Below are 72089 nucleotides of genomic sequence, written 5' to 3' on the forward strand. Positions count from 1 at the left end.
GTTTGTTTCACCCGTCTTTGTTTGATTCACAATCTTATGCACCCCTAATATGTAATTAAAATACTTTAAGACCAACCTCGTTATCTTCAACGAAAATCGTCACCAAACACTGGAACCAATGAGATTCGAGCATTTGAAAAAATATTTCAAAAAAGCTTATTACGCGTTTCGGAGGGTGAAAACGGCGTCAAATATTCTAAAATTGACGAAGAATTATTTTTTAGAAATCTCGCGGCCGTACGGGATAGTTTTTCACGGCCGGAAATATCCGAAGTTGAGACGGAATTCACCGAATTAATCAAGAAGTAAATTTTATCAATTTTAATCTCATCCAGAATGCAAATGGTGTCATTTTAGGTCTGAATTTGCGAAATTTTGTGAGCTGACCAATCAGCGATCAGCTTAGGTCAGCCAATCAGCGCCATCGACATGGTTTGATTAACGACAGTCACACATTGCCATTGAAACGGCGCCATCGTCTGATCTGTCGGCACTGATCTTACTGCAAGCTAACTTCTTCTGGTGGAGGATGCCGCAGTGCCTGGAGAGAACCAGTCCTGACAGCGACTGAAGTTATAAGACTACACACATACTGTGAAAACGTATATTAAGCCAGTTAAAATTTCTTAAAATAGGCCCTAAGCTAGCACATTGTATAGTTACTTCCTTAAGCTTCTTGTAACATTTATTGTATGTAGGTATTGGGGAGGACTGTCTGCTCTTCTCTTTTACCAAGTCTTACCAGGTACGGTACCTACTACACCTACCTACTACCAACTACCTAACCAACTGATGCCATAGTGATGGGTAAAATAGTGGCAAGAGGCTTTGGCTTCGCCGGCTCATTGCGTCGGGTACTAGCACGTATCAAACGATGCATTTTATGAAACGGGGAAACCGAATACACACTTTGGTGGTTTTAAAATGACAGAATATGTCTTTATTAGAAAAAAAAAAGAAAAAGAACCTTGAAGACGACGCTGCTAACAAAATACACCGCTCTAACGCATAACCACGAGTTTAAACTACATTTACAACAAATATGAAAACTATTTTCATTTCACAATGTTAAATATAGAATATATAGAAGATAATGTTAAAAAAAAAATGAGCCCTGTCTTCCAATGGTAAAAATATCCTTCAAAAAATTCCTGGATCCGGAATAATATCCTGAGCTTCACCAAAAACGAATCAATTCTTCCTTATCCCAAGGGCAATCATCCCACCAACTATCATCCAAATCCGTTCAGAACTTTTCCAGATATCTTGTTCGCAAACACACGAACACACACACACACACACACACACACACACACACACACACACGATCGAATGCATTACTCCCTGGCGGGAGTAAAAATCAAGTTAGCCACTCATGTTGTTGAGCACAAGGAGAACCAATCATTGCTTGCTTGACTGCTTATCATCGCAAGATCATGCCCACATGTGGTTCTCCAAGTACCTGTTGGCATGTACGAGTTCAGTTGCATCTCTATTTGCATCGGACGGCTTCCTTGTGTCCTGCCTGGACAAGTGTAAGCTGATGGTGAACTCAGAATCTCACACACAAAAGGACAGCGAACCAAGGCGTTTCAACACCTGGAAACCATCGCACGCAATGTGGAAGATCGAGGGAGAAAAACTCCCATCATAGATGGAATGGTTGTTGTCCAAGAGATATCCATGCTGTCAATGAAAACTTGTGAGGAATTTGCCCAGTCTTTTGTCCGAACGATTGGACGGGCAATGATGTACAACAACATACATCTGGTCTTTGATTGATGAGACACAGATCAAACACTGAAGCAGATGATGAGAAGACATCGATATGGCAAGGATGATGGTTCTTATCACTTTGCTGTCAATGATGCCGGAGGGTCAGCCTGCTTGGTAACAACAAAACGAAGGACGAGCTCACTGTGTACTTAGCAAATAAGATCCTAGCTCACTTTGACAATAATGATAACGTTAGAGTGGTTTCCACGGGAAATGGAGCAGAATCAAATCACTGTGATGTTAGTGACTTGTCAAGTAACCACGAGGAAGCAGCCACACTACTTACCCTCCATGCACTGCATGCATCGAGAAGAGGACACACTATACATATTATGTCACCTGATACCGATGTTGATGACACATGCATGATATAATAGGTACAGGAGACAAACGCCATATCATGCCTCTCAAACCTCCATACGATGCTGCTGAAGAAGATGTCGCAGAGTCTTTACCTGGTTTCCATGCATTTACTGGTTCCGATACAACTGGGCGGTTTTATGGAAAAGGAAAACTAAAATGTTGGAACACTCTGAATGCATCGACCACTGGTGTTGGTTGAGCGGTTGGGGTGCGGCTTGGGATCCTAGGATCCTGGGTTCGAATCCCAGTCGATCGCTGAATTAACGCCAGGGGGGTTGAGTCAGCCTGTCATCCTTCCGAGGTCGGCAAATTGAGTACCAGTTCACTGGTAATTCTCTGTGTGTCGCAAGAGGCGACTAACAGGGTTGGCGGCAGGAAGGGCATCCAACTGTAAAACATTGCTCCAAAAAGGGGACAATTGTGCCCAAAAAAGGCCAACCCCTGCTCTGCCGGGGGAAATGGCCTCTAAAGGTGGTATATATACTCTGAATGCATCAAGGTATAACGTTCTTCATGCGTTTGGTCAGCTTGGCAAACCGGACCAACCATCGGAAGAAACATGGAGCACTGGAGGAGTTTGTGTGTCGGCGGTATTGAGCACGCCCTACCATAGTCAACATTGCTACGAGCAGATGGTCAACCCTTCAAGAAGTGTCACTACCAGTCGATGACTTGGGCAAATGACTCCAGAGCAAATCCCAACCTACCTTCCCTTTTCGAATACAGGTGGATACTTCATGGTACATCGTACACAGCAAATACATCAGACCGACCGCCAGCACCTTCTGCATTACTGGAGCTTGTAAAGTGTGGATGGTCAGTCAGCAAGTGTGCTCCTGCAGGAAAAATGGAATGTCTTGCAGCGAAATGTGCATGTGAGAGTCCGACGGGGATCGTTGCGAAAACAAATCCGATGAGAATTTCAGGTCTGATGACGAATCTGATGGTGATCAAAGTGAGGCCGAACTTGTTTGTTTTTTTTTCGTTTTTTTTTTGTGTACAGAGTCGAGGCTCGTGAAAGAGCTAACATTTATCAAACAAACAAATCAAACAAACAAGCAAACAAAGTATATAATAAGGGGAACGGTAGACAAGATGGGGAGAGAAGCAGAAGCACACAAACACAACATTTGAGAGCAGGGACATCGGGAGATGTGTGGGAGGGAGAGAGCTTGGGGGGAGGCAGGATAGGTATAAAACGTAAGGACACCAAGGACTTCCAGGAAAGAAGTTGGTATTTCAAAAAAGTGGATTTGGGGTGAAATTAGCGGGGGTAGAAAAGATCAAGGTTTTGGATGGAGGAAGATAAGAGATGGTGGTGAACAGCCGTTTTAAAGACCTGGAGGGAGGAGTGGGATTGAAGAGAGTAGTTAGGTCCAAAACTTCAATTCCGTGACCATTTTCTGGCTAGTAAGGTTTGACGATTGATTTGACTTCTATTGACATTTTATAACAAAAATAGCCTCCATGTCCCTCCCAAAAATCGCGGCATTTTTCGCCAGAGGCCCGAATCCAAGATGACCGCCGGCACTATCTTGAAAAATTAAGTTTTGAACCAGAACACCTAGAATCACGTACAAAGACACTTTTTGGGGTAATTTGACCACGAGGATTCCGAATCTGACATTAGTTTGACGTTATGACATTATTTTGACCCAGAAATCCAAGATGGCCACCATCCAGTAGAGCGAAAATGCAACTTTTGTACTTAAACATGTTAAAGAAACTACCTCCATAAGGATATCTTGCAGTAAAGTAATTGATGATTGCATGACAAGTAAACTCATTACACTTCAAAATAAGCTATTTTTAATAGCTGTGACTTGAACAGTTTTCAAATGAAGTAATTAATCAATATGACCTTTAATTATATGATTAGTCCGAATCAGAGCATTCTGCTTCACTAGAATCTGAATCATCAGATTCCGATGAATCTCCCCGCCTTTGTACATCATCATCTCGCTCCTCATTCCCCTCCTGGCTCTCATCTTCCTCACTCTCTTCAGCTGGCCCTGGTGCAGGTAGATGTGTCGGGAGAGCAGGTCAGGATATCTTTGATAAAGGATGACTTGATGCTGGATGTTGAGAAGCCATACCGAGATATGATAGAGCTGTAGTCTTTGAGGAGGCTCTGTAGTGACCTTAGCTCACGTTCCTCAAAGATAACTGTTCTGATGTGGTCAAAGAAGATAGTCTGAGCCTCACGGAGATTGACATTGTGCATGCGTGGGAGTTTGTCATCTTCACTCATTTTCTGGTAACTACGCACATATTTCAACCAGCATTTGTTGTGATATCTGATCTCAATCGCATATGGGTCATCAGCTGCATAATCGATCACACAGTTGATTCTGTCTCGCATGCTCTGATCTTCGAGGACCACCGTGTGACTCTTGAACGTTGCCCATGCATTATCATACGAAATCAGGGACAGCTTTGATTCTGGGTGCTTTGCCGACTCCGGTTTACAGCACCAGACACATTTTGTTTTTTCATGTATCAGCCCTTCTACACTTGATCGCAGCCGCTTGGCAGGTGGAGAAGCAGCCGGGGGGAAAGCCTCAGACATGGACGAAGACTGAGATTGGCATTCCTTGACTTCTCGTTTTTTCTGTCTTGTCTTGGCCTGCTCCAGTTTATTAGCATTCCATAAAGTCAGCCTACATGATTTATGGACACATTGTCTGCCGGGACCATTATCCCAATTGACTGTTGCATAAACGTCTCCGAACTTGTCAAGACCGCTCCATAACAGGGCTTTTTTCTTGAGATTTTCCCAACTCTCAATGGAGGTAACGACATCAGTGGCTTCATTGCAAAGCCCGCCACACTGGAGGACACACGGAACGGTGGACATTCTCTTGACAGCTATCTTCTGAATACTGCGCTTCTCAGTGCCGTCTCATTCGCTCGTATACTCCCTGGAAAGACAGAAATAAGTATATGACATTACACACACAGACAAATAAAAAACAAGAAAATAGCAATTCACTAATCAGGACCTCAATTCCGTGGCCAGTATAGATTTAGCCAAAATAATGTGTTAATTCATGATCATATGTTCTCCCATTTAAAAGTTGCATTTTCGCTCTACTGGATGGTGGCCATCTTGGATTTCTGGGTCAAAATAATGTCATAACGTCAAACTAATGTCAGATTCGGAATCCTCGTGGTCAAATTACCCAAAAAAGTGTCTTTGTACGTGATTCTAGGTGTTCTGGTTCAAAACTAATTTTTCAAGATAGTGCCGGCGGTCATCTTGGATTCGGGCCTCTGGCGAAAAATGCCGGGATTTTTGGGAGGGACATAGAGGCTATTTTTGTTATAAAATGTCAATAGAAGTCAAATCAATCGTCAAACCTTACTAGCCAGAAAATGGTCACGGAATTGAAGTTTTGGACCTAACTAGAGTGAGGGAGTTTATTCCAGAGGCGGGAGAAAAGAGGAATGAAGGAGTGAAGGTGAGCAGAGCGTCTTGATTTTGGCAGTTTAACCATAAAAGGGTTGCAGGCAGATCTTGTGCGACCTGTAGGAATATTTTGGGGACAGAGCCCAGAGAGAGCTGGAGGAGCAAGGCCGGAGATGAGTCGGTAGAAGACAGAAAGACCACCAACCTGCCTGCGGTGAGTAAGTGAAAGGCCCTCGGAGGTAGCGTCATCGCGGGAGATTCCAATGATTCTGAACGCTTTGGTTTCAACAGCGTGAAGACGAGCTAGGTGTGAGGCAGGAGCACCAGCCCAGAGGGGAGAGCAGTACTCCATTGAGCTGCGGATGAAAGCTTGAATAATCTTGAGTAATCAACGTTTCGACTTTTGGACTGAATGTCACATTAATGTGAAATAATATACATATTACATAATGTATATAAACACATGACGATGTGCGCATATTATACGAAACAACTTTGGCCACTCATATTTCATGAAAACATCAAAATGTCATTGCAACAGCACAAAATGTCAACAATACTAGTTTATTCCATCTCTCAACATCATACCCTTTCATTTTTATTTTTTTTATTTTTTTATTTTTTGTATACTGAATCGAGGCTCGTGAAAGAGCTAACATTTATTTCACAAACAAATCAACCAGACAAACAAAATATACAAAAACAGGGAGCGGAAGACAAGATGGGGAGAGAAGGGGAAGCACACAACCACAACATTTGAGAGCAGGGAGAAGTGTGGGAGGGAGAGGGCTTGGGGGCAGGAGGCGTGGGAAGGGGAGGGGGGGGGGGGGGGAGAGGTATAAAACACAAGGGGACCGAAATTAGCGGGGGTAGAAAAGATCAAGGTTTTGGATGGGGGAAGATAAGAGATGGTGGTGAACAGCTGTTTTAAAGACCTGGAGGGTGGAGTTGGATTGAAGAGAGTGAGGGAGTTTGTTCCAGAGGCGGGAGAAAAGAGGAATGAAGGAGTGAAGGTGAGCAGAAAGTCTTGATTTTGGCAGTTTAACCATAAGAGGGTTGCAGGCAGATCTTGTGCGACCTGTAGGAATATTTGGGGGACAGAGCCCAGAGAGGGCTGGGGGGGCAAGGCCAGAGAGGAGTCGGTAGAAGACAGAAAGACCACCAACCTGCCTGCAGTGAGTGAGTGAAAGGCCCTTGGAGTTAGCTTCATCGCGGGAGATTCCAATGATTCTGAACGCTTTGGTTTCAACAGCGTGAAGACGGGCTAGGTGTGAGGCAGGAGCACCAGACCAGAGGGGAGAGCAGTATTCCATAGAGCTGTGGATGAAAGCCTTGTATGTGGTGAGGAGCTCAGGTGTGCCAAGGAAGGACTTCGCACGACGGAGGATGCCCAGTCGGCGACTGGCTTTGGAGGCCAGATTTGAAATGTGGTTTTCCCAGGAAAGATCATGGCAAATAGTGAGACCCAAAAGCTTGAGTGACAGAACTTCTTGGAGAGGATTATTCAGAAAGTGGATGGGAGGGTTTTCCAGTCGGTCTTTTCGGAGAGACATCGAAAGAGTGTGAGATTTATCAGGATTGAAAGACATGTTCCATTTGTTTGCCCAGTCTGTGATTTTGTCCAGGTCTGCAGAGAGTGAGGAGGCTGTAGACTGCCGATCTGAGGGATGAGGAATGGAGCGACAGAGAGTAGAGTCGTCAGCAAAGAGATAGAGAGGATTTTCAAGAGAGTCGGAGAGATCATTGATGAAGACCAGAAAAAGCACAGGGCCCAGAACACTACCTTGGGGAACTCCAGCCTGAACAGGAAGAGGAGATGAGAGAAACCCATTCAGGGCCACACGTTGACTACGACCAGAGAGGAAGTCCGCCAGCCATGCGTGGAGATTTCCATGGATACCAAAAGAGGAGAGTTTGGTGAGTAGAGCGGGGTGCCAGACCGTATCGAAGGCACGTGAAATGTCAAGGGAGACAGCTCTAATTTCCTGTTTGGCGTTGAGGTCCTCCATACATTGTTGAGAAAGCAGAAGCAGCATGTCCAGAGTAGAGTGACCAGGTCTGAAACCAAATTGATGATCAGAGATCAAGCCATTGGAGAAGAGGAAAGATTTCATGTCTGAAGCAATGATGGATTCCATGACTTTGCTGATAATAATTTGATATGTAACTTCCCCATATTATATTCAATATTGATGGATTCATATTTTGAAACTTTCTGCCACACAGCCGATATAAGGTGTCCTCATTCTAGGATCTCACAATTATTGTTGAAGTTGTAGAAAAAAATGGAACCATACTTTTTTTCCAATGTTCTATTACATATCAATACATTCAGAGTGAAATATTAGATTTATCATAAAAATCCCACCGGAATACACAGCCCCCTGATCTATTTCTTGTTTCAAGAAAACTTTTCTTATTTTAAGAAAATATTTTTTTACTGCGAAATATTTTTGGGCAGTGAAATCAATGTTATCAGTGTCAATGCATAATTTCTGTAACATTTGCAATGTCCTGTAACTGCATGTGGTCCTGGCATTATATCCAATGTGGAAAAATAATCATTGGTTTTTAACCTTTTGTCCTGGTGGCACATAATTCAACATGAACTTGAAGCTTCTTGGTTACTTGCTGACACCGTCACCACCACGTGAAAAATTAATGGCATTTTCCCTACACTGTGGATCAGCTAATTAATGCAGTAATTTTGCATGCTTGACAACGACTTATCGACAGTATGTTTATGAGTATGAGTATAGTCATTAATATGCTACTGGTGTCAGAATAGATGGTCTTGTGTGTTTTAGAAGATTTTAAACCAGCTCTCATAGCGTGGGAGACGCGGTTTTGCACATAAGTCACAGCAAGTATAAATAGCCCTTATTAGCCCGACCACTGCTGCGCAGCATGAGACGGCCGGGTTTTATAAGCGCTTCCATGTTTCTTATTTTATCCACTTGTTCTAGTTTACCATTTGAGCTTTTGTCATCAATCATCTCCCTACTCCGAGCCTTCAAACCCCCTCCCGACCTCTCATAGACGCCTGTCCAACTCGCAATCCCATGAGATATGCGGAAAGGAAATGTGACAATAAATGAAGCGAAACCAATGATCTTACTTCCTGATGTAAATATACACACACCGTTAAAAAAAGGACTAATAATGAGGGCATTTTATAATGATCTAAAAAAATAGTAAAATAATAATGATATGAAAAATGAAATAATTTTAAAATATAATATGTTCAAGGCTTGCTTGAGAGAATGCCAACTCCATCCCCACTTCAAACCACTTCAATGGTGCTGCTGCCTCACACCTAGCTCGGCTTCACACTGTAGAAACCAAAGCATTCAGAATCATTGGAATCTCCCACGACGAAACTGATTCTCAAAGCCTTTCTCTCTCTTTCTCTTTCTCTTTTTCTCTCTCTCTCTCTCTCTCTCTCTCTCTCTCTCTCTCTCTCTCTCTCTCTCTCTCTCTCTCTCTCTCTCTCTCTCTCTCTCTCTCTCTCTCTCACCGCAGGCAGGTTGGTGGTCTTCATGTCTTCTACCGACTCCTCTCCGGCCTTGCTCCCCTGGCTCTGTCTGTGCTATGTCCCCCAAATATTCCTACAGGTTGCACAAGATCTGCCAGCAACCCTCTGATGGTGAAACTTCAAAAATCAAGACTCTCTGTTCACCTTCACTCTTTCATTCATCTTTTCCCCACCTCTGGAACAAACTCCCTCACTCTCTTCAATCTCACTCCTCCCTCCAGGTCTTCAAAACAGCTGTTCACTACCATCCCATATCTTCCACCATCCAAAACCTTGATCTTTTCCACCTCCATGTCCCTGTTCTCCACTGTTGTTGTGCTTCCCTCTCACTCTCTCTTTTGTCTTCCGCTCCATTTATGATATGTTCTATGTGTTAGCTCTTACACGACCCTCCACTTAGTATACAAAAAATACGAGTACCCGGCTGCAAAGCCGCAATGAGCCGGCGAAGCCAAAGCCTCTTGCCACTATTTTACCCATCACTATGGCATCAGTAGGTTAGGTAGTTGGTAGTAGGTAGGTGTAGTAGGTACCGTACCGAGTTCAAAATGACACCATTTGCATTCTGGATGAGATTAAAATCTATAAAATTTCCTTCTTGATTAATTCAGTGAATTCCGTCTCAACTTCGGATATTTCCGGCCGTGAAAAACTATTCCCTACGGCCGCGAGATTTCTAAAAAATAATTCTTCGTCAATTTTAGAATATTTGACGCCGTTTTCAGCTTCCGAAATGTGGTAAAAAGCTTTTTTGAAATATTTTTTCAAATGCTCGAATCCCATTGGTTCCGGTAATTGGTGACGATTTTCGTTGAAGATAACCAGGGGCCGTGTGGGCCCGGGAACGAGGTTGGTCTTAAAGTATTTTAATTACAAATTAGAGGTGCATAAGATTGTGAATCAAACAAAGACGGGTGAAACAAACTCCTACTGAACTTTTTCTCAATTTTTTATGCATACTTCCGTATCCGGAAGATGGCGGCCTCCATGGAGCGATTTGGTTTTTGAAATATTTTTTCGAATGCTCGAATCTCATTGGTTCCGGTGTTTAGTGACGATTTTCGTTGAAGAAAACCAGGGCCCGTATGGGCCCGGGGAACGAGGTTGGTCTTAATATATTTTAATTACAAATTAGAGGTGCATAAGATTGTGAATCAAACAAAGACGGGTGAAACAAACTCCGATTGAACTTTTTTCAATTTGTTATGCATACTTCCACATCCGCAAGATGGCGGCCGCCATTGAGCGATTTGGTGCGTCAAAGCTTCGAAATTCTCAAGGGATCCAGCAAAATCTGGCTTTTCAGCATAATACGTACGCGTTCATTCACAACACCGGCTTCGCCGGCTAAAAATAAAAAGTTATTTTGGGGGGTGCATAAGCTAACAGATTGCTGTCTCGATTGCTGAGGCCGAACTTCAGAAGGCCCGTGACACCTGTCGGCTCAAAATCCTTTTAACTGTCACTTTGGTAGTTTTACAATGAAGTGGAAATGTATACGAATGCATAGTGATTGTGAATATGACAGTTCCGATGCGTCTTTGCCTTCGTATCGTGGTGAGCATTAAAATGGCGGCCATAAGATTTTTCATCAGGACTAATCGGTGGGAAGGATTGCTACATCCAGACACAGGAACAAGCATACTAGTACCCGACTGCAAAGCCGCAATGAGCCGGCGAAGCCAAAGCCTCTTGCCACTATTTTACCCATTACGATGGCATCAGTAGGTTAGGTAGTTGGTAGTAGGTAGGTGTAGTAGGTACCGTACCTAGTTCAAAATGACACCATTTGCATTCTGGATGAGATTAAATTTTATAAAATTTCCTTCTTGATTAATTCGGTGAATTCCGTCTCAACTTCGGATATTTCCGGCCGTGAAAAACTATCCCCTATGGCCGCGAGATTTCTAAAAAATAATTCTTCGTCAATTTTAGAATATTTGACGCCGTTTCAGCCTCCGAAATGTGATAAAAAGCTTTTTTAAAATATCTTTTCAAATGCTCGAATCCCATTGGTTCCGGTAATTGGTGACGATTTTCGTTGAAGATAACCAAGGCCCGTGTGGACCCGGGGAACGAGGTTGGTCTTAAAGTATTCTAATTACAAATTAGAGGTGCGTAAGATTGTGAATCAAACAAAGACGGGTGAAACAAACTCCTATTGAACTTTTTCGCAATTTTTTTATGCATACTTCCGCACCCAGAAGATGGCGGCCTCCATTGAGTGATTTGGTTTTTGAAATATTTTTTCAAATTCTCGAATCTCATTGGTTCCGGTGTTTGGTGACGATTTTCGTTGAAGATAACCAAGGCCCGTGTGGGCCCGGGGAACGAGATTGGTCTTAAAGTATTTTAATTACAAATTAGAGGTGCATAAGAATGTGAATCAAAAAAAGACGGGTGAAACAAACTCCTATTGAACTTTTTTCAATTTGTTATGCATACTTCCGCATCCGGAAGATGGCGGCCTTCATTGAGCGATTTGGTGCGTCAAAGCTTCGAAATTCTCAAGGGATCCAGCAAAATCTGGCTTTTCAACATAATACTAACCGTTCATTCACAACACCGGCTTCACCGGCTATTATTAAGATATATATATATATATATATGTATATATATATATATATATATACAGTACATGTATTCTTAGTCTCAAATCAAAATGGCCGAGCCAAATCTAGTCTGACAATGCTCTGGCTTCGATTTTGGATTCTAGGGGCTCCCAGGATGGGGTTACCCCCCGAAACTTCAGATCCCTACTCGTCTCTTATTTAACAACCAAATGCTCTGAAACCCGATACAGCCCTTCCTCTCGATGGTCTGCAGGATTACCCTGTCTTATATGTATCGATTTCGTATCAGGGCTCTCCCAGGGGATCAGGGAGGCTCCCAGGGGATTCCCCAAAATCAGCAGCAATCAGCAGAACCACAACCTCAAGAGATGTTCGTCAGCCCACTTGGGGCTATTTTATTATAACAGATCTGATGAGTAGCAAGAGGAGGAAATTAAGTTTGATGAATTCACAATCCATTAAAATACAAAACACGTCGGAGAATAAGGCTTGTGTTAATTTAAAGGCAATTGTTGTTTTTACTAAAAGCCCATTCCAAGCATTTATTCCCTTTATCGGTAATGGAGCTACAATAGAAGACTGACAGCTGTGATGGAGATTCCCTGAGGGTTTTACAAACCCTTGTAAGTGCTGTGGATGGCAGAATTTTAATGTACACCTGCTCAGCCTGGGCCAAAATACATCTTGAAATTGCCAAATCTAAACCCTGTGGGTGTATGCATTATGAATGTGGTTTACAAAGAGTAAGAAAAATCACAAAAAAAGGGATTTTTATGGGAAATTGTTTTTCCAACCAGAACAACAAGATTGTAATGTAAGTTAGAAAATTAAAAAAGTCTTTGACCATGTCTCTGAACATATCTCAAAGGCATTCAGATAAGCTTGGCATTTTTCTCTGCGGACCATGCCACGTTCTTTCTTTGAAATAATAGGCCAAATTCTTTCCTTTCTCACTGATTTCCTACAATCCTGCAGTCAGTGTAGCTCTCAACATAATCCTCCCTTCACCTACCCAAGTATTGGCTGGGGTGCCCCAAGGCAGCTTCTTTGATATATTTTGATATATATATACATACATATATATATATATATATATATATATACATATATATACATATATACATATATATACATATATATACATATATACATATATATACATATATATACATATATACATATATATATATATATATATATATATATATATATATATATATATATATATATATATATATATATATACTAGGGCATGCCCGTACTATATATAAGCTAGGACGTGCCCGTACGTGGGTGCCCGTTCCTTGCCAAAAAAAAAAAAAAAAAAAAATTTGTGTAGGGGTGTGTGTGTGTAAACATCCTAGGGCGTGCCCGTACGTGGGTGCAAAAAAACATGCGTGCAAACAACAACAACAAAAAAAAACTTTGAAACCACGTGGCAGTAACGACCACAGAACCCCCCCCCCCCTCTATTTACATGAATGGTTTGGTCCATTCGCAACGACCACAGAACCCCCCCCTCTATTTACATGCAATGGTTTGGTCCATTCGCAACGCCAAAGCGAACGGCGAACGGCTAAATCGCCATAGCTCGGTAAGTACTTGTCCGATTAATTACAAACCTTGAAAAGGCACATCCTCGGGTCCCCAGCAATATACCTGGCAAGTTTCAAGTATATCGGACCGGTAGTTGTCGAGAAATCGTTGTCGCATACACACACACACACATACACACACACATACACACAGAGATTAATGGAATTATAGATAGATATATATATATATATATATATATACATATATATATATATATACATATATATACATATATACATATATATACATATATATATATATATATATATATATATATATATATATATATATATATATATATATACAGTCACGTGAGAAAGTAAGTACACCCCATGTAAAGTTTGGACTTTTTCAACATATTTCAACATACACCTATTTGACCCTCATTTCACCAATACTGATAGATAAAGGTGATACAACATAACAAATATCATGAAACATTTACATTTTGTAGGCCATTGTATAATTTAAATAAACATAAATGCAAATTTCGCATGTGGAAAAAGTAAGTACACCCCTACATTTCTCACTACTTCAAATACCTAAAATTAGAATCAGGTGCACCAGCTCAGGTGCAAATGATTAGAACATCGTTCGAGAGGATCTTGAAGGCACCTGTCTTATTTAAACCTCAGACATTTCGTTTGGTTTGCTCTTTGTTGTTGATGTGGAATTTGTGATGTGTGCGGCGTCACCATGCCTAGATCAAAAGAGCTCTCTGAGGCCTTCAGAAAGAAGGTTATAGATGCCTACGAGTCTGGGAAGGGATTTAAAAAGATCTCCAAACAATTTGAATATATATATATATATATATATATATATATATACATATATATATATATATACATATATATACATATATGCATATATATACATATATATATATATATATATATATATATATATATATATATATATATATATATATATATATATATATACAGTCATGTGAAAAAGTAAGTACACCCCATGTAAAGTTTGGACTTTTTCAACATATTTCAACATACACCTATTTGACCCTCATTTCACCAATACTGATAGATAAAGGTGATATAACATAACAAATATTATGAAACATTTACATTTTGTAGGCCATTGTATAATTTAAATAAACATAAATGCAAATTTCGCATGTGGAAAAAGTAAGTACACCCCTACATTTCTCACTACTTCAAATACCTAAAATTAGAATCAGGTGCACCAGCTCAGGTGCAAATGATTAGAACATCGTTCGAGAGGATCTTGAAGGCACCTGTCTTATTTAAACCTCAGACATTTCGTTTGGTTTGCTCTTTGTTGTTGATGTGGAATTTGTGATGTGTGCGGCGTCACCATGCCTAGATCAAAAGAGCTCTCTGAGGCCTTCAGAAAGAAGGTTATAGATGCCTACGAGTCTGGGAAGGGATTTAAAAAGATCTCCAAACAATTTGAAATCAATCATTCGACTGTCCGGAAGATCATCTACAAGTGGAGAAGTTTCCAAACAACTGCCAACTTGTTCAGGCCAGGTCACCCCAGCAAGTTCAGCCTGAGAGCAGACCGCAAGATGCTGAAAGAAGTCTCTAAGAACCCCAGAATGTCATCACGGGACCTACAGGTAGCTCTTGCCACTGTTGATGTCAAAGGTCAAAGTGCACGAATCTACCATTAGAAAGAGGCTGCACAAATTTGATCGACATGGGAGGTGTGCCAGGAGGAAACCTTTGCTGTCCAGAAAGAACATCAGGGCAAGACTAAAGTTTGCCAATGAACACCTAGGCAAAGACCAGCACTTCTGGAACAATGTGCTCTGGACAGATGAGTCAAAGGTAGAGCTATTTGGCCACAGTACCAGAAGACATGTTTGGCGAAAACCAAAGACAGCATTTGACCAGAAGAACCTGATCCCAACTGTAAAGCATGGTGTTGGAAATATAATGGTTTGGGTTTAGCTTTGCTGCATCAGGGCCTGGGCAGCTCACCATCATAGAATCCACTATGAATTCTTCATTGTACCAGAGGGTGCTTGAGGATAATGTTAGGCCATCTGTCGGAAAGTTGAAGCTCAACCGAAGGTGGACCTTGCAACATGACAATGACCCTAAACATACCAGTAAATCCACCAAGGAATGGCTGAAAATAAAGAAATGGAGGGTTCTGGAATGGCGAAGTCAAAGCCCGGATCTAAATCCTTTCGAGATGTTGTGGGGGGATTTGAAACGAGCTGTGCATGCAAGAAACCCCTCAAACATCCCACAGCTGGAAGAATTCTGCATGGAGGAGTGGGCAAAAATTTCTCCCAGTCGATGACAGAGACTGGTAGACAGTTATAAGAAACGCCGACTTCAGGTTGTTTCTGCCAAAGGGGGCAATACCACCTATTAGAGCCAAGGGCGTACTTACTTGTTCCACATGCGAAATTTGCATTTATGTTTATTTAAATTATACAATGGACTACAAAATGTAAATGTTTCATGATATTTGTTATATTATATCACCTTTATCTATCAGTATTGTTGAAATGAAGATCAAATAGCTGTATGTTGAAATATGTTGAAAAAGTCAAAACTTTACATGGGGTGTACTTACTTTTTCACGTGACTGTATATATATATATATAGTGCTGTGCGAAAGTTTGGATTATTTTCACTTTTGTGCTGAAATTATCCATTAAACATTTGTGTGAAGATGGAAGTGTACAATATGGGTAGATAAAATGGAAAATTTCTGTGAAAGTCAATTGAATGTCACAGTTACCGTTAATTATATAAAATACATTAAGAAATTGAAAAAAAGTTTTAATTTTTCTGTACGTTATTGTATAATCCTACTTGTAAAAAGCCCGTCAAAAATGATGGGTTGGAACAGTTTATTCGATGGTGCAGCCTCGTGAGCATGCCAAAGTCTGAAGCATTGGCCTAGTGTCAGATGTGCTTATATCATTATTTATTGGACATCCTACAGATGTAAATGAACACTCGTTTTACGCTGCACACGTTGCACATCACGTGCAGCGAATTTCACTTCCCGGCACTTTGAATTTATTGCTAGTTTAAAAAAACACTTCTGTACCCCGCCCTTGAGGTTCGGTTTGCAAGCCACCATCTACAATTCCAATAGAAGAGATATGCTCACACTTTTATGGAAAATAGTTTTCGAATTTGTTTTATCCTCAAACATAGACCATAGTGAACACACATTCATGTTCAACGATTGGCCTTTAAAATCTACCCTTATGAAGGGGGACAGACATCTGTACAAACACACATTGTGTTAAATATGGTAGAAATGGTAATAATCAGCAAACATCAGCAAACATCAGCAAACATCATCAAAATCAGCAAACATTACCGCTTTACACAAAAAAGGTGCAAAAACAGATCCTTGCAACTACAGACCAATCAGCCTTCTCCCAATTATCAGCAAAGTCATGGAATCCATCATTGCTTCGTATATGAAATCTTTCCTCTTCTCCAATGGCTTGATCTCCGATCGTCAATTTGGATTCAGACCAGGTCATTCTACTCTGGACATGTTGCTTCTGCTGTCTCAACAATGGATGGAGGTCCTCAATGCCAAACAGGAAATCAGAGCTGTCTCACTTGACATATCACGTGCCTTCGATACGGTCTGGCACCCAGCTCTGCTCACCAAACTCACCTCCTATGGTATTCAGGGAAATCTCCACTCATGGCTTGCGGATTTCCTCTCTGGTCGTAGGCAACGTGTGGCCCTGAATGGATTTCTCTCATCTTCCCTTCCTGTTCTGGCTGGAGTTCCCCAAGGTAGTGTTCTGGGCCCTGTGCTATTTCTGGTCTTCATCAATGACCTCTCCGACTCTCTGGAAAATCCTCTCTATCTCTTTGCTGATGTCTCCACTATCTGCCGCTCCATTCCTCATCCCTCAGATCGGCAGTCTGCAGCCTCCTCACCCTCTGTAGACCTGGACAAAATCACAGACTGGTCAAACAAGTGGAACATGTCTTTCAATCCTGACAAATCTCACACTCTTACAATGTCTCTCCGAAACGACCGACTGGACAACCCTCCCATCTACTTTCTCAACAATCCTCTCCAAGAAGTTCTGTCGCTCAAGCTTTTGGGTCTCACTATCTGCCATGATCTTTCTTGGGAAAACCACATTTCCAAGCTGGCTTCCAAAGCCAGTCGCCGACTGGGCATCCTCCATTGTGCGAAGTCCTTCCTTGGCACACCTGAGCTCCTCACCACATACAAGGCTTTCATCCGCAGCTCAATGGAATACTGTTCCCCCCTCTGGGCTGGTGCTCCGGCCTCACACCTTGCTCGGCTTCACGCTGTTGAGGCCAAAGCTTTCAGCATTTTTTTTTTTTTTTTTTTTTTTTTTTTGTATACAAGATCGAGGCTCGTGAAAGAGCGAACATTAATCACACAGAAAGACAAACAGACACATAAAACAAATAACATCGGGAGCGGTAGACAAGATGGGGAGAGAGGGGGAAGGACACAAACACAACATTTGAGAGCAGGGACCGAGAGACATGGAGACATCGAGAGATCTGTGGGAGGGAGAGGGCTTTGGGGGGGAGGCATGTGAAGGGGGGGGGGGTGGGAGAGGTATAAACATATGGACACTGCCAAGATTTCCAGGATAGAAGTTGGAATTTCAAACAAGGTGGATCTGGGGTAAATTAGTGGGGGTAGAAAAGATCAAGGTTTTGGATGGGGGAAGATAAGAGATGGTGGTGAACAGCTGTTTTAAAGACCTGGAGGGAGGAGAGGGATTGAAGGGAGTGTGGGAGTTTGTTCCAGAGGCGGGAGAAAAGAGGAATGAAAGAGTGAAGGTGAGTAGAGAGCCGAGATTTCGGCAGTTTAACCATCAGAGGGTTGCTGGCAGATCTTGTGCGACCTGTAGGAATATTTGGGGGACAGAGCACAGAGAGAGCTGGGGGAGCAAGGCCGGAGAGGAGTCGGTAGAAGACAGAAAGACCACCTACCTGCCTGCGGTGAGTGAGTGAAAGGCCCTCAGAGATAGCTTCATCGCGGGAGATTCCAATGATTTTGAAAGCTTTGGATTCAACAGCGTGAAGCCGAGCCAGGTGTGAGGCAGGAGCACCAGCCCATAGGGGAGAACAGTATTCCATTGAGCTGCGGATGAAAGCCTTGTATGTGGTGAGGAGCTCAGGTGTGCCGAGGAAGGACTTCGCACGACGGAGGATGCCCAGTCGGCGACTGGCTTTGGAGGCCAGCTTGGAAATGTGGTTTTCCCAAGAAAGATCATGGCAGATAGTGAGACCCAAAAGCTTGAGCGACAGAACTTCTTGGAGAGGATTGTTGAGAAAGTAGATGGGAGGGTTGTCCAGTCGATCTTTTCGGAGAGACATAGTAAGAGAGTGAGATTTGTCAGGACATAGTAAGAGAGTGAGATTTGTCAGGATTGAAAGACATGTTCCACTTGTTTGACCAGTCTGTGATTTTGTCCAGGTCTTCAGAGAGTGAGGAGGCTGCAGACTGCCGATCTGAGGGAAGAGGAATGGAGCGGCAGAGAGTGGAGTCATCAGCAAAGAGATAGAGAGGATTTTCCAGAGAGTCGGAGAGATCATTGTTAAAGACCAGAAAAAGCACAGGGCCCAGCACACTTCCTTGGGGAACTCCAGCCTGAACAGGAAGGGGAGATGAGAGAAATCCATTCAGGGCCACACGTTGACTACGACCAGAGAGGAAGTCCGCAAGCCATGCATGGAGATTTCCATGGATACCATAGGAGGAGAGTTTGGTGAGCAGAGCTGGGTGCCAGACCGTATCAAAGGCCCGTGATATGTCAAGGGAGACAGCTCTGATTTCCTGTTTGGCATTGAGGACCTCCATCCATTGTTGAGACAGCAGAAGCAGCATGTCCAGAGTAGAGTGACCTGGTCTGAAACCAAATTGATGATCAGAGATCAAGCCATTGGAGAAGAGGAAAGATTTCATATCCGAAGCAATGATGGATTCCATGACTTTGCTGATAATTGGGAGCAGGCTGATTGGTCTGTAGTTGCAAGGATCTGTTTTTGCACCTTTTTTGTGTAAAGCAGTAATGTTTGCTGATTTCCAGGATGCTGGCAGATGACCTTGAGCAAAAGATAGGGTGAAAAGAACAGAGAGAGGGTGAGATAGAGCGGCAGAGCAGGATTTTAGGAACCATGGGCTGATGCCGTCTGGTCCAGTTGCAGAATCAGAGTCGAGGTTTGACAAAAACTCCTCCACTTTGTCAGGAGAGAAGGACACAGAGTCCAGGAGCAGTTGGGTTCGGCTGGGAAAGGTGGGAACAGAGAGAGATGGGTTTGGGACTAAGGATTTTGAGGCGAACACAGAGTTGAGGCATTCGGCTTTGTCACGTGCGATGTCAACTGTGTGGCCATTTGAGGTAAGGGAGGGGACGGAGGGGGAACAAACACAAGAAACGGATTTGACCAGACGCCACCAGGATTTGGAGGAAGGAGACAGGTTTGAGAGTTCATTCTTGAGTGAGGAGAGATAGTGCTTCCTGGCACTCCTGAGGGTAGACACACACTTGTTCCGAGCTTGGTGGAAGGAACTGAGATTGCCTTCAGTTGGATTAGCCTTCCAAGAGGCAAAGGCAAGTAGTTTCAGGGCAACTGCCTCACCACAAGATTCAGTGTACCATGGACGGGAGGAAGGGTAAGAATCATTGGAATCTCCTGCGATGTAGTCAACTCAGAGGGCCTTTCCACCACTCACCGCAGGCAGGTTGGTGGTCTTTCTGTCTTCTACCGACTCCTCTCCGGCCTTGCTCCCCCAGCTCTCTCTGTGCTCTGTCCCCCCAATATTCCTTCAGGTCGCACAAGATCTGCCTGCAACCCTCTTATGGTTAAACTGCCAAAGTCTAGGCTCTCTGCTCACCTTCACTCTTTAATTCCCCTTTTCTCCCGCCTCTGGAACAAACTCCCCCACTCCCTTCAATCCCACTCCTCCCTCCAGGTCTTTAAAACAGCTGTTCACCACCATCTCTTATCTTCCCCCATCGAAAACCTTGATCTTTTCTACCCCCGGTAATTCACCCCAGAGTCCTCGCAGTGTTCATATGTTTTATTCCTCTCCCACCTCCCCCCAAGTCCTCCCGATGTCCCTGCTCTCAAATGTTGTGTTTGTGTCCTTCCCCCTCTCTCCCCATCTTGTCTGCCGCTGCCCTTGTTTTTTGTGTTTTGTGTGTCGGTTTGTCTTTTTGTGTGATTAATGTTAGCTCTTTCACGAGCCTCGATCTTGTATACAAAAAAAAAAAAAAAAAAAAAAAATAATCGATATTATAAAACAGGAATGTCCACCAGTCTGTCCGGAAACTACTCCCTCAGTTTTAGGGCTAGCCCTGCCAAACCTTATTTGGAACGTTTCGGGGTCCCAGCAGGTGTCGTAAGGTAGGTAGGAGGTTTCATAAATTCCTCAATAAAATTATGATTTTGAAATTGAAATGACCTCTCCCTCCCAATACAGGCTCAATGTGCTGCATGGCGGTATTGCCGGGCATGGAAGGCGCCCCGGCAATGCCGCGCTAGAGGATGTTATTTATTTATTTGGCATGGGGTTGTACTTTCTGCACAAGGCCACAACGTACGCTCTTTCTGCACAAAGCTACAACGTACGCTCTTTCTGCACAAAGCTACAACGTACTCTCTTTCTGCACAAGGCCACAACGTACTCTCTTTCTGCACAAGGCCACAACGTACGCTCTTTCTGCACAAAGCCACGACGTACTCTCTTTCTGCACAAAGCTACAACGTACTCTCTTTCTGCACAAAGCTACAACGTACGCTCTTTCTGCACAAAGCTACAACGTACTCTCTTTCTGCACAAAGCTACAACGTACTCTCTTTCTGCACAAAGCTACAACGTACGCTCTTTCTGCACAAAGCTACAACGTACGCTCTTTCTGCACAAAGCTACAACGTACTCTCTTTCTGCACAAAGCTACAACGTACGCTCTTTCTGCACAAAGCCACGACGTACGCTCTTTCTGCACAAAGCTACAACGTACTCTCTTTCTGCACAAAGCTACAACGTACTCTCTTTCTGCACAAAGCTACAACGTACTCTCTTTCTGCACAAAGCTACAATGTACGCTCTTTCTGCACAAAGCCACGACGTACTCTCTTTCTGCACAAAGCTACAACGTACTCTCTTTCTGCACAAAGCTACAACGTACGCTCTTTCTGCACAAAGCTACAACGTACTCTCTTTCTGCACAAAGCTACAACGTACTCTCTTTCTGCACAAAGCTACAACGTACTCTCTTTCTGCACAAAGCTACAACGTACTCTCTTTCTGCACAAAGCTACAACGTACGCTCTTTCTGCACAAAGCTACAACGTACGCTCTTTCTGCACAAAGCTACAACGTACGCTCTTTCTGCACAAAGCTACAACGTACTCTCTTTCTGCACAAAGCTACAACGTACGCTCTTTCTGCACAAAGCCACGACGTACGCTCTTTCTGCACAAAGCTACAACGTACTCTCTTTCTGCACAAAGCTACAACGTACGCTCTTTCTGCACAAAGCCACGACGTACGCTCTTTCTGCACAAAAGCTACAACGTACTCTCTTTCTGCACAAAGCTACAACGTACGCTCTTTCTGCACAAAGCCACGACGTACTCTCTTTCTGCACAAAGCCACGTCGTACTCTCTTTCTGCACAATGCCATGTCGTACTCTCTTTCTGCACAAAGCCACAACGTACTCTCTTTCTGCACAAAGCCACAACGTACTCTCTTTCTGCACAAAGCCACAACGTACTCTCTTTCTGCACAAAGCCACGTCGTACTCTCTTTCTGCATGAGGCCACGACGTACTCTCTTTCTGCACAAAGCTACAACGCACTCTCTTTCTACACGAGGCCACGACGTACTCTCTTTCTGCATGAAGCCACGTCGTACTCTCTTTCTGCACAAAGCCACGACGTACTCTCTTTCTGCACAAAGCTACAACGCACTCTCTTTCTACACGAGGCCACGACGTACTCTCTTTCTGCATGAAGCCACGTCGTACTCTCTTTCTACACGAGGCCACGACGTACTCTCTTTCTGCACAAAGCCACATCGTACTCTCTTTCTACACGAGGCCACGACGTACTCTCTTTCTGCACAAAGCTACAACGTACTCTCTTTCTACACGAGGCCACGTCGTACTCTCTTTCTGCACAAAGCCACGACGTACTCTCTTTCTACACGAGGCCACGACGTACTCTCTTTCTGCATGAAGCCACGTCGTACTCTCTTTCTGCATGAGGCCACGACGTACTCTCTTTCTGCACAAAGCCACATCGTACTCTCTTTCTACACGAGGCCACGACGTACTCTCTTTCTGCACAAAGCTACAACGCACTCTCTTTCTACACGAGGCCACGACGTACTCTCTTTCTGCATGAAGCCACGTCATACTCTCTTTCTGCACAAAGCCACGACGTACTCTCTTTCTGCATGAAGCCACGACGTACTCTCTTTCTGCACAAAGCCACGACGTACTCTCTTTCTGCATGAAGCCACGACGTACTCTCTTTCTGCATGAAGCCACGACGTACTCTCTTTCTGCATGAAGCCACGACGTACTCTCTTTCTGCACAAAGCTACAACGCACTCTCTTTCTACACGAGGCCACGACGTACTCTCTTTCTGCATGAAGCCACGACGTACTCTCTTTCTGCACAAAGCCACGACGTACTCTCTTTCTGCATGAAGCCACGACGTACTCTCTTTCTGCATGAGGCCACAATATACTCTCTTTTCTGCATGAGGTCATGATGTACTCTCCACTCTGCACAAGATCACGAAGTGCTCACTCTCCACATGTCCCTGACTCTCTCTCCACGTGTTACTGGCTCTTACCTGCACGGTTCCTAACGCACTCACTCTGCCGAGTTCCCGACGCTCTTTGCCTGCTCCTGTTCTTGCTGGGGATTGCCTTTGCCTGCTCGTGTTGGGAACTGCCATTTGCCGGCGTGGTGCTCGTTGGTGAGATCAAGACAAAGGTCGTCGCAAGAAGCATCTGGTAACATTGTAACCATTTTGGTAACAGGATCCCAATGTTCGTTTTCCCCTTCCCCCGCCCCCCACCTGCCCCCCATGAATGTGTGATGGGCGCCCATGTCGTGTTTATTTGTTGTGATCATCATAAGGCGTAGGTTAAGCTACGTTTCTGCTTCTCGTCCCTTTTTCTTTCCGATCGATAAGTTCCACTGTACATATTTGTAAATGAATTAAACTGTTAAACATTTCTTTTCCAACTGTCCGTGAATGTCCTTTCTTTCATTGGCCATTGCTCGCACCTAGCGAATGGGAGGTTACCAGTCCCTGGTTAATCGGCTCATTAGCATAAGCCCGGCGGGTACCAAACTGTTGCTCGGCCATCCAAATTTCCATCCGGGAACAAGAGTGGTACACCGCCAGAGGGTACGTTCCCCGATTGGAACCGTCACGTGGTACAGGTAAACGGTGTCAGACGGTAAGGACCCTGCTATCGCGTGATGGACCAATTGGTGTTCGTAGATGCTGGTTCGCAACCTGCCAAAGTACTAAGTTATTCGTACGCGGCAGCCTCAGATCTGGTAAGTTCGAGAGGCAACGGAGGATAACCCCCTCATAGTCGACCTGACCCCGGGCCGTAACAATATATATACATGCATAAACACACAGATTTAACCCCTGAACGTGACGAGGCAGCACGGCACAGATCGAGTCCCATGACAGCACTTGCTGCACGACGTGTCAGTAACAGGTGTTGTCTGCCGCACAAACACATTGTCTCTGCCCTGCTGATCACTAGCCAGGAGGTTTGCAATCAGGAATAATAAATTTAACGAAGGGAGCACACTGACCCCATGACATAACGATGATGCCATTTGCATAAATACAGTATTTAAGTAGAAAGACATTAATAATCAATTTTTAAAAGGAATAAATAGCAGGCTTCCAGACAAATGTGTCTTCAGTGATGAGGAATTTGCTGTGCTGCATGTGGATTTACAAGAAAAACACAATGTCCTTGTACAATGTAAAAAATACAAAAGCATCACAGTGCAAAATGTATACAATTCAAATCATATGGGGTTTAATTATGAATGATGATTGTTTTACATCTACTGCTTCACCCTAGGAATGTGTCAACGACGTATTCGCTTTTTATGTCTAAAATCTGTTCCAAATACAGAAAGTACTTCTTGCAAAATGTAACCGCTTTTTGAAATTGCTGCATTATACAATCTTAAATACGATTTTTTGCTGATAAATTTAAAATAAGCTTTATTCGTTTCAGAGTAACATTTATCAGCATTGTCTCTCTAAATGGAATGGACATGTTTCACCCAATCCATTAAGATGTTAAAGCATATGTTGTACACACGTTATTTTAATGTTTCCATGTATAAGTCCCAAGTGCATAAAACTGGGTCCCTGTTGTGGAATAACATGATCAGTGAATACATGGTGTTTAGAATTTAATGATTCTGTTTCAGCAAAAACAAATTACTGTAATAAGTGATATCCACCAGTAATTTCAAACCTTGCTCTCGGCTCCTTCACTTGGACACTATGTCAGCTTTTCAAACTGACGCTTCACTTTTGATGAATTCCTTCGACACAGCTCATCTCACAGCTCCGGCAAGAAAAACGCTTTGAAGGTGAATAAATATTATTTCAGGAAATATACCACCCTCACTTGTTCTTTCTCTATTTCTGCCAGGCTGTCTATGTCTGTGTAATAAATGTTGCACAAAAGCCCATTATGTACTAATGTTATTATGGTTCATACCAAGCTCGTAAAGCCATGCATTTGACTCTTTCCTTGAAATTATGTTTATTGGTCTATCTGCAAGCCATGGACAGCATCAGTGTACACGTCAAAAGTCTGGGTTTCTCACGTATCTTCAAGATCATAATAATTTAACTCAACCACCACTAACCTTCAACCCAATTAAGGTTGTGTGAGAAGATTGTTGTGCAGCTTACTTTGTTTGGCTGGCTACGGCTTTATTAACCACTATCATTGAACCTGCCGTTTCGATGACGGTAGGTGTTACGGCCTGAAGCCCACCAAGCCAAGCCTTGAATCACACTGTCTTTATTTATGGATTATCACACGAAAAAGCTCTTCCTACACATAAAACAAAGAAGGGAGAAGAGAGGTAAAAACCAGAGTAGGCGAGTCCAAGAGTAGGCAGGTCCAAGAGTGGGCCACAAAAGCAGGCCCAGAAGTAGGCCCCAGTGCAGGCCCAGCACGAGAGGGTAGGCATAGGCAGGTCCACGAGTAGGCCCCAAGGCAGGCCCAGCAGTAGGCCCCAGGGCAGGCCCAATGGTAGGCCCTGCATGAGAGGGTAGGAGTAGGCAAGTCCATGAGTAGGCCCCAAGGCAGGCCCAGCAGTAGGCCCCAAGGCAGGCCCAGTGGTCGGCTCCAGTGCAGGCCCAGCACGAGAGGGTATGAGTAGGCAAGTCCACGAGTAGGCCCCAAGGCAGTCGAGGTACAGCAGCAACAGTTCGATCAAAGTCACGCTTCAGGTGGAGAGGCGGCTGCAGGGGTTTGATCCGGCATACCCTTGAGGTGGAGAGATTGCAGCTGGAAACTCTACAACACCTGAAAAGGCACTCCGCCATGAGCCCTTCTCCCAAAATGGCCACTCTCTCTCTCTCTCTCTCTCTCTCTCTCTCTCTCTCTTGCCCCCTGCTGGCCGTTCGTGTGTTGGGCGTGGCAAGATGGCGGTTGTGCAGTTCGGTGAGGTGTGAGTTGCTCTGGCTGTCGAGTGTTCCGGCTGTTTTCTCTCACATTGTTTCAACCTTTCCCTCTCCCCCACGACCCCCCTGTTGTTCTCATATCATTACTCCATTAGTATTCGTGTTTCCTCCCCTGTGCTCGAACCTTTCCCCTGTATTATCTTTCCCTCCCTTCCTTTGTTCGAAATGAGAGAGAGACTGGCTGTCGAGTGTTCCGGCTGTTTTCTCTCACATTGTTTCAACCTTTCCCTCTCCCCCACGACCCCCCTGTTGTTCTCATATCATTACTCCATTAGTATTCGTGTTTCCTCCCCTGTGCTCGAACCTTTCCCCTGTATTATCTTTCCCTCCCTTCCTTTGTTCGAAATGAGAGAGAGACAGAGCGCATGCGGTGGGTGATGGTAAGTGAGTTCGTTGCTTTCCATTGCATCCGCATGTTCTTATCGCTTCATGTAAAGTGACAAGAACTGTTCTTTTGAATTAATTACTTTCTCCCTTTGCCGTCGCCATACTTATCACGGCCCAGGCCGGCATGACGAGCATCCGTTCTCGCAGTACCGCGTTCGGATCGTTAAGCAGGAAGCATGGCCTCACATGTGTCCCTCCAGCTCATGTGGCAGTCGAAGCGATTATTATCGCCGTCGGGGAAATTATCGGAGCTGAAAATGTCCTCGCAGCTTCGAGGATGAACAAGAAAGTTGTTGTTTTCATGTTACAACAAGCAATGGTTTTGAGTGTTGTGGAATCGGGTTTATCCGTCGAGCCCGATATTTTCATCCCAGTTTCACCGTTTGATTCGCCATCAGTAAAAGTTCTGGTTTCCAACATTCCACCAATTTTGGAGGACGAAAACGTCGAGCTTGCTCTTCGTAATTTTGGCACAGTCGTGTCCCGCATTTCAATGGTTCCCTTCGGGTGCCGTGACGATCGTTATAAACACGTTTATTCCTTTGACGTCAATTATTCATGATTTTGAACGAGAACCATCGTGATCTTGATGTTAAATTCACGATAAAACATGATAACTACAATTATCAAATGTATGCAACAACAGAGGTGTTAACGTGTTATGCCTGTAATCAGCATGGACACCTGCGAAGGGATTGTCCGAATAATCTACCTGAGGCTAATTCAGCATCCAATCAGAACACCACACCACCTGAAGGACAGGAATTTCTTCCTTCGCCTGAAAGACAGGATTCTTCTTCTTCACCTGAGGGACAGGAATCACTTCCTTCACAAAATGCTCCCCCAGGACAGACGAATGATGCAAGTGATGGCTTCACGGTTGTAACCCGGAATAAAGCACAGAAGCGGGCAATTGATACCAAATTAGACAATCAAGTGACACCCAAGAGGTCTCCTTCCTATGCGCAAGTGGTAAAAACACCTGCCAAACAATCACCTGAACCCATTCCCATGGACTCACCTCCTGAGCAGCCCTGTACTCTTGTTGTGAGTACACATGAAACTGTTACTCCCACTGTGCTTGATGAACCGGAGATCCCTCGTGGAGTTGATGAGACCCTCTCCCAACCACCACCATGCACAGATGCCACAGTTAAAATCGATGCACCGGATGTACAAATTGATTGTGATCTGGAGGTGGCTGTACCTGCAGCATCTGAACAAATTGCTACTGAAGAACCGCGGGAACTGGTGGTTGACAGCATGGGTTATGAGTCTGATGGAACATCTTCTGTTGCTTCGACCTTAAGTGACACAGGCAGCGATGTTCCTCCTCACAACCTTGAGGTTGATTCCTCAGTGTCTCCCGATGCCGTTAACGCCTTCTTACACAAAAGTTTTCACAAAAAGCGGGTCAAAATTAAAGATCATTTTCCAGTCCTAGAAGATTTCATTCAAGTGGCTCGACTAATGATTTCTAGACTGGATCGGTACAACGTTGCAGACCCTCAACGTCACCGGTTAAGGAAATTTCGAAGCCGTGCTCGGAGCGAACTCAAAGACCATAGCTGATGTCCTGCCGATGTCTCATCACAAATGAAACTACGCATTGCCAGCCTAAATATCAATGGTGGTCGCACGTCTCTTCGTAAAGTGCAAGTTAAACAACTAATTGAGTGTAACAAGGTTGACATCTTGTTGTTGCAGGAAACTCATTTTACTGAAGGTTCTTCAGCTGAGTGGGAGGTGTTTCTTAAAGGGCATTGGTTCTTTAGCAATCTATCAAGCCCAATTGCTGGGATAGCCATCTTCTTTCGGCAAACTCTTCCCTTGACTTCGGTATCCTTTAAAGAAATTGTGAAGGGATATTTAGCTTCGCTGACTTTCTCTGTTGGTCAGCAGCTTTTCACAATAAACAATGTGTATGCACCAAGTACAAATGCTGAAAGATCTTCCTTTTTTGATTGTCTCGACTCGTATCTTGCTGGTTTTCCCCCTGATCACTTTCTATGTCTTGGAGGAGATTTCAATTGCACACTTAACCCCTCCCTTGATAGAAATGGGGCTGAGCCACATGCAGCCAGTACAAGACCTCTCGTTCGCTCAATCTCAAGATTCAAGGTGACAGACATTTGGAGATTGCAACATCCGATGCAGCAACAATTTACTTGGTGTCGCTGCTCTAACAATTTAGTGTCGCTAGCTCGACTTGATAAATTGTACGTTTCTGATCATTTCCTCAACCTAGTCTTAAACACCTCCATTCTCCCATCTGGGTTTTCCGATCACCACATCATTACTATGCATTTTCAGTTGCCACTCATTAAGGTGGTGAGTCCTTATTGGAAGTTCAACACAACACTTCTTCAAAATGAATTATTTGTTGCATCCTTTAGGACCTTTTGGGCACATTACATTACGATGGATAAAGAGTTCTCGTGTTTCCGTCAGTGGTGGGACAACGCTAAAGCTCAAATTAGAGTTTTTTGTCAAAAAAATTCACGACACAGTACTCGGGATCATGATGTAAACACAGATCTGGTGAAGACACAAATTCTTCACTTGCAAAACAGAGTGTCCTCCTCTAGTAATAATGGGCATCAGCAGACGTTGTATGAAAAGAAAGCCCTGTTAAATGAATTACTGGCCGAACGCACAAAAGGTGCACTCCTTCAGATGAGAATGACACATTTGCAACAACTAAATAACCCGAGCAGACTTTTCTTCAAGCTGGAAACTGCCTCAAAAAAACAGAAACAAATATTGTCCTTGCATTCTGCTGACGGAAGGATTTTGACTGATCCAAGTGACATTAAACTTACTATTAAGACTTTCTTTTCTCACCTCTACTCCTCCAAGCACACTTTCCCAAACCATATATATTCATTTACCACATCCTTGCCTACACTTACTGAGGCCCAGAATTTGACTGCTGAAGGCGAAATAACATTGGACGAACTCGCTAGTGTTTTAAAGACCTTGCCCACCAGCAGGGCACCTGGCTTAGACGGGTTGCCAGTGGAATTCTACAGCACCTTTTGGGATTTGCTGGGACTATCTATATATATAAAACATAGTTTGTGTGTGTGTGTGTGTGTGTGTGTGTGTGTGTGTGTGTGTGTGTGTGTGTGTGTAATGTTACCGATAGACTCCTAAACAGAGAGGCTCACGTACTTGATATTTGGCACAGACATGGCCATTGAGCCTGGTAAGAACATGGCCGACCTAAAAATTGATTTCATAATATTTTTTAACCATATTTTTACCTCGGCGCATTTCAGCGAGGAATATTATGCACGGAATCTGACCGGTCGCAGAGCAGCGCGCTGATTCGCTCAGAGCGATCATGTGATGTTCCTTGCCGCCATTAACTCAGTTACACGTTCGCACGTATTTCAGAGCGAAAAGCAATTGCCTTTTTTCACATTTCAGCAAGGAACATTGCCATTCACACCACATAGGTTTTTTTCCCTTTCATCTTTAGATCCATATGTTTTGCCATAACATAGCGCATTGTGGCTCTCTCGAGCTCGAGTTAGCCAATCACCTGGGAGCATGAGGCCACGTTGGCCACGCCCACGACAGGACGCAGAGTTGCAATCCATCGCTCAGAGCGATCACGTGATGTTCCTTGCCGCGCGATTGCGTTTTTTCACATTTGAGCGAGGAACATTGCCATTCACACCACATAGGTTTTTTTTTCTTTCATCTTCAGATCCATATTTTTTGCCATAACGTAGCGCATTATGGCTCTCTCGAGCTCGAGTTAGCCAATCACCTGGGAGCATGAGGCCACGTTGGCCACGCCCACGACATGACGCAGAGTTGCAATGGTGCGTTTGCGTCGTTTCTTACCACGTGTAAACGTGGTATTTTGTCTTCGAGTATTTTGAATTTGGTATTTTGAATTTGTCTATGAGTGAGTGACTGGAAGACTGACTGTGATAAAGGCAATGGCACCGAAGAAAATAAATTTGTCACGTTCAACCTCCCGAGCAAGGAAAATCGCTGATCGGAGACTCCATGAAGCCGATGAAGGTACTTTTCACCATCGACAAGCCAATCAAGAACGTGTCTCTAGATTCAGACAGCGAGAGACAGAAGATGAGACAGAGGCACGTCTAAACGCCAATCAACAATGTCTGGCGAGGGCCAGACAGCGAGAGACAGAAGATGAGACAGAGGCACGTCTAAACGCCAATCAACAATGTCTAGCGAGGGCCAGACAGCGAGAGACAGAAGATGAGACAGAGGCACGGCTGAACGCTAATCAACAACATGTGGCGAGGGCCAGACAGCGAGAGACAGAAGATGAGACAGAGGCACGTCTAAACGCCAATCAACAATGTCTGGCGAGGGCCAAACAGCGAGAGACAGAAGATGAGACAGAGGCACATCTGAACGCTAATCAACAACGTGTGGCGAGGGCCAGACAGCGAAAGACAGAAGATGAGACAGAGGCACGTCTGAATGCCAATCAACAAAGTGTAGCGAGGGCCAGACAGCGAGAGACAGAAGATGAGACAGGGGCACGTCTAAACACCAATCAACAAAGTGTAGCGAGGGCCAGACAGCAGGAGACAGAAGAACAGCGCCAAAAACGACTCAACAACTGGCAACCATCAGGCAGACGGCAGCTGGCCATTGCATGGGAGAAGGCTGCATTCAGTTACAATCCGAACACTGACTACTCCTCAAACGTTGATATTGGCTCCATGTCGTTCACCTGTCAGTTTTGCCATGCCTTGAAATGGAAGGGAGAAACACCAGGAATGTGTTGCAGGGGAGGCAATGTCCTTTTGCCTTCTCTCCAATCTCCACCGGAACCTTTGAAAGAACTACTTCAATCAACTATGACTCAATCCAGACACTTCCTGAAGGAAATCCGTAATTACAACTCTTCATACCAAATGACTTCGTTTGGAGCAGATCGCGTCGTCACTGAGCAAGGATTCATGCCTACATTCAAGGTGCAAGGCCAGGTATACCACCTCATTGGCTCTATCCACCCTCAACCAGGTGAGCAACCGAAATTTTTACAAATCTATTTTATGGGTGACCACCGAGAAGAAGCTGCCCGACGAGGACAGAACTTCCCCAACCTACGCTCTGAACTAATCCTCGCCTTACAAGATATGCTCCACTCAAATAATGCACTGGTCAACAGCTTCAAGTCGACATTGGAGAGAATGCCTTCACCTGATTACAAGGTCGTAATTCGAGCTGACAAACGTCCTCACGGAGAGCACAAACGTCGGTTTAACGAGCTAGTCAACAATGACGTTGCAGTTCTCATGGTAGGAGAGCAGTACAACAATCGCGACATCGTCCTGCATCTTCGCGACAACAGCACGAAGCGGATTTCGGAGACTCACCCATTCTATGACGCCCTCCAGTACCCTCTGATTTTCTGGAAAGGACAAGATGGCTATCATTTTGAAGTTGAACAAGCTGGCGGCCGGGGAAAGAAAGTATCTGCGAATGACTTCTATGCCTTCCACATCATGGTCAGAAAGAATTCCACGAATCATATCCTGCAGTGCCGTGATCTGTACCACCAGTTCATCGTCGACATGTATGCCAAAATCGAAAGTGAGAGACTCCTCTTTATCCAGCTCCACCAACGTCAACTGAGGGCAGAATCGTATGCACACCTCAGGGATGCTGTCAACAATGACGGAGATGTTCAGAACATGGGACAACTGGTCATCTTGCCATCCACGTTCACCGGAGGTCCCCGATACATGCACGAGCGGACCCAGGATGCGATGGCATACGTACGCAATTATGGTCGCCCCGACCTTTTCCTTACCTTCACCTGTAATCCGAAGTGGGAAGAAATTAAGCGAGAGTTGATGATCAACCAGCAGCCAACACATCGCCATGACATTGTCGCAAGGGTATTCCACCAGAAACAGAAGGAACTCATGCAGACGATTAAGAAGGGCAAAGTTTTCGGGACTGTCCGATGCTTCATGTACACCATTGAATGGCAGAAACGAGGCCTGCCCCATGCCCACATTCTGGTGTGGCTAGAAGAAAAGATCCACGCTTCCAATGTAGACTCTTTTATCAGTGCTGAACTTCCAAACCCTGATGAGGATCCAGAGCTGTTCAACATCGTCAAAACGCAGATGGTGCATGGCCCTTGCGGCCGGCTGAATCCATCGTCTCTGTGTATGAAGGATGGTAAATGCACCAAGCGATATCCTAGGGCATTTCTCAAGGAAACGCAGACTGGTCTGGATGGATACCCACTTTACCAGAGGAGAAAGCCTGAAAGCGGTGGATCTGAAACATCTATTTCAATTTCCGAGACCAGAAGCATAGACGTTGACAACTGATGGATTGTACCATACTGTCCACTTCTCTCGAAAATGTTCAAGGCTCATCTCAATGTTGAGTTCTGCAACTCAGTGAAATCAATCAAATACGTGTGCAAATACGTCAACAAAGGTTCGGACATGGCGATGTTCGGCCTTCAGAGGAACAAAAACGACGAGATCGAGTCATATCAGCTGGGGCGTTACGTCAGTAGTAACGAAGCTATCTGGAGAGTTCTCAATTTCCCCATCCACGAACGCTACCCAACCGTTGTACACCTTTCCGTACATCTTGAGAATGGCCAGAGAGTGTATTTCACAGAAGGCAACGCAAGGCAAAAAGCAGCAGAACCACCAAGTTCAACTACACTTACCGCATTCTTCCAATTGTGTCAACAAGACGAATTCGCCAAAACACTCATCTACAATGAAGTCCCACAGTACTACACCTGGGTGGTTGGCAGTAAGACATGGAAAAGACGTACACAAGGAGCACGAGTTGTGGGACATCCCGACATTCGCCGTTCAGATGCAATTGGACGAGTCTACACTGTACATCCAAACAATTTCGAATGCTTCTTCCTGCGCCTTCTACTCCATCATGTCAAAGGACCCATCTCTTTCCAAGAACTGAGAACGTTCAACGGCCAGGTTTGCGACACCTTCCGTCAAGCCTGCCACCTGCATGGCCTTCTGGAGGATGACAGCCACTGGGATGCCACTCTAGAAGAAGCAGCAGTCTCACGCTCTCCAGCCCTGTTGAGAAATCTCTTTGCCATCATGCTACAAACTTGCGGTCTCTCCAATCCGGTACAACTGTGGAATAACCATCGTGACGATCTCAGCGAGGACATTCTCCACAGGGCAAGACAGGTTCATGCTGAAGCAGACTACTCCGATGCGATCTACAATGAAGCCTTAGTACTCATAGAAGACAAACTCCTTTCTCTTGGAGGACATTCGCTGGAGGTCATTGGCCTTCCTGTAACACAGCGACAACAACGGAATCACCTGGCTCGGGAAGTACTCCGAGAGACTTCATACAACACACAAGAGTTGGAAAACTACATCAATGAAAACGAGCCAAGACTGACAGTGGAGCAAGAACAGATCTACATGCAAGTGCTGGCGAGCATACACTCTTCTGAAGGTAGATTGTTCTTTCTGGATGCACCTGGAGGCACTGGAAAAACGTTCCTTATGAACCTCCTCCTGTCAAAAATCAGGCAGAAAAAGATGATTGCTCTGGCTGTTGCCTCTTCCGGAATTGCTGCCACTCTTCTCCCCGGGGGCCGGACCGCCCACTCAACCTTCAAGCTCCCCCTCAACCTCACTAACACGGAGCAGCCAATGTGCAACATCTCCAAGTCATCGGCTGTCGCAGAGGTATTTCGGCAATGCCAACTCATTGCACAATGTCTCACCGAGTTGCACTGGAGGCAGTTGACCGCACACTGCAAGATATTCGAAACGATCAGACTGTCATGGGAGGCATTACTCTTCTGATGGCAGGGGATTTCCGACAGACCCTGCCTGTCATACCACGCGGGACCAAGGCAGATGAACTTCGTTCCTGTATAAAGGCATCTCCTCTATGGTCAAAAGTGACGAAGTTGAAACTCAGCACAAACATGCGTGTCACCCTTCATGGAGATGTAGCCGCAGGCGCCTTTTCAGCGAAGCTGTTACAGATCGGAAACGGAGATTTGGAGACGTGCCCTGAAGATGGACTGGACATCGTACCATGCGGCAACAATGTCACCACGGCTGACGAACTCAAGGCGAACGTCTTCCCCAACATCCCCGCCAACTACCGAAATCACTCCTGGCTCTGTGAAAGGGCAATTCTAGCCCCAAAGAACGATGCAGTGGACAAAATCAATTTGGATCTTCTGCAGACTATTCCTGGGGATCTAAGAACTTACCGATCTGCCGACTCAATCCAAAACGACCACGAGACTGTCCATTACCCGGTAGAGTTCCTCAATTCGCTACAGCCTCCGGGTGTGCCTCCCCACATGCTCCATCTAAAGGAAGGTGCTCCAATCATGCTCCTGAGAAATATCGATCCTCCAAAACTGTGCAACGGCACACGACTGGCTATCAAAAAGTTGATGCCTCATGTAATTGAGGCTAACATACTTACGGGAAACTATAGCGGGGTACAGGTCTTCATTCCGAGGATACCAATCATACCATCTGATCTGCCATTCGAGTTCAAAAGGCTCCAATTCCCCGTACGGCTCAGCTTTGCCATGACCATCAACAAGGCGCAAGGACAATCTCTCAAGGTAGTCGGACTGAACCTTGATTCCCCGTGCTTCTCCCATGGCCAACTATACGTAGGATGTAGTCGGGTAGGACAAGAGAACAATCTATACATCCTATCCGAACAAGGAAAGACAAAGAACATTCTTTACAAGGAAGCACTGCGTAATTAACTACGTGTCTGGTGTGTTGTGATGATTGTGAGAATATCGATTCTGATTCTGATTCTGATCTGATTACCTTCGCAAAAGCGGAAGGTTATGTTTTGATCGCTGTGTATTTATTTGTATGTCTGTGTGTGTGTATGTTAATCGCATAACTCAAAAAGTATTCAACCGAATTGCATGAAATTTGGTGGGATGATTGGTTATTATACGGGACACATTTGATTAGATTTTGGGAAACAGATTTGCTCAAATTCTGACTATTTTTAACTCGATCGTATTTCACTCAAAGTTATGAGCGACTGAAGAAGAAGATGTCCATCCAGGACGTCATCACTATAACGCGATCTCCCGCGATCATTTCAACCTCAAAAAAAATTATAATTGCAGATTTGTCAAGAGATGAGGCATATTAACAAACGAATGAAACAGATTTGCTCAAATTCTGACTATTTTTAACTCGATCGTATTTCACTCAAAGTTATGAGCGACTGAAGAAGAGGATGTCCATCCAAGACGTCATCACTATAACGCGATCTCCCGCAATCATTTCAACCTCAAATGAAATTCAAATTGCAGATTTGTCAATCGGGGAGGCATATTAACAGACGAATGAAACAGATTTGCTCAAATTCTGATTTTTAAAAATCGATCGCATTTCACATAAAGTTTCACATCGCATACACTCCCATGCCAAGTACAGAACAGTAGCTGCGGCGAAGGTATGCGCTCTACCGAGTGCCCGGATTCTAGTTTTTATGTGTATTTATGTGTATTTTATGTGATTTTATGTATTTATGTGTATTAAAAAAAAAACACAAAAAGGCACGAAGGAAAATAGTTAATTACTCTGACACATTTAGCTGCGGTGATTGAAAAATCACCGGACAATTGTTGCTGTTTTGATGCTTTTTCACTGCTGTTTTGATGCTTTTTACCTTCGCAAAAGCGGAAGGTTATGTTTTGATCGCTGTGTATTTATTTGTATGTCTGTGTGTGTGTGTGTATGTTATTCGCATAACTCAAAAAGTATTCAACCGAATTGCATGAAATTTGGTGGGATGATTGGTTATTATACGGGACACATTTGATTAGATTTTGGGAGCAATCGGGTCAAAGGTCAAGGTCAAGGTCACGAAAAGGTCAAAATCGTATTTTTGTTGTTCTGTTCCCTACACTCCCATGCCAAGTACAGAACAGTAGCTGCGGCGAAGGTATGCGCTCTACCGAGTGCCCGTTCTAGTTCACAGCTGTTCTGATGCTTTTTTGCCGTTTTTTTTAAATATAAAAATCTCATTTCAAAAAAAAAAATACAAAAAAATCTCACAATGATGACATATAATTCACAGAAACCGCTGAAGCAACCGCGTAATGTTGCGGTGCTGTTTAACTCTGAGTGAGAATAGTTCTAAATTTTAAAAACTTTCATCTGATATTTGTGATTTATTTCAAACAAACTGTATTTCCCATCTACACGGCCATGTATTCCTATTAACGTTATGTAAAGTACATAAATTGTGTGGATTACGTCATTTGTGGATGTGATGAATTGCCAGTAACCATCTATATCCCTCCCCTCACCTTCCCTCCTCCCCCTCCCTCTCCCCCTCCCCCTCCCCCCCTTCCCCCCCTCCCCCCTCCGCCTCCCCTCCCCTCTCCTGCCCACCCCCCTCCCATCCTCCCCCTCCCCCCTCCCACCCTTCTCCCCTCCCCCCCTCTTCTCCCCTCCCCCCCTCTTCTCCCCTCCCCCCCTCTCCTCCCCTCCCCCCCGTTCCCCTCCCCTCCCCTTCCCCCTCCCCCGCCCGGAAATGCCGGGTACTTCTGCTAGTGTCTATTAATTGTCTTCATAGAAAGCATACAAACTGGTGAACTTCCCTTGAGCTGCAGACATGCCATCATTTCATTAATCCCTAAAAAGGGAGATCTTCAACTTGTTGAGAACTGGCGCCCGATCTCTCTACTTTGTACCAATTACAAAATCCTGTCTAAGCTACTCGCTAATCGCATAAAGACCTTAATTGGACACATTGTATCCCCCGACCAGTCTTATTGTATTCCCGGCAGATCGATATTTGACAATATTTTTTCTGTTCGTGATTTGATTTCGATTTGTCATTGTCAGAATGTTAACACTGGGCAGATCTTTCTAGATCAGGAAAAGGCCTTTGATAGTGTTGACCATTCGTATTTACTTGAAGTTTTGAAGGGGTTTGGGTTTGGTTCTTTCTTTATTTCTTGTATCAAGCTGCTGTATCACAACAACTTTATTTTGGTGAACATCAACAACAGTTTATGTTCACCTTTTCCTATTCAGCGAGGTATTAGACAAGGTTGCCCTCTCTCCGGGTACCTGTATTCACTTTCCATTGAACCCTTGCTGATTCACTTATACCACAAACTTTCTGGGTTCTCGGTGACACCTCTTGCTAATCCTGTTACGGTGCTTGCGTATGCTGACGATCTGTGTGTGATTGTTAACACTCAGTCTGACATTGTTGCCCTCACAAGTGTTCTATGTGAATTCAATTTGGCATCTTCTGCTAATGTCAATTGGAGTAAGAGTAAAGCCTTGTGTCTTGGTCCTTCTGGGTTATTTATCCCACCTTTCCTGTCTAATGCTTTGCAGTGGAGGTATGATGGTGTTAAACATCTCGGGTTGTTTCTTGGGAATGAGACCTTTTCCTTAAAGAACTGGGATCAGATGGTTGATCAAATTTCCCATATCCTTAATTGTTGGAAAAGATTGTCCAGCCTACTGTCTTATAGAGGTCGTGTGCTGATAATTATTAATAACTTGGCTGCTTCCAAACTCTGGCATCGGATGGCTGTCTTACAACCGCCCAAATCGCTAGTCATTAACTTGCAGCGTATCCTTGTTAATTTTTTCTGGAATGGTTGCACTGGCTTCGAGCTAATCTTCTAAGTGTCCCTCTGGATAAAGGGGGTCAAGGACTTGTGGACATTACCAGTAAAATACTGGCTTTTCGGCTGACCACCTTGCGCCAACTTCTGTACAAGGAAGTCCTTCCTGTCTTTGCGGCCCCTGGCTTCTTGCTTGTTGCAGCAAGCGGGTAAGCTCAGGTGTGGCCCCGAGCTCTTTCTACTCGATCTGCAGCGAATAGACATCTCCTTGCTGCCCTCCTTTTATCGAAGTCTCGTGAATGCCGGTCAGTGCCTCCTTCCAGTACGAAACAAGGATACATATAAATGTTGTAACCTAATGTGTGAACCCGTTTTCTACAACAGCCTATTTTGCCATGACTGCCAAAGTAGGTCCCTAATTCAATCCTTTATTGAATCTGGTTTTTTCCTTGTCAAGGACTTTGTTAACCATACTTATTCTGGATGGCAGACCCCTAACCAGATTTTGGAAGTTTGCAATGTTACCTCAGCTCGACTAATTGGACAACTTCTTCGTTCAATTGTTAAAGTGTTTAACTCTTTTAATTTATCGTGGCCTCTACTGCATGATGTTCAGAACACAAAAACGATGCACCCTGACTTCCCTGAGTTTTGTTTTTCTGGTGCTCCTTCCACAAAGCACCTGTGCTAAGGCTACTCTGTACGTGCAATGTCTTAATGTTGTTATTTCTGCCAACCCCAATAGCCCATTGACCACCCACTGGAAAGAGCTTCTGCCAGCAGGGGCTCCATCTTCTCCTACCTGGTCCTCGATGTACACGTCACCTGTGTCTAAACGTGCCGGAGACATACAGTGGAGGCTTGCAAACTATTCCTTGCCTTCCAACGTGTTTCTCAAAAGACTGAACCTCGTGATATCTGATGAATGCCCTTTTTGCCATCACTCCGAGGACACTTTCCATGCATATGTCGGATGCCAAAGGCTGGCTCCACATTTTTAACTCCGGAAATATACTTTCCGGAATTTCGGTTTTTGTTTTTCCTTCTATCATTTTGTGTACTGCATGCCTGTATCTAATGAGAATGTCGGATCTCAAATTGTTAATTTTTTTACTTGTTGAGGCGAAACTCGCGATATATATTACACGGAAGAGTAGGGTTTCTGGGATAAGTTCACCGGAATGCAGTATTTTGTTAGCCTTTAAAGGCCTTGTGTTTGCCCGTCTTAAAACTGAATTTCACTTTTACCGAGAGACTTCTCGGGTTAATCACTTTGTTCAGAAATGGTGCAAAGCTGAAGTCCTGTGTAAGGTGGAGGGAGATGAACTTTTTTTGGTGCTCTAATTAATATCTCATGTTTTTCTGTTCCTTGATTTAATTGTTTTTGTTGACTGCGATTGTATTACTTGTTGTGCTTTTATACTTTTGTAATAAAAGACGCTAAAAGTCAAGTCAGTCTCTCTCTCTCTCTCTCTCTCTCTCTCTCTCTCTCTCTCTCTCTCTCTCTCTCTCTCTCTCTCTCTCTCTCTCGCGCCCCCTGCTGGTCGTTTGCATGCTGGTTGTACTGTCATGGCGTCTGCTTGTGGAGGCCTGTGAGTGCTCTGTGTTGTTGCTCCATTCCCCCCCCCCCCCCCGTTTTCCCCCCTCTGTGTCCTTGTACCTATTCGTGGAGTCTTCCTGGTGATTCCCATATACGTTGAGACGGGAGAGAGAGCCGGAGAGCACAGGGTGATCGCTGGTAAGGGTTCGCCGTTTTTGGGCGTCGCCCGACCGGTGTTTGCTCCTTCATCTTAAACCTCTATTTCCTTTTTTTCCTTTCGTTTATCTTTCCTTCAGTTTGTTTTGTTGCCTCCCTTTTCCGAAGTTAGGGAAATCGGAGAGGTCTGATTGCTTCCCATTCCCGGAGTTCGGGTAGGGAAGATTGTATTATATATTCACCCTCCCCGAGTTGGGGAGGGGTTGTAAGTGCAGCTGTTCCAGCATGGCAGCTGCACTATCTCGATTTACGGCCTTTCAGAGCCTGACCCGTAAGCATGGGTTCTTTTGTGTACCTCCGGAACGTGAGGTTAGTGTCGAGGACGTTGTCCTCGCAACCGGTCGTGTTGTCGGGATCGACAAGGTTGTTGCCGCTTCGCGGATGAACAAGCGGATCGTTATTTTTTTGTCCGACGTGGATTGTGTCCCACAAATTGTCGAACAGGGTTTGACAATCGATCCAGATTTATTTGTAATGATTTCCCCACTAGATAGCCCAGCGATAAAAGTCGTGATATCAAATTGCCCCCCATTTGTATCCGACGATGTACTAATTAAAGAGTTGTCCCGATACGGTACCATCGTGTCTCGTATCTCCATGATTCCCTTCGGGTCACGAAACAACGATTTAAGGCACGTGGTTTCATTCCGGCGGCAAGTGTTTATGATTTTTAAAAATTCCCAGAAGGATTTAAACCTTATAATAAAATTAAAACATCAACAGAACGAATATACAGTGTACGTGTCCACCAACGTTCTAAAATGTTTTGGCTGCGGACAATTTGGGCATGTTAAGCATGACTGCCCCCGAAAAGAGAATTCTCCACAAGTGCAACCTCCCCTTCGAACCGGGAATAAGCAACCCCCCCACCTTCCCACCACCGGTCCACCCCCTCCCACCACTGACCCAAGCCCTCCCGCCGCCGAACCAAGCCCTCCCACCACCGACCCGAACCTTCCCACCATCGACCCAAGCCTTACCACCACTGATCCCAATCTGTCCACCACCGACCCAAGCCCTCTTACCACCAATCCAAACCCCCCCGCCGTACCCCCCTCCCCTCCCCTTGAAACAGGGGCCCCTCCCTCTACTGAAGGATCTAATTGCAGCCATCTCCTGTTAACTATAGATCTCACCCCCCAGGCGACATCGTCCAATCACAGCTTGTTGCCTGCTATAACTGATCCTACCTCTCCCGCCGTGGTAGCCGATGGGATCCCCCTCCCGATGATCACGTCCTCCCTCCCCCCCCCCTCCCCCCAAACCCTTGCAATCTCTTCCCACTAACCAGGACGAGTTTCAATTAGTCTGCCCAAAAGGAAAAAGACATCTGCAAACAACAGATGAAAACGGTCATCTCTTTAAAAAACCTACAACTGAAAACCGACAGCCCCTCCCCTCTGGCCTAGATTTGTCCCTCGTCACAGAAAATCGTTTCTCGGTATTGGAGGACATAGATGTGGATGAATCCTCGCCCTTGTCTACTGACCTAGAAACTGATATGGTTGAACCACAAAAATTAGTACCCCCCCCCCTCCCCCCCCCTCCCCTGAAGATGGCTCATTTCTCTCCCTCCCCGTCCCCCCCCTCTATGGACTATGCCCCATCCGATAACGTGGAGGGATGTGATGACGGTGAGGAGATAAATGATGAAAACCAGTGTGACACACCATCTGAGCCATCTGATATAGATGACTCTGTTAGTGAATGTGGTAGCCTTAAGGAAGAAGAAACCCCTCCAATCCCTCCCTCCGAGATAAAAAGGTTTCTTAAGGACACATTCCGAAAAAGGAATGTTGTTATAGAAACCTTTTTTCCGGAGCTACCTGATTTTATACATTCCGCTAGACTGATGGTAAAACGGCCCCACGTTTTTAATTTCAATTCCTCCCAACATCACCGTTTAAAGAAGTGGTTGCAAAAAGCTAAGAATGAACTGCTATCAAAAAATTGAGTGGTGGTCACTCCTCCTTATAGCTGTAATGAGTTTTTCCATTTGTAGCCTGAATATTAACGGAGGATGTAGCTCTGTCCGTAAAGTTCAAGTAAGGGATTTTTTATTACAGAAGAAAGTTGACATTGCCCTCTTACAAGAGACCCATGCCAACGACTGCTGTGTCGCAGAGTGGTGTAGGCTCTTCCCCGGCCTGTCCTTCTTTAGTAACGGTGACTCCCGCAAAGGCGGTGTCGCAATAATTCTTAGCCCCTCCTTTTCGCCTTCATCGCTTAAATTCGACGAAATACACAAGGGATCCCTAGCATCCCTAGAATTCCACTACTATGGAAAATTCTATACTATTTTTAATATCTATGCCCCAAGTACGCCTGTAGCTCGGCGAGTTTTTTTTAATGACCTTGGGACACACCTAACGTCCCTCGACAGTCAAAACGCCCTAAAAAACCAAGACAATCATGTTTGTATTGGTGGAGATTTTAATTGCACCCTCCAACCCCAACTAGACAGGAACAGTGCAGAGCCCCATCCTGCCTCCACAATCCCTCTCACCAAATTTTTAAAACAAATGAATTTGACAGATATATGGCGGGTACAGCACCCATCAATCAGGCAATACACATGGTGTCGATGCATTCAGGGTAATATTGTACTTGCTCGCTTGGACAAGGTTTATATTAATCCTCCACTTGAACGCCTCGTTCTGTCATCCAAAATTTGCCCATCAGGATTCTCGGACCACAGCGCAACATTTCTCAAAATTTCTGCCCCCTGCCCGAAACACAAGAGTGCTTTTTGGAAATTTAATAACAACTTACTTGATGATAGTACCTTTAAGGACATTTTTCCGGAAATTTGGAATATTCTGGTTGCCTCCCAAGGGAATTTCTCAAACCTCAGACAATGGTGGGATAATGCCAAAACGCACATCAGACTGTTCTGCCAACAATATCGTGCGTATGGTGTTCAAGAGGAAAGAAAAACCACAACCTTACTTGAAGATGAAATCCTGGAATTACAGGAACAGCTTCAGGGAACCGCAAGTGTGAGCTACCAGGGAATGAGGCAACAAATCCATGGAAAAACGGCCTTACTGAATTCCATATCCGAAAGGCGAGCACAAAATGCTTTATTGCGCCTGAAGATGAGGTACATACACGACCTTGATGCTCCAACCAAATTCTTCTTCAGCCTTAAAAGGGGGGCCTCTTCGTCAATGATTACACGCTTGCTCCATGATGGGGAACTCCTTTATGAAGATGGCAGAATCAGGGAATGTGCCCGGAAACATTTTAAACAACGGTTTATGCGGCATGACATTAACCAGGATGCAATATCGGAACTTGTTTCTAACCTTCCAACATTGGCGGAGGATCAGAAGCAGCAGTTGGAGGATCCTCTTGGGTTACCTGAGCTCACCGCTGCCTTGAAGGCCTTGGAACCTGATAAAGCCCCTGGACTGGATGGGCTGACAAGTGAATTTTTCCAGTTTTTTTGGGACACCATTGGACCTCACCTACTGCGGGTATTGAATGAATGTTTAGAGGATGGACAACTGCCGTGGAGTTGCCGGAGAGCAGTCACCACCTTAATTCCTAAGAAAGCGGACACTCAACTTATAGAGAACTGGCGTCCTATTTCTGTTTTATGTACGGATTATAAAATTTTAGCCAAAGCCTTGTCTAATCGAATGAAACCTTTTATGAATGTACTAATAGGAGAACATCAATCCTTTTGTATTCCTGGACGTACTATTTTTAATAATATCTTTCTTATCCGTGATACCATTCAGTTTTGTAACAATTTTAATATGAATGTTGGTCTGTTTTTTATTGACCAAGGAAAAGCCTTTGACTGTATTGACCACATGTACCTTTTTAGAGTTTTAGAGAATTTTGGGTTTGGACCTATTTTTATCTCGTACGTTAAACTTTTGTATTGTAATATATCCAGTGTTCTTAAAATTCATCAAGTATTGTGTAGCCCCATTGCTGTACAACGGGGAGTACGGCAAGGTTGCCCGCTATCTGGACTTTTATACTCTCTTGCCATCGAACCTCTTCTGCTCCAATTACGTACGCACATTTCTGGCTTCACTGGATCAATTCTTACCACACCGCTAAAAGTCTCTGCCTATGCAGATGATGTCTGTATTTATATAAAAAATAGTACTGACGTCACTGCGGTGGCTCAGGCACTAAAAACATATTGTCAGGCTTGTTCAGGCCAGGTAAACTGGAAGAAGAGTGAAGCCCTTTGGATAGGACCTGGAGATTGCCCGCCAATTGTCCTACCAGGAGGAGTGAACTGGCAGAAAAGTGGCATTAAATACCTCGGTATTTTCCTCGGAGACAACACCTTTGAGCAGCAGAACTGGGTGGGATTACCAGACAAGGTAATGGCAAAACTGGCCCGCTGGAAAGGACTCCTTTTCCAACTTTCGTACCGCGGAAGAACTCTCGTCATTAACAATCTTGTCGCCTCTATGCTATGGCATAAGATGATATGCCTACAACCGCCTGGGAGCCTTCTTATTACACTGCAAAAGAGCATTGTCGACTTTTTCTGGAGCGGGAAACACTGGCTCCAACCCCCCGTGGCATACTTGCCACTCACTGAAGGTGGCCAAGGTCTTATTGATATCCGCAGCCGGATTATGGTCTTCCGGCTTCATATCGTGCGCCAACTTGTATATGGAGATGAAGCCCTACTCTGGAGGCCTCTGGCTAACTGCATATTACAGCTTACATGCAAGCTGGGTTACGACCGAGAACTTTTCTTAATGAACCCTCATCAAATCGATTCATCCTTGCTGCCCACCTTTTACCAAGGGGTGATGAACGCCTGGCAAGCCCTGTCCTTTTCCCGTGAAATGGCAACATACAACATGGAAATGTTGTTGAACGAGCCCCTATGCTACAACCCCTTCCTGGAAAACAGCTTGAATAATAGGGGACTCGTTCAACGTTTTGTTGATGCCAAGCTGCTGCGAATGAAAGACCTCATGACAGAGTCTGGGAGCTGCCGGCTGAGTGCTGCCGCTGTGGCACAAAAAACCGGAATAAAATCTGTCAGGATCATCTCTCGGTTCCTTCAAGGGATATCCACAACGTATCGTAATACCTGCGAGGAACTTGGCCCTCCCCCCGAGGAAACAGCGGGTGACTTCCCCAAACTCCTAGTTTTCAGCCCGCCACTTAATCTGTCCCCTGGCCTGAACAGCCCTGATGATACTGCATTATCCCTTCCCGCCTTTCCAAAGAAAACTCTGTACAACGCGTACGTTAAAATTTTATACGCAAAAACATTTTCTGAGCACCCGAGGCTTCGATGGCGGGATGTTTTACCCCCAATACCACCCAATTGCCCCAATTGGCGAAGTTTTTATCTCTTGCCTACTCCAAAGTATGTTGGAGATATTCAATGGAAACTTGTACACTGGATTTTACCTTATAATGTTTTACTGAACCGGTTTTCTACTGCTAACTCTAATCTATGCCCCTTCTGTGCATCCATTGAAACCCTACCGCATATATACCTGGAGTGTGAACGATTGCAACCTCTTTTTACATTCCTTCAGGAACGCTTTGTGAAGCTTGGTTCCCTCTTCAATCACAATGTTTTTATTTATGGTGTTTTAGGACCGTCTTCCCTTAGGAATGTGGTTTTAATGAATTTTTTAATTGGCCAGGCCAAGTTTGCAATTTATAAATCCAGGAAGAAAAAAATGGGAAACGCTTCTGACTCGTCATGTGATGTACTGCTCACCCTTAAGGCTCTTGTAAATGCAAGACTAAAGCTAGAGTACCGGTTTTTTAAAATGAACAAGAATTTAACATGTTTTAAAGAAAAGTGAGTTTTTAATGATGTCATATGCACACTTGATGATGATGATTTGAAAATAACCTTTCCTTGAGACCATTTTATTGTGTTTTGTTTCTTTGTGACTGAACATAACTGATTTTTTGTACTCTTGTAATAAAAGGAAGAAACAGTCAGTCTCTCTCTGTCTCTGTCTCTGTCTCTGTCTCTGTCTCTCTCTCTCTCTCTCTCTCTCTCTCTCTCTCTCTCTCTCTCTCTCTCTCTCTCTCTCTCTCTCGCTCTCTCTCTCCTGTCATGGCGTCTGCTTGTGGAGGCCTGTGAGTGCTCTGTGTTGTTGCTCCATTCCCCCCCCCCCCCCGTTTTCCCCCCTCTGTGTCCTTGTGCCTGTTCGTGGAGTCTTCCTGGTGATTCCCATATACGTTGAGACGGGAGAGAGAGCCGGAGAGCACAGGGTGATCGCTGGTAAGGGTTCGCCGTTTTTGGGCGTCGTCCGATCGGTGTTTGCTCCTTCATCTTAAACCTCTATTTCCTTTTTTTCCTTTCGTTTATCTTTCCTTCAGTTTGTTTTGTTGCCTCCCTTTTCCGAAGTTAGGGAAATCGGAGAGGTCTGATTGCTTCCCATTCCCGGAGTTCGGGTAGGGAAGATTGTATTATATATTCACCCTCCCCGAGTTGGGGAGGGGTTGTAAGTGCAGCTGTTCCAGCATGGCAGCTGCACTGTCTCGATTTACGGCCTTTCAGAGCCTGACCCGTAAGCACGGGTTCTTTTGTGTACCTCCGGAACGTGAGGTTAGTGTCGAGGACGTTGTCCTCGCAACCGGTCGTGTTGTCGGGATCGACAAGGTTGTTGCCGCTTCGCGGATGAACAAGCGGATCGTTATTTTTTTGTCCGACGTGGATTGTGTCCCACAAATTGTCGAACAGGGTTTGACAATCGATCCAGATTTATTTGTAATGATTTCCCCACTAGATAGCCCAGCGATAAAAGTCGTGATATCAAATTGCCCCCCATTTGTATCCGACGATGTACTAATTAAAGAGTTGTCCCGATACGGTACCATCGTGTCTCGTATCTGCATGATTCCCTTCGGGTCACGAAACAACGATTTAAGGCACGTGGTTTCATTCCGGCAGCAAGTGTTTATGATTTGTAAAAATTCCCAGAAGGATTTAAACCTTATAATAAAATGAAAACATCAACAGAACGAATATACAGTGTACGTGTCCACCAACGTTCTAAAATGTTTTGGCTGCGGACAATTTGGGCAGGTTAAGCATGACTGCCCCCGAAAAGAGAATTCTCCACAAGTGCAACCTCCCCTCCGAACCGGGAATAAGCAACCCCCCCACCTTCCCACCACCGGTCCAAACCCTTCCACCACCGACCCAAGCCTTCCCACCACCGACCCAAGCCTTCCCACCACCGACCCAAGCCTTCCCACCACCGACCCAAGCCTTCCCACCACCGAACCAAGCCCTCCCACCACCGACCCGAACCTTCCCACCATCGACCCGAACCTTCCCACCACCGAACCAAGCCCTCCCACCACCGACCCGAACCTTCCCACCATCGACCCAAGCCTTACCACCACTGATCCCAATCTGTCCACCACCGACCCAAGCCCTCTTACCACCAATCCAAACCCCCCCGCCGTACCCCCTTCCCCTCCCCTTGAAACAGGGGCCCCTCCCTCTACTGAAGGATCTAATTGCAGCCATCTCCTGTTAACGATAGATCTCACCCCCCAGGCGACATCGTCCAATCACAGCTTGTTGCCTGCTATAACTGATCCTACCTCTCCCGCCGTGGTAGCCGATGGGAATCCCCTCCCGATGATCACGTCCTCCCTCCCCCCCCTCCCCCCAAACCCTTGCAATCTCTTCCCACTAACCAGGACGAGTTTCAATTAGTCTGCCCAAAAGGAAAAAGACATCTGCAAACAACAGATGAAAACGGTCATCTCTTTAAAAAACCTACAACTGAAAACCGACAGCCCCTCCTCTCTGCCCTAGATTTGTCCCTCATCACAGAAAATCGTTTCTCGGTATTGGAGGACATAGATGTGGATGAATCCTCGCCCTTGTCTACTGACCTAGAAACTGATATGGTTGAACCGCAAAAATTAGTACCCCCCCCCTCCCCTGAAGATGGCTCATTTCTCTCCCTCCCCGTCCCCTCCCTCTATGGACTATGCCCCATCCGATAACGTGGAGGGATGTGATGACGGTGAGGAGATAAATGATGAAAACCAGTGTGACACACCATCTGAGCCATCTGATATAGATGACTCTGTTAGTGAATGTGGTAGCCTTAAGGAAGAAGAAACCCCTCCAATCCCTCCCTCCGAGATAAAAAGGTTTCTTAAGGACACATTCCGAAAAAGGAATGTTGTTATAGAAACCTTTTTTCCGGAGCTACCTGATTTTATACATTCCGCTAGACTGATGGTAAAACGGCCCCACGTTTTTAATTTCAATTCCTCCCAACATCACCGTTTAAAGAAGTGGTTGCAAAAAGCTAAGAATGAACTGCTATCAAAAAATTGAGTGGTGGTCACTCCTCCTTATAGCTGTAATGAGTTTTTCCATTTGTAGCTTGAATATTAACGGAGGATGTAGCTCTGTCCGTAAAGTTCAAGTAAGGGATTTTTTATTACAGAAGAAAGTTGACATTGCCCTCTTACAAGAGACCCATGCCAACGACTGCTGTGTCGCAGAGTGGTGTAGGCTCTTCCCCGGCCTGTCCTTCTTTAGTAACGGTGACTCCCGCAAAGGCGGTGTCGCAATAATTCTTAGCCCCTCCTTTTCGCCTTCATCGCTTAAATTGGACGAAATACACAAGGGATCCCTAGCATCCCTAGAATTCCACTACTGTGGAAAATTCTATACTATTTTAAATATCTATGCCCCAAGTACGCCTGTAGCTCGGCGAGTTTTTTTTAATGACCTTGGGACACACCTAACGTCCCTCGACAGCCAAAACGCCCTAAAAAACCAAGACAATCATGTTTGTATTGGTGGAGATTTTAACTGCACCCTCCAACCCCAACTAGACAGGAACAGTGCAGAGCCCCATCCTGCCTCCACAATCCCTCTCACCAAATTTTTAAAACAAATGAATTTGACAGATATATGGCGGGTACAGCACCCATCAATCAGGCAATACACATGGTGTCGATGCATTCAGGGTAATATTGTACTTGCTCGCTTGGACAATTTTATATTAATCCTCCACTTGAACGCCTCGTTCTGTCATCCAAAATTTGCCCATCAGGATTCTCGGACCACAGCGCAACATTTCTCAAAATTTCTGCCCCCTGCCCGAAACACAAGAGTGCTTTTTGGAAATTTAATAACAACTTACTTAATGATAGTACCTTTAAAGACATTTTTCGGGAATTTGGAATATTCTGGTTGCCTCCCAAGGGAATTTCTCAAACCTCAGACAATGGTGGGATAATGCCAAAACGCACATCAGACTGTTCTGCCAACAATATCGTGCGTATGGTGTTCAAGAGGAAAGAAAAACCACAACCTTACTTGAAGATGAAATCCTGGAATTACAGGAACAGCTTCAGGGAACTGCAAGTGTGAGCTACCAGGGAATGAGGCAACAAATCCATGGAAAAACGGCCTTACTGAATTCCATATCCGAAAGGCGAGCACAAAATGCTTTATTGCGCCTGAAGATGAGGTACATACACGACCTTGATGCTCCAACCAAATTCTTCTTCAGCCTTAAAAGGGGGGCCTCTTCGTCAATGATTACACGCTTGCTCCATGATGGGGAACTCCTTTATGAAGATGGCAGAATCAGGGAATGTGCCCGGAAACATTTTAAACAACGGTTTATGCGGCATGACATTAACCAGGATGCAATATCGGAACTTGTTTCTAACCTTCCAACATTGGCGGAGGATCAGAAGCAGCAGTTGGAGGATCCTCTTAGGTTACCTGAGCTCACCGCTGCCTTGAAGGCCTTGGAACCTGATAAAGCCCCTGGACTGGATGGGCTGACTAGTGAATTTTTCCAGTTTTTTTGGGACGCCATTGGACCTCACCTACTGCGGGTATTGAATGAATGTTTAGAGGATGGACAACTGCCGTGGAGTTGCCGGAGAGCAGTCACCACCTTAATTCCTAAGAAAGCGGACACTCAACTTATAGAGAACTGGCGTCCTATTTCTGTTTTATGTACGGATTATAAAATTTTAGCCAAAGCCTCGTCTAATCGAATGAAACCTTTTATGAATGTACTAATAGGAGAACATCAATCCTTTTGTATTCCTGGACGTACTATTTTTAATAATATCTTTCTTATCCGTGATACCATTCGGTTTTGTAACAATTTAAATATGAATGTTGGTCTGTTTTTTATTGACCAAGGAAAAGCCTTTGACTGTATTGACCACATGTACCTTTTTAGAGTTTTAGAGAATTTTGGGTTTGGACCTATTTTTATCTCGTACATTAAACTTTTGTATTGTAATATATCCAGTGTTCTTAAAATTAATCAAGTATTGTGTAGCCCCATTGCTGTACAACGGGGAGTACGGCAAGGTTGCCCGCTATCTGGACTTTTATACTCTCTTGCCATCGAATCTCTTCTGCTCCAATTACGTACGCACATTTCTGGCTTCACTCGATCAATTCTTACCACACCGCTAAAAGTCTCTGCCTATGCAGATGATGTCTGTATTTATATAAAAAATAGTGCTGACGTCACTGCGGTGGCTCAGGCACTAAAAACATATTGTCAGGCTTGTTCAGGCCAGGTAAACTGGAAGAAGAGTGAAGCCCTTTGGATAGGACCTGGAGATTGCCCGCCAATTGTCCTACCAGGAGGAGTGAACTGGCAGAAAAGTGGCATTAAATACCTCAGTATTTTCCTAGGAGACAACACCTTTGAGCAGCAGAACTGGGTGGGATTACCGGACAAGGTAATGGCAAAACTGGCCCGCTGGAAAGGACTTCTTTCTCAACTTTCGTACCGTGGAAGAACTCTCGTCATTAACAATCTTGTCGCCTCTATGCTATGGCATAAGATGATATGCCTACAACCGCCCGGGAGCCTTCTTATTACACTGCAAAAGAGCATTGTCGACTTTTTCTGGAGCGGGAAACACTGGCTCCAACCCCCCGTGGCATACTTACCACTCACTGAAGGTGGCCAAGGTCTTATTGATATCCGCAGCCGGATTATGGTCTTCCGGCTTCATATCGTGCGCCAACTTATATATGGAGATGAAGCCCTACTCTGGAGGCCTCTGGCTAACTGCATATTGCAGCTTACATGCAAGCTGGGTTACGACCGAGAACTTTTCTTGATGAACCCTCATCAAATCGATTCATCCTTGCTGCCCACCTTTTACCAAGGGGTGATGAACGCCTGGCAAGCCCTGTCCTTTTCCCGTGAAATGGCAACATACAACATGGAAATGTTGTTGAATGAGCCCCTATGCTACAACCCATTCCTGGAAAACAGCTTGAATAATAGGGGACTCGTTCAACGTTTTGTTGATGCCAAGCTGCTGCGAGTGAAAGACCTCATGACAGAGTCTGGGAGCTGCCAGCTGAGTGCTGCCACTGTGGCACAAAAAACCGGAATAAAATCTGTCAGGATCATCTCTCGGTTCCTTCAAGGGATATCCACAACGTATCATAATACCTGCGAGGAACTTGGCCCTTCCCCCGAGGAAACAGCGGGTGACTTCCCCAAACTCCTAGTCTTCAGCCCGCCACTTAATCTGTCCCCTGGCCTGAACAGCCCTGATGATACTGCATTATCCCTTCCCGCCTTTCCAAAGAAAACTTTGTACAACGCGTACGTTAAAATTTTATACGCAAAAACATTTTCTGAGCACCCGAGGCTTCGATGGCGGGATGTTTTACCCCCAATACCACCCAATTGCCCCAATTGGCGAAGTTTTTATCTCTTGCCTACTCCAAAGTATGTTGGAGATATTCAATGGAAACTTGTACACTGGATTTTACCTTATAATGTTTTACTGAACCGGTTTTCTACTGCTAACTCTAATCTATGCCCTTTCTGTGCATCCATTGAAACCCTACCGCATATATACCTTGAGTGTGAACGATTGCAACCTCTTTTTACATTCCTTCAGGAACGCTTTGTGAAGCTTGGTTCCCTCTTCAATCACAATGTTTTTATTTATGGTGTTTTAGGACCGTCTTCCCTTAGAAATGTGGTTTTAATGAATTTTTTAATTGGCCAGGCCAAGTTTGCAATTTATAAATCCAGGAAGAAAAAAATGGGAAACGCTTCTGACTCGTCATATGATGTACTGCTCACCCTTAAGGCTCTTGTAAATGCAAGACTAAAGCTAGAATACCGGTTTTTTAAAATGAACAAGAATTTAACATGTTTTAAAGAAAAGTGGGTTTTTAATGATGTCATATGCACACTTGATGATGATGATTTGATAATAACTTTTCCTTGAGACCATTTTTATTGTGTTTTGTTTCTTTATGACTGAACATAACTGATTTTCTGTACTCTTGTAATAAAAGGAAGAAACAGTCAGTCAGTCTCTCTCTCTCTCTCCTCTGAATCACCTTCCTGGCCCCTCCCCTGCCCCACAGCCAGTCATAGGCTTTATACACATGGACCAAACCACTTGGTCTAACTCACAGGGGGGTGGGAAGGAAGAAGAAAAATGTCACAGACCGTAACAGTAGGTGAACAACATAACATGTTGTGACAGCCGCAGTCCATTCCGGTTACCCAGTTTGAGTCGTAAGGGTCATGTCAAAACGACTGCAACTGCCAGCTAAGTTCCCAGCCCTGAGTAGGTTTGCCGGCCTGTTCGGACTTTACAAGAATCGTAGGGTCTATGGAATTAACCTGAGGAAGGACCGATAGGCACTAGTGTTTAGAGACCAAGTGTTTAGAAATTAGATTGATTAGAGACCTTTCTAATCGGGCCGAGAAACCATTGGTCATGAGCGCGGCCTGGAACAGGGTTGAGCCGGTTTTGCGAACTATACTACAATCAACCTAAACCATCAAACAAGGCAACCAGATCTAGCAAATACAGCCCCGAGACCGGGTATATTTATTAATAATAAATGGCCTGGGAGAAGGAATTGCAAAAAAGAAGCAACCTTTAAGCAATCTCAATACCAAACTAGAGAGTTCATAGAACACGTTAACCTGTGCAATGTTGAAGTATACACTTCAATTTAAATGAAATGATCATATTAAAGATAGTTTTAAAAATTTCAGCAGTTTAACGCTATTGAAGCAATCTTATACATCACCCTTATACACCACCCGATTTAATATGTCCAAGTCCTGGAAAACTGGAGGTGCTTGGAAGTGATAAGGAGGTGATTTGTGTTCTGCAATGTTGAAGTATATAATTCAATTTAAATTAAATGAAGATTGTAAAAGTCATATAAATAAATTAATTCCGGAATTTACCGCCATTTTCCCAGCATCTATTAAATCACCCTATCTGCTAATGTTACATTAGTTATTAGTGCCTGTTTTACGTGTCCATTATGACATCCTTAAAAACAGTCAGTTTTCTTTTACGAATGATTTTAAATTTTGTTTGACTGCCAGGGAAGCTAACAGAGTAAAAAAAAAAATCTCACTCCTCTCTGCGGATGTGTAATCAGGCCAGATTCATATACAAAGTGCTGTAAAATGGCAAACTTATCTTCATATTCATGTTCAAAATATAACATTCAATTTAAATAAGTTGTTCCACGATCATAAACTGACATTTACATACAAACAGATGGACATGAACCAATGGCTCAACCTTGCTTTTTGCGTTGTGAAAACCCTGCTTTTAGCATCGCAGTAATAAATCATGTAATCAACAAAACAAGCGTTACGCCTAGGTCCCCCGTCGTTGAAGTGATGTGAGTTGACAACGTGGAAGACGCAAGGCGGCCATTTTGGATTTTGACGTGGCGACCCAATTTTCGAATAGCGTTCTCCCTTATGCATAGATACACCCACACACCAGATTAGAAGTTAGTAGTTCGTTTATTTCTCAAGATATTTCGCTCACAAGGTTCAGACATATATATGGTGGCGGCCATCTTGGATTTTGACGTGGCGACCCAATTTTCAATAGCCTTCTTCCTTATGCCTGGATACACCCACACACCAGATTAGAAGTTGGTACTTCGCTTATTTTTCGAGATAACCCGCTTACAATGTTCAGACATACATGGCGGCGGCCATATTGGATTTTGACGTGGCGACCCAATTTTCAATAGCGTTCTCCCTTATGCATAGATACACCCACACACCAGATTAGAAGTTAGTAGTTCGTTTATTTCTCAAGATATTTCGCTCACAAGTTTCAGACATGTATATGGTGGCGGCCATCTTGGATTTTGACGTGGCGACCCAATTTTCAATGGCGTTCTTCCTTATGCCTAGATACACCGACGCACCAGATTAGAAGTTACTACTTCGCTTATTTTTCAAGATATTTCGCTCACAAGGTTCAGACATATATATGGTGGCGGCCATCTTGGATTTTGACGTGGCGACCCAATTTTCAATAGCATTCTTCCTTACGCGTAGATACACCCACACACCAGATTAGAAGTTGGTACTTCGCTTATTTTTCAAGATATTCCGCTCACAATGTTCAGACATACATGGCGTCAGACATACATGGCGGCGGCCATCTTGGATTTTGACGTGGGTTGCATGCACACACCAAATTAGAATTCGGTCCTTCGCTTACGCACGCACGCACACACGCACGTTCGCACGCACGGACGCACACACGCACACATGCACGGACGCACACACGCACACATGCACGGACGCACACACGGACGCACACACGCACACATGCACGGACGCACGCACACACGGACGCACACACGCACACATGCACGGACGCACGCACGGACGCACGCACACACGGACGCACACACGCACACATGCACGGACGCACGCACGGACGCACACACGGACGGAGGGGAAAACCATAGTCCCCCTTTCGCTCCGCGGTGCGACGGGGGACAATAATTATTAACCCATACATGACACATGACCTCAAAACAAACGAAGCGAACAAACAGCAAATTCTTTAACGATAGTTATCTTTTTGTTTTTCACAAGTATAAGAAGGCTGCCCTGGACCAAATACTTCAGAATTTTGCTTAGGAATAGTTGTGTTTGGATTTTGTTGGGACTTTTGAAGTGTGTTCTTCTTGTATTAGGATTCTCACTTGCGAACTTTGATTTTGTTGGATATCTTTGTTGTACTCTGTCGTTATTTGGTTGCAATGTATTCTTTGGACTTTTGGCAGTTTGCTAAAGGGGTTCTTTGTCTTTTGACGTATATCTTTCTTGAAACCTAAGTGAGATGTTCCACGCAAATTAAAAATCTGTCAATCATCTTCTGACAAGTTTGGACAATTAGTTATTCTTGAGTCTGTCAATTACTCCAAGTCTAAATTATTCCTCAACAATGGCAACCTTTGCGGTTTACAAGAATGATTCCTATTTTTCTTCTTGGAAATCCTTTTTTGTATATAGTGTCAAGGCTCATGGAGGAGCTAAAACACAGCGTGGACCAGCATGTAGCAGAATGAAAAGAACAGTAGAAAGAGAGCAGAGTTGAGGGACAAAATAGAGGGACACTTGGAGAAATAAGGGAATTGGGGAAGATGAGAGCAAGGGGAGGAGGACAGATATAACCGAACAAGATAGATATAACCGCAAACTCTTAACAACAGAATTGGAAGTAAACCTGGAAAATCGGAAAGAAGTGTGTTTGCGGATAGTGAATCGGGTAGAAAAGTTCATGGTTGTGGATGGGGGATGATCTGCGATTGTGAGGAACAGCTGTGTTGAAGCCTTGAGGGAAGAATAAAATTTAAGAGGCTGAGGGAGTTCGTTCCAGAGGAGGGAAAAAATAGGAACAAATGAGTGGAGGTGGACAGTGATTCTGGAATTTCGGAGTTTCACCAAAAGGGAGTTAATGGCAGATCGCTTTGGCCCTGCAGATCCTCTTCTTGAACAGGATGACAGTTGAAAAGGCATTTCCAACTGAGACTGATTGCATTCAACTACTCAAAACTATATGTTGAGCTTAGTTATCCCAAACGCAAATCTAACACAAGCTGCACTGTTTTGAAGCAATTTTAACCCTATAGATCACATAAAAAGGAATGTACATGTCGTAATTTCAGGCAGGTCACTGAAGAAATGGACTAATTGAGATTATGAGCTAGCGGGACAGTCAAGAGTGAGACCCACTTACTTCTGACTCGTCTAGTCTAAATTTGAATCTCAGCCTATCATCGATCATGCTGGGATTTTGCAGGGAGGGTGATAAATCATTGCGTGGCATCCGCTCATTGGACACGAAACTGGGAGTTCCGTCTGCTGGCATGAGTTGGTGGACGCCGACGTTCCCATGGTGTCCTGCACGAAGAGTAGGCGAGCTTTCGCAAACACCTTGGCTGAATTCCAAATTCATACTCTAACCTAAAGGGGGCACTGCATCAGCGGAAAAACCGTGCTCCTCCCAGCAAACGGTGCTACCTGCAGCCATGTGCTAACCTAAACTAAAACCCAAAACAAAACCTAAATCCAAACCCCAACACAAACACCTATTAAGTATCATGAATTATATCTGCTGTGAGGGTTTCCTTAATCCCGAATGTTCCATGACCACGATTAGCAATTTTATGTTAAGAATTGTTTTTTTAGAATTTCCTTTATTCTCCTTTATACTTGAGGCACGGCACAGATCAAAGAGAGCAAAGAAATAAAACAAATATTTATAATGTGAAGCTTCGTTCAAATACAGATATAAAAAAACACCTTTAGAGGTTTCTTTCAAATACAGATTAGTACATCAATATTTTCATTTTGAATTTTAGATTTTGTTTGACTTTTGTCAGTTCATTATAATTCCAGAGCAGTCTCTGACAAAAAGCAATGATATCTTTATACCCCAAGCCTCTTACGCACTTGTTCCAATACCCCGTGTGCTGCAGCTGTCTACCATTACATGCTCAGCCAATTGCCGTTTCACATGTTGCTTTCACAACATGTGCACAATATATTTTCATCAAGGAAATTATGTCGCATTGTCAAAGCCCTTATATATTCGTTTTCAGCAAAAGATAATCCACCGGCACTATCCAAACTGTTATCGACTCTACGCGTACTCAACTCAGGTACCCAACTCACGTTTTAATGGACATTCCTTTTCACCCCTCAGCCCAATGGGCTAAAGGGTATTGTCGTCACGGGCGTCGTCCGGACGTCCGGGCGTCCGTCAACTTTTGGTTTCCGTCAATTTCGAGCAGAATGGCTTGTCCGATTAAATCCATTTTTGCAGTGTGTGTTGGGGTTGAGTAGAGGAAGGTGCTTTTCGAAAATTGGCGCGCTGCGATTTTCAATATGGCCGCCACGGCAGCCATCTTGAAATTGGTTTCCGTCAATTTCAAGTAGAACGGCTTGTCCGATTAAATCCATGTTTGCAGTGTGTGTTGGGGTTGAGTAGAGGAAGGTTCATTGGCACGCTGCGATTTTCAATATGGCCGCCACGGCAGCCATCTTGAAATTGGTTTCCGTAAATTTCAAGTAGAACGGCTTGTCCGATTAAATCCATTTTTGCAGTGTGTGTTGGGGTTGAGTAGAGGAAGGTTCCTTTCGAAAATGGGCGCGCTGCGATTTTCAATATGGCCGCCACGGCAGCCATCTTGAAATTGGTTTCCGTAAATTTCAAGTAGAACGGCTTGTCCGATTAAATCCATTTGTGCAGTGTGTGTTGGGGTTGAGTAGAGGAAGGTGCCTTTCGAAAATGGGCATGCTGCGATTTTCAATATGGCCGCCACGGCAGCCATCTTGAAATTGGTTTCCATCAATTTCGAGCAGAACGGCTTGTCCGATTAAATCCATTTTTGCAGTGTGTGTTGGGGTTGAGTAGAGGAAGGTTCATGGGCGCGAAATGGGTTCATGGGTTCATGGGCGAAAATTTATTTTCTGCAAGATCCTACTCGGTATACAACTTCGCTTCAAATAACAAATTATCATCAATGCTTCCTTTCACCATGCATGGGCTGAGGGGTTACACCCGCTTTGCGGTGCTATTTATTTCTAAATGCATTTGTATGTTCTTCCTGCTATTATGTTTGAGTGAAATAGTAAATAGCATTTGCTTTTGAATATGATAAATTTACTATGACTATCTGAGTCATGCAAAAGGAGACATGGCAGGTTATCTCACTTATGCCACTATATATCCATCAAAAAATAATTATTGTGTTTCAGAAATTTTATGAATGTGTTGAATTTGCCTTCTAAACATGTGCTGGGCATGCGTCTTGTGAATAATGACTTATTTATTTATTTATTATATATTTTTGGTGTACCGAGTCGAGGCTCTAATACATAGAACATATAATAGAGGAAGTGGGAGACAAGAGGGGGAGAGAGAGGGAAGCACAACAACAGGAGAGAACAAAGACATCGGGAGATCTGTAGAAGTGAGAGGGCTGGGGAGGGGTACATAGGATAAACAAGATGGACACTACGAGGAATTTCAGGAAAGAAGTCGGAGATTTAAAAAAGTGGATCTGGGGTGTATTAACGGGGGGTAGAAAATATCAAGGTTTTGGATGGGGGAAGATAAGAGATTGTGGTGAAAAGCTGTTTTGAAGACCTGGAGGGAGGAGTGGGATTGAAGAGAATTTGGGAGTTTGTTCCAGAGGCGGGAAAAAAGAGGAATGAAAGAGTGAAGGTGAGCAGAGAGTCTTGATTTTGGCAGTTTAACCATAAGAGGGTTGCTGGCAGATCTTGAGCGTCCAGCAGGAATATTTGGGGGACACAGCACAGACAGAGCAGGGGGAGCAAGGCCAGAAAGGAGTCGGTCGAAGACAGAAAGACCACCAAGCTGCCTGCGGTGAGAGAGAGTGAAAAGCCCTCAGAATCAGCTTCATCGCAGGAGATTCCAATGATTCTATTTCACTTATTACCAAATATTTCACTTCTTCAATGATTTCACTGATTCCAAAAGATCCTTGTTCCCCTTGTTAACAACTAGGTATTTAAAATGATTCCCGAGCTATGAGTGTCGAACATTAATTAATTCATACTTAGGCAAATCTGGCCTCATAATGGAGTCAACAAAGGGAATTTACAGCTCCAAATAACTGAACAAAACAAGGTGAACAATGTTATGCTCAACCTATCTGGGATTTTAGAACTTGCAAGGTATAAAAGTGTTTTTTAAACAAACAAAATCCATCTAATGTGTCTGTAGCACAAGGACTTGCACGATTAAATGTGAAATTAACACATTATTCAGGACAGACCTCAGGTGGTTGAAAATATAAAAGGAAATTAAACTCAAAAATCAATTGATTTATGAACGAGGCTCACACATCTCCATGGATTCATATAAAGTCGTGGCCAAAAATATTGGCACCCTTTAACTTTTTTCAAATAACAATTTTCTCTTAAAATAAGTTGAAATTGGCAAAAGTATTTAATCTCCACAATTCTTAATTTCACTGTTAATATTACAGAACCTTGCTTTTTGATTCAGAACTTAATATATCCTTTTAAATCAGAAAATAAAAAGAAATGACATTGACAAAATTATTAACACCCTAGACTTAATATTTGGTAGCACACACAGCCTTTGGACAAATAACTGCAGTCAAGCGCTTCTTATAGCCATGAATGAGCTTCCTCCACCTCTCTACTGGCAGTTTGTCCCACTCTTATTGTGCAAACTGCTCCAGTTCTCCCAGATTTGAAGGGTGCCTTCTCCCAACTGCTGTTTTCAGATCTCCCCACATGTGTTCAATGGGATTTAGATCTGGACTCATTGCTGGCCACTTCAGAACAGTGCAGCATTTTGTCTTGAGCCATTCATGTGTGCTTTTTGAAGTCATTCTCCTGCTGCAAGACATATGACCTTCGACGGAGACCCAGGTTTCTGACACTGGGTTGAACATTGTGCTCCAAAATTCCTTTGTAATCTCCTGATTTCATGATGACATGCACACATTCAAGGCACCCAGTGCCAGATGCAGCATAGCAACCCAAAAACATCACTGAACCTCCTCCATGTTTGACTGTAGGGTAGGTGTTCCTTTCTTTGAAGGCTTCATTTTGTTTTCTGTAAACATAGAGATGATGTGCTTGCCAAAAAAGCTCTAATTTGGTCTCATCTGTCCACAGGAAATTCTCACACAAGGATTTTGGCTTCTTCAGGTGTGTTTTGGAAAACTCCAGTCAGGCTTTTTCAGCAGTGGGGTCCTCCTGGGTCTCCTACCATAGAACCCCCTTTCATTGAGTTGGCGACGGGTGGTGCGAGTTGAAACTGTCGTTCCTTGTGTCTGAAGGTCTGCTTGAATCTGTTTGGCAGTTGATCGAGGTGCTTTCTGCACCATTCGAACAATCCTTCGCTGCAATCTTCAATCAGGTTTTATGCTGTGGCCACGTCCAGGGAGGTTGGCTACAGTGCCATGGGCCTTAAACTTCCCGATAACATTGTGTACGGGAACATCAAGGTCTCTGGAGATGGACTTGTAGGCTTGAGATTGTCCATGCTCAGCTACAATCTTGTGTCTGACCTTCTCAGACAATTCTCTGGTTTTCTTTCTTTTCTCCATGCTCATTGCTGTACACACAGTGACACAAAACAGCAGAATGACTCCTTTTCTTATTCAAACTGGTTGAATGAGTGATTTTTGTATTGCAGGCACCGGCAACTCACCACAATTCCAAAGTAAAGGAGAATCACCTGCTTGAAATCTAATTATTTCCAACAACTTCTAAAAGGTGCCAATAATATTGTCCGGATCATTTTAGGATTACTATGTGGAATAAGCTATGATTTAGTAGTTTTTTCAGCTTTTTTTGTTTGTTCCACTGCAAACCAAACCAATATATTTGTAATACCAAAATATTTTTTAATTTCAACAATTTTCTGGAAGAAATGGTGCATTATTTCCCAGATTTCGCTGATTTGCTGCTTGATTTTCACATTTATAGAAGCCTATTTAAAGGTAAATCTTTGTGTTGCCGTTTTTGTGTACTTTATCTGTGCTGCCCACAAATTAATTGACCCAATATGCAAATTATTAAAATTTCAGGTCAATCACATGAAAATTGATTATTTTATGTGATTCTGACCTTTGACCTTTTGAAAAAATTATTAATTTACCTTCTCCATATTCTCATCTATCTATAATTCCAGTAATCTCTGTGTGTCTGTGTGTCTGTGTGTCTGTGACCGCTGTTTCTCGACAACCACGGGTCCGATATACTTTTAACTTGCCAGGTATATTGCTGGGGACCCGAGGATGTGCCTTTTCAAGGTTTCATATTAATCGGACAATTACTTACCGAGCTATGTCCAAAAAACGATTCAACCAATCAGAGAGCAGCGAGCTATCGCGTCGCGTGTGCCGAACGTGGCGGACACACTCTGCCTCGGATGGCACATTTGAGAGCGTATTCATTTATTTCACGTTTGCAAACTATGTTGGCGCTATGTTGGCGTTAAACGATGTTTTAAAACTAATAAAAACCATTTCATGTAAATAGAGGGGGGGGGGGGGGATTGTCACTGTACTCGCACGAGCAGATGGCGGAAGTGCCTGACCGCCAAGTGAAGTCCGAGCAACTCGCGGTCGAAGGTACTGTAACGGCGTTCGGGCGGGCGAAGCTGCCGGCAAAAGAACGCCAGCGGTTGCCAAGCTCCGTTTTAAAACTAACTAGGGCAAAACTAATTAAAACCCCGGGGGATTGTCACTGTACTCGCAAGCCGTTCGCCGTTCGCTTTGGCGTTGCGAATGGACCAAAACATTTCATGGACGAAACCATTTCATGTAAAGCGTTCGCCGTTCGCTTTGGCGTTGCGAATGGACCAAAACATTTCATGAACCAAACCATTTCATGTAAATAGAGGGGGGGATATAATTTTAGATATAGATATAGTACGGGCATGCCCTAGTAATAAAGATTTGGTGAAAGTTTGATGACAAAACTCAAATGGTAAAAAGGTTACAGCACTGACACAGACATGGACACTGCACACACACACACACACACACACACACACACACACACACACACACACACACACACACACACACACACACATACGGGTACACATGCACACACGGACACACACACACCATTCAAAGACTTATGGGAAGTTACGAGGGGTGGCAATTTCACATCTCGCCCTTGATACGTCACTGCTCCACTGTACCCAAATTTGTTTTTAAAATTCCCTCTAGATGATGGACCCACATTGCATATCTATCTATAATTCCAGTAATCTCTGTGTGTATGTGTGTGTGTATGTATGCGACAACGATTTCTCGACAACTACCGGTCCGATATACTTGAAACTTGCCAGGTATATTGCTGGGGACCCGAGGATGTGCCTTTTCAAGGTTTGAAATTAATCGGACAAGTACTTACCGAGCTATGGCGATTTAGCCGTTCGCCGTTCGCTTTGGCGTTGCGAATGGACCAAACCATTGCATGTAAATAGAGGGGGGGGTTCTGTGGTCGTTGCGAATGGACCAAACCATTCATGTAAATAGAGGGGGGGGGGGGTTCTGTGGTCGTTACTGCCACGTGGTTTCAAAGTTTTTTTTTGTTGTTGTTGTTTGCACGCATGATTTTTTGCACCCACGTACGGGCACGCCCTAGGATGTTTACACACACACACCCCTACACAAATTTTTTTTTTTTTTTTTTTTTGGCAAGGAACGGGCACCCACGTACGGGCACGTCCTAGCTTATATATAGTACGGGCATGCCCTAGTATTTTTGAATATGATTAACCACCACTTGGTGAATGCTATTCAGCCTGATTTTGCAAGCCATGGCGTTACAGTAGACAGAGCTGCCTTTTTGTTTTTACGTAGCCATTTTTTCATTGACTAACATTTTATTGAGATATAGTCACTCTCCCCCTCCCTCCACCCCCACCTCCCCGGATTCCTCGCTCCACCCTCCTTTTCTTCTCTCCCTCCTCCCTGCTCCTACCCCTCCTTGCTCCCCTGCCCCTCCTCACTCCCCTATCTCCTCTCTCCCCATTTTCCCCTCCACCCTCCCTTCTTCTCCCCTCCCTCCTTTCTTTCTCTCCCCTCCACCCTCCCTCCTCTCTCTCCCCCTCCCACTCCACTCCCTTTCCTTCCCCCTCCCTTTCCTTCTCCTCACCGTTTCCCTCCCTTCCTTCTCCTCCCCCTTCCTTCCCCCCTTCCCTCCTTCCCCGTCCCCCTTCCCTCTCTATCCTCCCCCTTCACTTCCTCATCCTCCTCCTTCCTCCTTCCTCATCCCCCTCCTTCCTCTATACTTTTGCTAGTAAATAGTAATCTGTGATTTTCTCTTAAGTATACTGTAGTAGATTGGTACAAAATTACATTTATGGATCTTTTTTTTTTATCTTCGCAAGCATCAACAAAATCTGCAAAGAAGTGTATATAATAATAAAAAAGAAGACTGGAAGAAATACCACATGTAAAGACTTTTTATTGCTTGAAGCTCAATAGTCTACACTACTACAGCAATATACTATCAGTTGATGTAACCAATTGGATGAACATGCTGGTAGTAGATAAGGATGTAGTTAGAAACCAGGAAAAACTCCTCACCTCCACTCAATTGTTCCTCTTTTTCCAACTTGCAGGACCAACTTCCTCAGTCTCTTCCATCTCCCCCCCCCCCCCCCCCCCCCAAGGTCTTCAAGGCAGCTGTTCACCACCATCTCAGATCATAGCCCATTTATAACCATTATCTTTTCTACCCCATTAACCTTCCCCAAGCCTACCTCTTTCATGTTTCCAGTTTTTCCTTCCTGAGAGTTTGTGGCTGTATCCATCTAATTCACCCCCTGTGTCCTGCACCATGTCCTCATTTTTCCCCCACATACCATATTTATCCAAGTCTCCCTCTATTTTGTCCCTCATCGCTGCTGTTGGAGTTTTTTTCTCCCTCTCTTTTTCTAATGCTCCTCTTGTCCTGTTCTGTGTTCTAGCTCCTCCATTAGCCTTGACATTGCATACAAAAAAGTGAAGAAACGAAGTTTTCCAGAAACAGACAAATCACAGATCGGTGAAACATTTCTGCGACATTTCTGAAAATATCGTTTCGATTTTCATAATCACAAAATGTGCACCCAGTATGAAAGGGATGTTCTCTCTTTTCAATTACCGTTGCAATTAATCATTGTCTGGAGGTTGTGAAAATTCCTTTAAAACCGCGGAGATCAGCAAAACACTTCACTTTCTCACACCAACAACAAATTAATGCATTTTTTGATACGCACTCGCACGCACAAACACAAACACACACACACAAAACTCAAATGGAACAAACACCCTCAGACCAACAAGAGGCAATGATCCCAACAAGACGTTAGATATTTCCCATTTTCATCAACCACCAGGCCACGCAAATGAAGATCACACAGACTTTGCAGGACAAATTTACTGGCCCCTTCCCTTCACCCACCATACCCCTGCTATTTCTCCTTCCAACCACTCCCCCTTGTGTTATTGACATTTACTGCATTTGAAGCTTATGTGATCACTAAATCATTATGTCGAGGCAATCTCCAAAGGTTGACTGCCTTAGTCAATGTTGCCCAGGAACTGTTCTGGGAAAAGCTTAAAACACGGTTTGTGCTTCAACGCAGAGCCTGATTAATGTACAGTGCCTGCCAGCTTACCATGCAGTTCCCTGAATCATGAACATGCAGGTAACGACCAAAATAAAAATTCTCCTTGTGGTTGTATTGGAGAGATCGAAGCGTATCAGTTGTCTGTGCAGACAAAATGTCTGCTTTCTGTAACAAATAGATGAAAAAGCAGGTTCCATTTTTAAAAGGAAAAATGGGGCCATGAGGGCAAAGCTATGGCTTTAGTGTTGTGTGTGTTAGGAGGAAGCAAGGGTAGAGAAGAGCCACCTTTATAGGCCATTTTTACCTGCAGTGCAGGCGTTGGCCTTTTTTGGGGGGCACCGTGGTCCCCTTTTTGAAGCAATGTTTTACGGCCAGATGCTCTTCTTGCCGTCAGCCCTGTTAGTTGCCGCCAGCCCTGTTAGTTGCCGTCATCCCTGTTAGTTGCCGTCAGCCCTGTTAGTTGCCGTCAGCCCTGTTAGTTGCCGTCAGCCCTGTTAGTTGCCATCAGCCCTGTTAGTTGCCGTCAGCCCTGTTAGTTGCCGTCAGCCCTGTTAGTTGCCGTCAGCCCTGTTAGTTGCTGTCAGCCCTGTTAGTTGCCTCTTGCGACGCGTCAGCCCTGTTAGTTGCCTCTTGCAACGCGTCAGCCCTGTTAGTTGCCTCTTGCGACGCACAGGGAATCACCAGTGAACCGGTACTCAATTTGACGAACTCAGAAGGATGACAGGCTGAATCAACCCCCCTGGTGTTAATTCAGCGATCAGCCGGGATTCAAGCCCAGGATCCTAGGGATCCCAAGCCAGCACCCTAACCGCTAAGCCAACACCAGGCTTGAAGAAGCAAAAGTAGAGAATGGTTAGAAACTCTACTATTGCACAGAACTGATTTTTCATAGCATGGAAAATGTTGAAACTCGTTGCATTTAGTTCCAGAATTATTCATGTGCGTTTAGTGCTTTAAACTTTCAACTGTAATGAATAGCAGTAAATCAGGGCTCGTCAAAGCTTGTTTTTAATGAACAACAAAACTGCTGGTCTAACGTTTCTTTTATCCTTGGGAAAATAGGATTTCCCAACAAAGATTTCCAAACCAAAGCCTCACCAAAAAGTGGCAGAAGTGAAAGATCCCCATTGAGATGTTGCCAAACTCGATATCATTAAATAGATCTCCCTGGAATTTGCTCACATTCAGCACGATAATCGTATTCCCAGGTTTTGTTCTGCAAATGGCTCATTCTTTTTGACATTTGAGGGTTTTCTTTTGTTATGAAGTCGAACTTCAGAGTTCAGAAAATGTTGTACTCATTGGTGCAATTAATTCGTCCTGTGATTGAACACAGATAACTCCATCAATGCTTTCCACTGACAGTTCATCATTTTTGAAGGACATCTAAAACTCCTCTCATCTATTTTTTCTCCTATAATGTATGCAACTCTTATCCACACATTCCTTTGCTGAACAGCAATAAATAGGTGTCTAAAGTGTCTAAGGCTCGTGGAAGAGCTTGTATATACATGTCGTGGATAAAAAAATTGAAACACCAATGTAAAGTCACTTAATAGGGTGTTGGGCCACCACATGCGGCCTGTTTGTGCCATGGCATAGAGTCCACCAGCGTCTGGAATTCTGCAGGAGGGATGCAACACCATTCTTCCACGAGAAAGTCAATCAACTCTCACCTGTTTGATGGAGGTGGACAACACTGTATCAGGCGACGTTCCAGAATATCTCATAAATGCTCGATTGGGTTCAGATCTGGTGATTGAGAAGGCCATCATGACATATGGATAACATTGGTGTGATGCTCATCAAACCATTGGGAGACCATACGTGCTCTGTTTGTGGGGCATTGGGGGGAGGGAGAGGGGGGAGAGGGGTGTCCTCTTGCAGCCATTCTAGCCATAATTATAGGCACCCTGGCCTGTGCAGCATTTTTATACATGATCCTAAGCATGCTGGGATGTTATTTGTTTAATTATTAACACATGGGCCACACCTGTGTGGAAGCCATTGCTTGGTGTCCCTCAATTACCCAGGTGTTTCCATTTTTTGTCCACTACCTGTATATAAATCAGATATAGGACAAATAAGTTGTGTTTTTTTTCAGAGCTACATGCAATATCACGTGAATTAAAAGGACATTAGTAGATATTAGACAAATCAATATGGTATATTGGATTGCATTCCTGGTTTCCCAGCACAGTACTCGTCATTACTAAGATGGGAATGCCAATCATGTCAATAAGCTGATGTGGTCTTTCAAAAACATCATTTCTCATACTTATGTTTTCAACAACAGGACATTTTATAATGATGGTGGGAATTTGTGATGGGGGAATCTATTTATTATATACGCAAATACGGCAGGAAAAATATCTTCACTTGTCCTGCATTTCCCCTCTCCAATGCGGACCAAAACCAACCCCCTGACCGCCCCTATCATCTCACCCAACCGTACCTATACCATACGTTTCCATATGAAATATGCATTGGAACTTTGCCTCCATCAATTAATAAAAAAATAATTTTATTGGTTTGATAAAGCGTAATTAAAATCCTTAGACTCACAGGAAAAGGCATTCAGATCATGACCAATGATCTCGAGAGCTGATGATGCTGTGTAGACAAGTTTTGTGTTAAGTTCATATTACATCATATTGTGTTAAGTCACCAGGCATCCTGCATTGATGGAAACTGAAGGACATGTAATGTGGTAAAAAGAGAAATTTCTGAGCACGTTTTGTGTGCTTGTTCAATGGAATAAGCACAAGTGCGTCACATACATGTTTGTTTTAAATGGATTAAGGAAGTCCATCAGCATGCTCTCGTGTGTGCAGCAGCAGAGCAGAACATTATTTGGTCACATCCGAGAAAAAGATTTGCTTTGGGAAGGAGGGATATAAACCTGAGCAAAGTGATCATCATGAGAGTGATCAAACAGACCTCCGGCCTGGAAGGTGGGGGGCGCCGGCTGATTTAGGATCCAGCTTGGTTTCTTTTGATCAGATATTGTTGCAAACATCCTGTGGCCTGATCTGTTGATAACACCAAGCTCCAAAAAATGATGATCAGGGTCAAGTTTACTGTACTTAGAGAATAAATGATTTATGTAGTGGATTAAAGAAATGTACTGTGTCATGACTCATGAGGCTCTGTGTTCATAATGTTAATATAGCAGGAATGTTTGTGGAGTTTTTTGCAAAAGAAGATGGAGGTAAATATTTAGTTGCACACTCATTGGTTGGATTCCTGAAAGATGTTGGATATTCTGGTAGACATGTGAAAAAGACTGAAAATACTGGCAGATGCATGAGTTAGAAAACCAACTTGGACTGCGCAAAGACAAAGGGCGTTTGTATATGTAATCCTCTGTCAATCTTAGTCCACACTTTTGTTTCACTGGGATTTTTGTCATGAGTGTCATTTTGCAGGTTTATGGTAACAGTCTTGTAGTTGTTATGAATGCAGCTAAAATTAATATCATATTTCATGTTTTATTACCCTGCGCTCACGAAGTGAAAAGCGGGGTTAAGCATTCATGTGCGTACGTGTGCCGTGTGCCGTACGTGTCTGCATTTAAAAAAATTCATTTTCTTGGCAGCCGTTGGTCCGATTGACATGCCATATTCACCTTAGGAGGGCCTCCTCCTGCACAATATTTTAATGATTATTATGACGTCATAGGTCACGTGGTACAGGCGCCATCTTGGAAAAACTTCGCACCTCTATATCTCTGAAACCAATCCATGGAAAAATTGAGACCTGGCTCATTGTCAACTACTCCCCATGGGGAATAAGATATGTTAATGATGATGTCATCGGTGCCTTCGTTATGACGTCATAATTCGACAAATACAACACTTATCCATCTGATCATTATTTTAAAAAATCAGCAACTGTTGGTCTGATAGACACGAAATTTTCACCATAGGAACACCTCCTCCTTTAGAATATTTTAATGATAATCATGACGTCATAGGTCATGTGGTACAGGCGCCATTTTGGAAAAACCGAAAAATATTGCACCTCTATATCTCCAAAACCGCCGCATGGAAAAAATTGAAACATGGCTCATTTTAAAGAACTCCATATGGGGAATAGGTGTTGTTAACGATGACGTCATTGGTGCCATAATTATGACGTCATAATTCGACAGGGACAATGCTCAGTCTGATCAGTTTGAAATGTATTGAGCGTGATATATGCAACAATTATATTAGAGAATATAAATTTATGATGTCATCGCTCACATGGTCTGGTAGCCATATTGCATCAAAGAAAAAAAAATGTTCAAAAACAGAAGAGTTGGCTCACACCAAGTTGACTGCGCAGGGTAAGTATTCTATGAATACCATCGAGTTTTATTATGTCATATCATTCACCTGTGATTTCCTTTTTCTTTCATTTTTTTTTGGTATACAAAGGCAAAGCTTCTGGAGGAACTAAACATAGAACGGGTCAGGAAGTAACAGAACAAAAGGAACAGTAGAAAGGGGGAGGACAAAAATAATATCAAAACAAAAATATCAAAAACTGAGCAATCTTGCAGACCATTGAGTACAAGGACAATACCGGGTTTCAGAGCAAATTGGTTGGTAAATAAGAGAGGAGTATAGATCCGAAGCTTCTGGGGGTAACCCCGCCTGGGAGCCCCCATGATCCGAAATAAAAAAAAAGTCAAAGCCTGAGTGGTTGTGTGGGATACTGTATTGTATTCATTTATCAAGTTTCAGAACAATCATCCACGTAATAAAGGAGGAGTAACAAAAATATCAATAAGCTAATGGACAGATGGATGAAAGGACAGACGACCGGCGATCACGACCGATTTTACAAGTTCGTCTCTTCGAGAATCGAGATGAGATGATCCATAAATTAAAAAAAACTCTCATATGCAGATCTGGATCCGGATCTTCACTAAAATCAAAGTAATCTGTCCTTTTCACAACCCCAATCTGTCCACCAAGGTTCTTCCAAATCCATTCACAAATTTTTGAGATGTCGTGCTATAAATCATCTTTGATCACTCAATGGTGAAGATTCACTTTAAAAATATTGGATCCGGATGCGGATCCAGATCTTCACCAAAACCTAATCTATTCATCCCTGTCAAGAAGTAGATATGGGAGAGGGGCATTAAATATGGGAGATGAGTCCTGAAGAGAAATGGCTGCTTGCAGTCTGTGCCAATCTGCCTGAATGAACTGCCACACTCGCTGGCATTGAGGCAGCTCTTTGAGAATTGTCAGAAAGACGTTGACTTTCACAAGCATATGATCAGATGAAGCAATTGGAGCATAAGAGGCGTCGGAGACAATAGTGGGAAAGTTAGTCATCACCGAGTCCAGAAGGGAGGATTTGCTATTGGGAGAAATGTGGTTTGGAAAGTTCACAGATTGAATCAGTCCGATGGAGTCACTGAAGTCTTTTGCTAAAGTGCCATGGCGGCGAGAGAGGTACCAACACCCAGCCAAATGGCATTGAAATGAGCAGATACAAGGATTGAAATGACCAGATCCACTTTTTTGAAATTCCGACTTCTTTCCAGGAAGTCCTAGCATTGTCCATGTCTTTTATACCTCTCCTACCTACCCCCCCCCCCCCCACCCCCCTTCCCATGCCTCCTCCCCCCAAGCCCTCTCCCTCCCACAGATCTCCCGATGTCCTTGTTATCCACTGTTGTACTTGTGCGCTTCCCTCTCTCTCCCCATCTTGTCTCCCGCTCCCTTTATTGTATGTTTTATGTGTCAGTTGTCTTTTTGTGATGATTAATGTTAGCTCTTACACGAGCCTCGATCTTGTCTCCAAAAAAGAAATGAGAAAAGAAAAGGAAAACAGAGTTGTGATGAGTGGTTAAAGATTGGTCCACGTTGGCTTATAGAGACGGAGATAGAGATATAGACAGATATATAGATAGATAGATATGTAAATGGAGTCCTCAGTCCTCACTATTTGTAAAATAGTACAACCTCACGCCATGTCGATTGCCTCACGCGAGACTTACTTCTCCAAAGTCGTTCCAAAGTGGAGAGAATAATTTTAAATCAGATCATGTGGGAAACCTTTCATGTTGTCCAGTAGAAACTGGGGGAAGGGAGGAGGTGGTTCCAAGCAGGCATGAAAAGGTAATTCTTACGGAGTTGTGGTTAAAAGTTTGTGATCATATCACACTCTTTACAAGTGGATACACATAACGTGGTCCCCTCTATTCAGTCTTGTCTGGTTGGAAAGTTGTGTTAGGAAAAGAGGAGAGTTCAGCTTTCATTATACAGATTAATAATTGGCTTCTTTGATATTAAATTACATGCAGTACTTTATTACTTACAAAATCGAAGATTTTTCAAGTATATTGGTCGGTTGCGTTTGTTATTCTGTCTGTCTGTTTGTTGTCATCAAACTTCACCAAGTTGTAGAGGTCGTCACAATTGAGAAGCCTATTGATTTTGAGGTCAAAGGTCATCGCCAGGTCGAATTTCTAAAATTGCCATTTTTTCATCCGATTGACTTGAAAATTGAACAGCATTTGTATGTTGAGTCACTAAATTGGGAAACCAACTATTTTTGAGGTCAAAAGCTCAATGCAAGGCCAAACTTCTAGAATCATCAATTTTCATCTGAAAACCGGAAGTTTTCTGAAAACCGAAAACCGGAGGTTTCATCTGAAAACCGGAAAACCGGAAGTTTACATAACGTCAATCAATTTTCATCTCATTGACTTGCAGATTGAACAACATCTAAAAATTGAGCCACTAAATAGGGAAACCAACGAATTTTTGAGGTCAAAAGGTCAACTCAAGGGCAAACTTCCAAAATCATAAATGTTCATCCGATTGACTTGAAAATTTAACAGCATTTGCATACTGCCTCACTGAATTGGGAAAGCAACTATTTTTTTTAGGTCAAAAGGTCAAAGGTCAACCCTAGGTCAAACTTCTAAAATCATCAATTTTCATCTGAAAAATTGTCACTTTTCATCCTATTGAACCGAGCTTTGATCAAGATCGTCAATTTAAATCTTGATGAAATGAACAATTTGCTGGGAATAATGGCATCCCTTTTTTGTGGGGGGGGGGGGGGGGGGGTGGAACCGCTAAACATGACCGCTAAACATGAATTAGTGATGACTCCATCTACATCTCGCTGTCTGATAATATGGACCAACTTCTATCTACCCATCCCAACTCTCTCTTCCTCATATGTGGTGATTTCAATTGTCACCATGCCAGTTGGCTGGGTGTGGGTACCTCTCTAACCAGCCATGGCTCTTCAGCAAAGGACTTCTGCGACTCACTGGTACTGACACAATCTGTCAGTTTCCCGACCCGGATCTCAGTCAACGGAGCATCTTCTCTTCTGGACTTGGTTATGACTAACTTCCCTGAAAATGTCTGCTGCTCTTCTTCTGCTCCAATCGGCTCATCTGATCATGTGCTTGTCAAAGTGGACATCTCTCTGACCATTCTCAGAGAGCCTCCTCAGCATCGACGAGTCTGGCATTTCACTCAGGCCAACTGGCATGGTCTTCAAGCAGCCATCAATCATCTGGACTGGTCTCCCATCTCTACCGCCTCTGACATCAACTCATCCTGGGAATTCTTTCAAAGTAAATTGCTCTCTCTCATGCACAGATTTATCCCGTCTCGTCTTCAGTTGTCATACCCTTCCTCCCGTCCATGGTACACGGAATCTTGTGGTGAGGCTGTTGCCCAGAAACAACTTGCTTTCGTCTCCTGGAAAGCAAATCCAACGGAAGGAAATCTCATTTCCTTTCACAAAGCCCGAAACAAGTGTGTGTCCACCCTCAGGAGAGCCAGGAAACAATATCTCACCGTTCTCAAGACTGAACTCTCTTACCTGTCTCCCTGTTCCAGATCCTGGTGGCGTCTGGTCAAATCTG

The 72089-nt window shown here is 44.0% G+C and overlaps 1 protein-coding gene across 1 annotated transcript; it reads left to right on the plus strand.

Annotated features, from left to right (window-relative positions):
• The first annotated feature begins 23728 nt into the window (after window positions 1–23728).
• LOC144890847 (uncharacterized) lies at window positions 23729–38827 on the plus strand. The gene is given in 6 exon segments (XM_078772706.1): window positions 23729–23809; window positions 27051–27865; window positions 31888–34084; window positions 34177–35055; window positions 38195–38314; window positions 38738–38827. Coding segments are annotated over 6 exon segments (4182 nt in total).
• The last annotated feature ends 33262 nt before the right edge of the window (window positions 38828–72089 follow it).

The sequence above is a fragment of the Myxine glutinosa genome, chromosome 2 (assembly GCF_964187855.1).
Source record: "Myxine glutinosa chromosome 2, kmMyxGlut1.1, whole genome shotgun sequence".
In the NCBI taxonomy this organism is placed as follows: Eukaryota; Metazoa; Chordata; class Myxini; order Myxiniformes; family Myxinidae; genus Myxine; species Myxine glutinosa.